The 72089-nt window shown below is 40.2% G+C and overlaps 4 protein-coding genes across 4 annotated transcripts; 3 read left to right on the forward strand and 1 right to left on the reverse strand.

The window, feature by feature from the left end:
- The first annotated feature begins 11660 nt into the window (after window positions 1-11660).
- On the forward strand, window positions 11661-17723 carry LOC147850314 (receptor protein kinase-like protein ZAR1). The gene is made up of 2 exons (XM_087336475.1): window positions 11661-13477; window positions 16637-17723. The coding sequence occupies exons 1-2, from the start codon at window positions 11824-11826 to the stop codon at window positions 17272-17274; spliced, it is 2292 nt and encodes a 763-aa protein (XP_087192601.1). The 5' UTR covers window positions 11661-11823; the 3' UTR covers window positions 17275-17723.
- A 6459-nt stretch (window positions 17724-24182) lies between these two features.
- Window positions 24183-31209, forward strand: LOC147850315 (cathepsin B-like protease 3). Its single transcript, XM_087336769.1, has 13 exons — window positions 24183-24282; window positions 25510-25561; window positions 25970-26087; window positions 26206-26277; window positions 27815-27895; window positions 28326-28476; window positions 28687-28691; window positions 28788-28862; window positions 28999-29124; window positions 29367-29582; window positions 29679-29792; window positions 29951-29986; window positions 30814-31209. The coding sequence occupies exons 1-13, from the start codon at window positions 24183-24185 to the stop codon at window positions 30916-30918; spliced, it is 1251 nt and encodes a 416-aa protein (XP_087192895.1). The 3' UTR covers window positions 30919-31209.
- Window positions 31210-32644: 1435 nt separating this feature from the next.
- On the reverse strand, window positions 32645-34883 carry LOC147850316 (calmodulin-like). The gene is made up of 4 exons (XM_087336503.1): window positions 34618-34883; window positions 33824-33981; window positions 33447-33527; window positions 32645-32965 (listed from the first exon to the last, which is right to left on the reverse strand). The coding sequence occupies exons 1-4, from the start codon at window positions 34691-34693 to the stop codon at window positions 32831-32833; spliced, it is 450 nt and encodes a 149-aa protein (XP_087192629.1). The 5' UTR covers window positions 34694-34883; the 3' UTR covers window positions 32645-32830.
- A 20589-nt stretch (window positions 34884-55472) lies between these two features.
- Window positions 55473-58404, forward strand: LOC147850317 (uncharacterized). Its single transcript, XM_087336479.1, has 3 exons — window positions 55473-55810; window positions 56002-56101; window positions 56523-58404. The coding sequence occupies exons 1-3, from the start codon at window positions 55782-55784 to the stop codon at window positions 58302-58304; spliced, it is 1911 nt and encodes a 636-aa protein (XP_087192605.1). The 5' UTR covers window positions 55473-55781; the 3' UTR covers window positions 58305-58404.
- Window positions 58405-72089: the final 13685 nt, after the last annotated feature.

The raw sequence follows: 72089 nt of genomic DNA on the forward strand, positions 1-72089 counted from the left end.
GGGCAAAATTCTATGTATAAAATTGTTTATTTTTGTGAAAGGTTGAATTTATTTTCCAAATATCTAAAGGTTCTACTCCACAACATCAAGCTTACTATGTGAGGGTCGTAATAGAATCTTCGGCTTGAAAATTTGAGCATTGAAGCAGAATTTACAAGCAATAGAACTCCAACCTGCATCTTCAAGAATGTAACCGCGCCCTTCCACTAGGTGATACTTGTTAACCGATGGGTCAAGGGTGACAAGGTGTGAAACGAACAAAGGGAGTTGAGTACCACAGACAGCCAAACAAAGGAAGCCGAGTAGTGTAAAAAGGGCATACGAATACTATAAAAGCGAAGATGCGGGAGCATGGAAGGGAGAGGATATATATATCGTCATTAGACTAGGATGAGAAAGAGTGTGAGTGCTTACTGACAATCGGTATTTGTATCTGCGTGTATACACTTTAATCGAATATACTTCTTGTGGGCAACTCAAGTGTTTGTTTTTAAGTCTAGTATATAAGTATTGTCTGTGTAAGAGTTGTATTCTAGGATCGATTGTAGCCGATCTCACGGAAATACTTTGCTTTGTTCCGTGAGTCATACTCCATATAAGTGGGACGGTCTAAATAACGGCCTATAGGTCTCACTACTACAAGGAAATCTGTATACTCGGTGACGACTCAGAGAAAAGTCTTGACAGGGTGTTGTGACCCCAAATTCTTCTTTGCAACACAATACCTTGATCCGATTACCCAAGAGGAGTAATCAAAGGTGTTTCCTCCAAGAGGGAGTAACAATACTCATCCAAGGGCATCTTCAAGAATTTTAGAGCCTTTCCACTAGGTGATACTCATCAAAGGAGTGAAGGGAATGGAAGGTTCCTAAGCCATTTAGACATATGGATCTATGTGCCTAGGCCCTTCAGACCCAAGGAACTTATTTCCCAAACCCTTTGAGCCGAGACTTTGTTCATAAGACGTTTTGTTGGAAATCCATAGGCTCTAAGATGACACTTCATCTCAAGGTCTGAAGCCTAGAGATGAAGAAAGGTGGGGACAAGAAGATAAATCAATCAAATAACATGGGGGGAAGTAGGAAGGACGAGGAGAGAAGAGAAAGCAAAGTGTTATGCCTCATGTTGTGCAATAAGGAACGAGATAGAGTTTCAGTTGGGACGAGGAGGTCATTTATTGCTACATCGCACAACTCCTATTGTTGTTGCAATTCATGATTGTCGAATACGGGTATATAATGGATGTATTCACACTATCTCATTTGGACACACTAGGTTTAGGATAATTCTGTAATTATAATAAAGGACAATTGCCCTAGTTCAGTTCATATATAAACTGAACTTATAACCTAGTTTGAACATTTGTTGTTGATAGTGCCATTTTGTATTGTAACTTCTGATATTTGAATAATACAGTTACTCTGCTTGTGCCTCTTGGTGTCTTTCTCTCTCCCTCTCTCTCTCACTCTATCTTGATTCTAGCTAAGTTGTATTAGTTACTGAATCTGTTCATCTTGTTGATCCTTTCTATTGTCATCAACTTGTTGTGGTTCATCACTGGTATTGTCCCTTGTTTTCACATATTGATGGTCCTAGGTTTCAACATTTGGTATCAAAGCTTAGTTATTGATTATGTTTCTTGGCCATCACCTGGCCCCAACAACATCTTTTATTACACCCCATTGAAGTTTTCCAATTGGTTATACTTGTTAAAATAGATTAAACTCAGATTTCAATCGGACTGAAATCTTCTGATAAGCAACCATTTGGAGATTCTGAGAAGAGGAAAACACCCTTTAGATTTGCACTTCAGTGAGCTAGATCACCTTTCAAGTAAGTCAGTCGGTTGTACTTCATTCTCATGGTCGTAGTTGCTTGAAGGGGAATCTCCATCAACCCGACACCATTTGTGCTCAATCTGGCTGAGTAGTATTCGGACAAGTTTGTTGGCGATGTCCACTCACTCGACAAGAATCAAGCATTTGGCTCTTAGACTCGGGTGGGTCGTACTATGTGACTCCTCACCGGTCTCAGTTCCAGCAATATTTGGCCAGACATTCTGACTCAATCTGAATCGGAAATTCACAGCACTGTGCCATAATTGGCATCAACATGATAGGGCTTAACCTTTCGGGAGGCTCTACTTTAGTACTACACAATGTCTGACATGTACCTGAGCTCTCAAGACCATTGATCTCCGTCAAACAATTGGACGAAGACGACATCTGTGTTGGCTTCTTGTCAACAGGGTGGACACTACACAGGGGGAACCTCTTGCTTGCTCGAGGGTTGAAGGTACACTCATTGTACCCACTATACGCCACTCTCAGAGAGGGTGACCCATTTTTGGTAGATATCCTCGTGTCGTTGTTATGGCATGGCCAAGTTGAATATCTCAACAAAGCCGGTATTATGTTCTTTATTTAGAGAGAGAGAGAGATGTAGCTTAGTTGGTAAGATTGCCCAATGGAGACCAGGAGGTCATGGGTTCAACCCCTACATTCCACAGATACAGTGGTATCTCGTGAATTAAAAGAGATATGTATGAAGTATGTAATAGAGAGGTGAGATAATTGGGTTTCGAACCCAAGACATAGTGCTTGTAGTGTAACAACTTACCACTAGGGCAAGGTACTTACAATAAAAACAAAGAAAGAGATTGAGATTATTCATTTGCTCTTAAAGAACATATGAATGGTTAAGTTTGATGCATAAAAGCCTCACTCTCAAGCCTATACATATGTTAATAGTTTACAATGTACATTGATCATCAATATCAATTTGCATTTCGTTTGCCAATAAAAAACTATTGTCTTGCTAGTTCTTCCACTAGATTATCGTTTAAGAATGACTTTTCAACAATATTCAATGCCAATAAAAAACTCGTCTAGCAAGTTCTACCACTAGATTATGTAGTATTATGATTATCATTTAACTACGACTTTCCAACGATATTCTGTGTTTTTTTTTCCCAAAAAAACACTACTTCGCATTAGTTAGCAAACAATTACATCATAGACCACCAAAAATTCAGCAACCCTCACTCTCACCTTCTCACCAAAGTGGACATAGTCCCCACCTCATTTACAACAAAAGTATCCACAACTCCTATAACCTAGTAATTTGTACTATATCTATACATAGTTACAACACCTGTGCATTGATGGTGTTATAGGTTTTAGGGTTAGGGTTAATGGTAATGATGTTTATCGATGACGAAGATAGAAATGGTGGAATAGTGAAGATGGTGGAGAGTATGATGGTGAGAGAGATCATGAAGATGCAAGACAAGCATTGAGAAGCATTGCGGGGTGGGGGGTGGTGCCTAGAATGGCTCCACCCCCCTCCCAAGGGGGTTCAACGTTAAGGGGGGAGAGAGAGAGAGATGTCAAAGAGAGAGAGAGAGAGAGAGAGAGAGAGAGAAATGGTTATTCATCATTCATTCCCCATAAGGGGGTTAAATAGTACAAGAGGGGGTAGATACAAAGGGGTGTAAGCCCCCTAGAGCATTCATACTGGACACTCACTCATACCTCCTCGTATCCATCCACATGCACACACGTGTGCATGTGTTCACATACGTATCGACTCACAATTACATTTATGCCCCCTACACACACACAACAATCATCATGATAACATTTGACCCTCGCTCATCACATTGACTCTCCGTACATCTCGTACGGGGTAACAAATGGAAGCCATTGGGGGAAACAACCATCAGGGTGCTTGGTAGTTCCATTCAGGCCCTGATGATGATCTACCCACCATAGGAGAACTACCCCATTTCAACAGGAACTTTGACCGAGCTCTTTCAACTGCCTCATGTTCCCCCTGAATCGAGTCGTACCGTCCCCGCAACCAAGATACCAGCTCAAACCAGATATTTAACAACACCTCACCGCTAGGGATCTTTTGTTGTTGAAAAACAAACTTACAATGCATGGTCCAAATGTGCCAAACCGATAAACAAGCCACCATAATCCATATCTCTTCAAAAAATTCTGAGTTAGTGACAGGTTGAACTCCAACACGTTGAAACACCTTGCCACCCTACACTATAAATCCATGACCAAGGGGGTTTAAGTGTTCAGCCCAGCCTTCCCCTATTAACTTCAGCCCCTGTACGGACCCCCTACCACTTTCCCATTCACCCCGCATGCTACTACTATCGTGAGACTTCTACCCCAAATGTTAATAGCCTCTCCGCAATTCCAAAAACAGTGAGGAATTGATTCCAAAGGGTGTCCACATATCTTGCAAACAGCCTCACCACCACGACACCTAAGCCACTCCCCCAACAGTACCGCTTTATGACTAAGAAGCCACCACCAAAGCTTTATTTTTTTTGGCATATCGAACGCCCATAGTCTCCTCCAAAACGACTTCAACAAGTCGTCAGAAATGTCTTTATCCTTCCAATTATTGCGAGTTAGAGCAGCACCCATAGATTTGGAGCCAACGATTTTCCTTCCTAACTTAGTAGTGTACTCGAAAAACCGTTCCGCTTTGTATGTTCCCAGTTTCTGCCACCACACCTCTAGTGGGTCCCAATCCAACTCACATACAGGCTTGTTGTCAACTATCCAAAGCTTACAATCAGATTCCAGCCTCCCTAGGGCCACTTCTTACCTTCCAACACTGCCACTCGTACTGCCAACCACTAGCCATTGTCTGCCAAAGCACTTAGGTTGCCCCACAAACAATACTCATTAGATGGGCACCTGCCCCGGATAATTTGTGCATCGCCCTCACCTACAAACCACCCAAACTAGACCCCCTCTTATTCATTCAGTCTAGCTAGACCATCAACAACCTTATCTATCAAACGGGTCACCTTTTCCAACATTCTAGTAAACCTAGTACTACCAACCAGACCCTCCCTTCTTTTCCTTTTGAAAACCTCCTAGTCTCTTACTGAACTAACATTGTACCCTACCATTTGTCCCCATGGCAATTATTTTTTCTAGCCAAGCATCATACCGTCATCGCTTCTAATCCTAGGGTTCCAAAACAGTGGTTGACGAAACTGTTCCTCCATCGTTTTTGGCTGCATTAAGACCAACCCCTCTCTTAAACTTGACCAGGCCCTCATTATGGCGCAGGCCACCCTATCCTCTATGCTAGTCGGTTCTTTTAACTTTAGGCCTGGACTGAACAACCACCACTTCTTTGCCTTCCAAGGGCCGCCATTCCTCAGACATCAGAGTTCAGCTCTGTCCCTAAGAAGCAACTTCCACAATTCTAGTCCAGGTTGGAGAGTTCCCATCACGAGCTTACCGAGTAAAGCCTTACTTTGGTGAACCGGATCCACCATCCCAAGTACACCTTGAGTTTTTGCCTTGATCAAACAACTCCAAGCCACTTTAGCTAACGCCGACTCATGGTCTCTACCTGACCAAAGGAACCCTCTCACCATTGCCTTAATATTTTTGATGCAATCTTTATCTAACATCCAGCATGCCAACGAGTACCACATGGTGGCCAACAAAATGTGGTTTACCACAATCACTCTACTTGCAAGGGAAAGCTTTACTGATGCCCATAACCGAAGCTTTTTTCTGATTTTGTCTTTCACTTGCTCAAGCTGCTGATTTTTCTAAATCTCAACTCCCACCAAAAAGCCCAAATATTTAACAGCCCTTCCATTAGGGACCCATTGAAAATCAGCATTAGGGCGCCAAAGTGGCCATGAGTTTGGACTTACCCAAAACCCTTGACTTTTGTTCCAATTAATTTTCCCACCTGATGCTTTACAAAACAACTCAATCCATTTTTCAGCTTGCTGTAAATTAGCATCATTGCCTTGCTGATAGAGCATAGTGTCATCTGCATACATGGAGTCCAACAAGTCCTTGCAAGCATGTGGGACAACCAATCCTCGAATTCCGGCATCTGGTCTATTTAAAAAGAAAGAGAATGCCTCTGAAATAAATAAATAAAGATAGGGAACGGGCACCCCTGCCTGACAGACCTGCATAATGGAATTGATGGGCCCCGTTGTGCTAACACCAACACCCTACTCAAGCTTCCTTTGTAAAGGGCCAACGCAACTGATATCCATTTTGAGGGTAGTCCCAACCGCTCCATGACTTTATCTAAAAAAGGTCATTGTACTCTGTCATATGCATTCTCGAAGTCAAGCATGAGACATACAATATGTTGATTGGTTTTCTTTGCTAAGGCAATCGCCTCCCAAAAGGTCAACACATTATCAATTATACATCTATTTTCCATGAATCTTGTTTGTTCAACATTAATTAGCGCATGCAAGTGGGGTTTGACCCTCTTGGCCAGAATATTAGCAAAAATCTTATAGATTGTGTTGAGCAACGTAATCGGTCTCCATTGCCTCACATCCGTTATTATACCATGTACCTTAGGAATTAGAAATATCAGCCCCTCTTTAAAATGCTTAGGGAGGCACCCAACATCCCATGCCTCATTTAGACCAGCAACAAGGTCAACCTTAATCACTTCCCAAAATGTTTCAAAAAAATCTTTTGATAATCCGTCGACGCCTGGACAAGACGTGCTACATATACTTGCCAAAGCATCTAGCACCTCCTCTTCCAAGAGAGGCCCTGACAACTTAACTTGTGCAACCTCTAAAATTCTTGGTTGCATTCCCTCCAATACAAATTCTGCCAGTGACGGTTGGCTGGTCTAGGAGACTATAACGATTTGAGAGTAGCCCATTATAGTGGTTTGTGACTGCCTCCATGATCTCTGATACATCCTCTGACAGTGAACCATCCTCCTTAATCAGCTTGGGATTGTAGCTATCGTTTGTTCTTGATTTTTTAAACTTAAAAAATTGTTGGTTCACCTTGTCCCCATTCCTGCTCCACCAAGTTGTTGAACTCTTGAATACCATCTTAGGAGGCATTGTTGAAAAATGACATTTTTGGCTATATTCGTCAAGCTTCGGAAAATGTCTAAGGAGAAGTCCATAACATTGCCTTTTGTAATGTAATTGTGTTCATAATGAAAATCATATTAATTCATGCTATTGAACGTGTATAACCTTGTGTCCTCCCCCAATAATTCAAGCAGTTCAAATGACAAGGTAAGCCTTATTTTTGCTAAAAAAACAAATATTGGAAAAGTTATGGGTCATGTGTTCTACCATCAAGTAGTGTCCCTCACGATGAGACATTTAACAATATATTGCTAGTTTTATTCCCAGAGAAGTTTCTAGAGCATATAATTCAAGCACTTCAAACAATAACTCAAGCCATTATTCCACTAAAAAACTATCAGAGAGCTTATGGGTCACATTTTCATCTTGTCCCCTTGATCAAGTTGTGTCCCTCTCTACGAACAATTTACATATGAATTCCTTATCTTCTTCCTAAGGACGTTTTTAAAGCATATTAGTTGTATTTGCGATAAATGATCAATAAAATAGAGTCATACTAGAAATGATATGTATACTTTAATTGTGTACTATTTTGTTTAGTTTCATTATTTTTACTTTGTACCTAGGCACTCATTTTCAAGGAGGTGCTACAATCATGTGTTTTAACTCAGTTTTTGGATGATCCAACCTTATATTTGTTCATTTATAGACAACTTCCATTTTGATCATATTCCATCCATTTGGGTTAGGTCTTATGTTATCTCATAACGAACTTTGTTGTTTATTGATGACATGTATTTCCATAGTCTTTACTTGGGGTAACAATTCTAACTTTCACGCAACGACAACATTATGCTTGGATCTTGTTTGATATTGATTGATGTGTACAATTTCTAAAGACATGGCATGATGAATGTTTTAAATTCGCATGTCTTTGTAAGTTCATGAAGGGTATCATGGGGCAATTGCTTTTATCATATCTTTTTGCATGACTTTTGTACTTTGGTGGTTGGTTCCTCGTTGTTCCCTTTTAAATTCCCAACTATGTTTGCATGAAGGATTATTAACGGTGTTTTAGAATCTTCGATAATTTCAATAATACTCAAACTAATCTTGAAATAATAGTTCTACCCCTATTCAAAATGGTAATGTGATTGATAATCTCAAAAGTAATCAAGAAATCACCCAACCTTCAAGAATCTCTCTCTCTCTCTCTCTCTCTCTCTCTCTCTCTCTTGTGGTAAGTAGTTTACAGTACTAGCACTACATCTTGGGTTCGAAACCCAATTTTCCCACCTCTCTATTACTCCATAGATATCTCTTATTTCACTAGATGCCTCTGTGGAATGTAGGGGTTAAACCCAAGCTACATCCATATGGGTCGCTCTCTCTCTCTCATTCAAAAGATAGTCTATATCAATATTTTTAAACGAGAAAGAGATATTTGATTATCGTCTTTGGAGGTCACATATGATCGATTAGACAAAAAATAGAATGTTTTCATGTAATACATGTGAAAGTGTGTAGTGATTATGATGTTCAATAACCTTAATGAATGTTGCAATTGAGAGTTCACATTGTGATTGTTAGAAAAACTTGTGCAAGGATTCAGTTGTCTTGAAGAAGGGTGTAAAAAAACATTGTTGAATGTGATCAAAGGCAAAGTTTTGTTTCAAAGTGTGATCATCGTATTCTTGAATTTGTTTAGAGCAAGATATGCATAGCGAGACAAGTTGATGACTTGTGGCGCAATGTCCCTTCTCACATTGATGCAAGTGTGAACTAAGTCACATGAAAACCTTGGTTTGGATGGTGGACAACAAGTTCTAGCATGTATTAGGGCAAGCTAGTCCCCCCTTAAACAAATTATGGCTTTGCACTTCAGTGGAAGGTGTGAGAGTTCACAATGTGATTGTTAGAAAAACTCGTGCAAGGATTTAGTTGTCTTGAAGATGTGTGTAAAAATTTAAAAAACATTGTTTTGTTTAGGGCAGGATATGCATAGCGAAACCAGTTGATGACTTGTGGCATAATCTCCCTTCTCACATTGATGCAAGTGTGAACTTTGTCACATGAAAGCATTGGTTTGGATTATGGACAATAAGATGGGATCTAGCATGTATTAGGACAAGCAAGTTCCCCCTTCAACAAATTATGGCTTTTTAGTTCAGTGGAATGTGTATAGTATAATCTGTGAAGTCATGTGAGCATACACATTTTCTCCATGTCATGATGCAATAGTGTTACAAAAAGGCTTTGCTCATCAAGAGATTGATTGATGCGTCATAAAATAGGGAATGTTGCATCCCATCTTCCAAACCATTTTTTCATATGTACCCAACCGAATCAAGATATTTTGCATTTTGTATGTCTTTAGAGTTGTTTGTTCACTTCCCATGTGATTCAAGGAAGTCAATATGAGGGACTTTTCAGAACCTTAAGAATGTATAGACAACCCTTTACACAACCATGATCTCAATGGGAAGTAAGAATGTTTTAAGAAGTAGGAAGGTGTATGGTGTTTGTTACTTGGATTAGAGAATTTTGGAAAAGAACACTCTCAAACATTTTCAAACTCTTTCCAAGTGGACTTCGGATTTCTACCTACCAATATGCCCATCCCATACAAAAGCACCATTTTTTTTTGACAACCCAACATTTTATTTTTCTACCATAGGATATGCTCTCAAATGCATAATAAACTCTCTTTCCTGCCTCTTGAGAGAGTGAATGAAGAAGACAAACCCTCATTAACCTTTAATTGTCTTGACCACTTTCAATAATGTTGTGTATGAATTAAACCTATACAATGGGGTTTTGCAAGCAACCTCTATATCCATATAATGAATGATGATGTTTCAATGGTTGCTCTCATTGTGTGTCGTTACTCAAACAATTGTTTCACATATGCCAAGAGGAGAGAATATTCCATCATCCCTTTGTAAAGTTTTTGACAAATCGATCACTTCATAGGGTTGTACATAGGAAATTGTTACAACGTAACAATTTACTTTGGTTGGTAATCTTATGACATTGGTATTCATAACAAATGACTAAAGGGTTTATCAAGCCAGGTCAATAATAGCTTGAAATAACCAAGAGCCTAGAGAATGTAGGCTATCCTACTTTAGGTCATGCTATAAAGTTTCTGTAAGGTTGGGAGGTGAATCACATCTATCTTCCAAGTGGTTTGATAATAGGCTAGCAAAAATACATGATGCATTCACAACCACCAACAACTGAGTCAAAAGGAACCTTATGTATGGGTATTGTAATGATGGAAAAGAGTATGAGTGATGCAATGTATTTAATTTTTGGTTACTTTTGCGAAGGGGTTGATGCAATTGTGTTGGGCTTCTATTATAATCGAGGCTCACAACCCTCAAGACTCTATCACACCATGATCAAATGATGGGTGTTTAAAAAGACATTATTTTCTTCTAGTCTAATGCATAAAAAATTGAGGAACGTGAACTCGATGGAACAAAATTAAGTCACATATGAATGAATTCATTCTTTTTGCAATAGGAAAAAGTTCATTTGTTTTCAAAACCCCCCATAGTTAATAAATCAAAACAAGGTTATTTACAACCTCGTGCATGTGTGTGTGTGGACGGCACACATGGATGTAAAAAATGCTCACCAATCTCGATCATTACACATCAAGAGACAGAAGATTGAGGTATGTGCGGTGGACCAAGAAAATATCGCGGTTGGATGGTAACACACCTCGTCATCTAGAGCTAACAATCGGGTTTAGGAAACAAGATATTGGATGCAAAGAGGGGAGAGGTTATGGAAGGTTGTTGATAACCCATACATCTATATAAGTCATCGGGAGTTATCAAGAGTATACGGGATGCACGAGAAAACCGATACTATTGGGGTGAGAAAAGAAGGATAAGGGTTATAGCAACGTAAAGTGGGGAGGGGGGTTGGATTGGCGCGCAGAAAGTACGTAGCCATACATGTATGTATGTATGTATGTATGTATGTATGTATGTATGTGTGTGTGTGTGTGTGTGTGTGTATGTATGTCTGTGTGTGTGTGTGTGTGTGTATGTATGTATGTGTGTGTGTGTGTGTGTGTGTGTGTATGTATGTATGTATGTATGTATGTATGTATGTATGTATGTATGTATGTATGTATGTATGTATGTATGTATGTGTGTGTGTGTGTGTGTGTGTATGTATATATGTATGTGTGTGTGTATGTATGTATGTATGTATGTATGTATGTATGTATGTATGTGTACTAGGTGTGGATGGAAGGGAACAAATGGGAATGATGGGAAGAAAAAGTGCGTACAAAAAAGGGGGTACGTGTGGACACATTAGGAGGAGTAGGAAAAAAAACGCGTAGAGCAGAAGTATTTACATGCTCTCTTCTATTAGTTCTTAGAAAACTAGAGCAACTGTAAGTAAGTAAGTCCAGCCAAAATAGGAGCCATTTCATTCGATGGGGAGAGAAGGGTCCCGTACTTGAAGAGGACGAACTCTCGTGCCTTCGAAGGCAATTCCTCGATTCTAAATAAATTCCCTATTCTCTTTCTTTTCATTTTTATTCTTTATAAAACTATACCTAAAAAGTATTACAATACTAGAGACTACAGTAGAAGTAAATTTTTAGAGAATTGCAATTGAAATGAGCCCAATTCTTTAACATAAACATAAATATGCCCCATTTTTACTTTTATTTGGGGGTCTATTTTTTATTTTCCTCATAATTAATTTAAATTTAAATGATTTATTTGTGCTCCCCTGACTAATTAAGTAACAGCAGCTACAACAGCAGCAGTAGTCTTTAGTTAGTCACTCAAGGGTCTAAAATAAAACACTACCTCTACTTCTAATCTACTCACTAACTGCCTAGCTTCTCAAATTAAGCCCTGCTAATTAACCCTCATACAGCACAATCAAATCATTAAGGAGCTCATCAGAGTAACATTTCTTCATCCCCAATGGCAGCCCTCCCTCCCGAATCGATGGCTTCTCTAAATTCGGTTGCGGCTACCGCCGTGCTCATCGCGTTCATGCTATTAGTCGATCCCACTACCGTGGCCGGGATACTCGGTACCGAGAATCCCGGCATCACGCCAGATGGCACGAGCTTATTGGCGCTGAGGGATGCGGTGACCGCGGACCCTACGGGCATGCTCTCGAACTGGAACTCGTCCGACCCGACCCCATGCCACTGGCACGGGGTTGCGTGCAACACATTGCCGGGATTCACATACCCGCGCGTAGTCAGCATCAGCCTCTCGGGCCTCAACCTATCGGGGACCATCCCGCCCGAATTCCTAGCAAACCCGTCCGCTGGAGCCCTCGACCAGCTCCGCCGGCTTAGCCTCCACCACAACCTCTTCTCGGGTCCGTTACCCTCTGGTCTTTTCTCGGCCGTGCCCGCCCTCCGTAATGTTTTCCTTCAGAACAACCTCTTCTCCGGCCAAGTCCCGCAAGGCCTCGGCCTCCTCCCCTTCTTGCAAAACCTCGACCTCTCCCACAACCGTCTCTCCGGGTCCATCCCGGACACTCTTGCCGATTGTTCGCAGCTCCAACACCTCTCCTTCGCGGGGAATTCACTCTCCGGATCCATACCCGATGGCCTCGGTGCCAATCTAACCTTACTCCAAGAGCTCGACCTCTCGGACAACAACTTGTCCGGCCCTATCCCGGCCAATTTCGGCAATTTAACTGGATTGCAGACCATGCTAAACTTGTCCTACAACCGCCTCTCAGGATCCATCCCTGAGAGCTTAGGCAAGTTGCAATTCACCGTGATCATGGACTTCAGCCATAACAATTTGAGTGGAAAGATCCCACAAGAAGGCTCATTGGCCAACCAGGGGCCAGGTCCATTCATAGGCAACCCGGCATTGTGCGGGTTTCCGCTAAGTCGGCCGTGTCCAGCGGCACCACCCGTATCATCACTCATGCCGAGCATTCCGAGAGAATCGGGGCCGGCGCAGCCCATCGGCCCGTTCGGGGCACAGATGCCAGCATCCAACATGACGGAACACACGAGGAGCATGGGAACGGCCGCCATCGTTGCCATTGTGGTAGGCGATGCCGTAGGCGTTCTGGCGGTCGGATTGATTTTGATGTACTTTTACTGGAAGACCACCATTTGCAAGGATAAGTGCTCTGGGTGTGTGTGTAAGAAGAAGAAGAAGCGCCATGGCGGCGGGACGAGCTCGGGGGATGAATCCTCCGAAGGAAGCTCGGAACAATCGAAGCATGGTGGAGGAGGTGATGGCTCTGACCAATGGAAGGACGCGCATCACGGGGAGCTCGTGGCGCTCGACAAAGGATTCACGCACGATCTTGATGAGCTTTTGCAGGCGGCGGCATTCGTGATGGGGAAGGGTGGGCTCGGGATTGTGTACAAAGTCGTGCTGGGCGGGGGTGGCGGCGGGCAGGCGCACACATTCGCTGTCCGGCGGCTGGGCGAGGGCGGATCGCAATGGTACAAGGAATTCGAGGCGGAAGTGGTGGCCATCGCACGCGTCCGGCACCCGAACATCGTGCGCCTCCGGGCTTTTTATTGGGCACCCGATGAAAAGCTCCTCATCTATGACTTCATCCCAAATGGTAGCCTCTCCACAGCCCTTCACGGTTAGTGCTCCATCATCCCTTTGCTTTTTCCTTCTTTTGCTTTCTTGCCTTTTGCCTTTTGCCTTTTGCCTTTTGCTTTTTGCTTTTTTGCTTTTTTGCTTTTCGGTTATGGATTGACACTAGACCTTGGAAGATCCTACGCTACAATTCACATTATATAGATACAACTAGTGGGTAAGACCACTCGATGCAATTCCTTCGAAATGGAACCAATTGTGATCCTAGTGTATCATTCGTCACAACCTCTCTTTCTATAGTCATCTTAGTGAGCACGGAGACTGGGCCAAGGCAAAACATGTTATAATATTACAGGCTTCAAAGGTTTTCTCTCAAGTTTTATTGCAAAAGCTTAGGGTGTCATTATATATAAAGGCACATGAAATAAACGGACAAAACAATATCTATTCAAGAGAACCGGTCTTTATATTTTTAAATTGGAATGCGATGATGGAAGGCATACAAACACGTAACATCTACTTAGAAACTATATGATTCTCAATCGTTTGTCTATATTGAACATGGGGCACTAGCTTGAGCAACTATGAGCCATTGGGAGTGTGTACACATCAACACCATTTAGTATCATTTAGGGGAGAGGATAGTCCTTGTCTCGACAATTTGCTAATTCATGTGTCAACAGTCATGGGTTTCATGTGGTCCAACAAAGCAAGCATATTCAAAGTGAACTCATTTGTAGGTAAGTACAATTCCATGTGCGAAGTCTGTTCCTATGCTGCTATATGAGATAAAAGAGTTAGTCTTTCCATTTATACTAGGACTTGAGAGTGAGGGAAGTTGGTCTCTTTCTTCACATTTGCACTGAAAACAAAGGTTAGCATGTGTCTATAATGATAGGCAATGCCTTTCCCTATTGATGCAAACTTAAGCGGATGAGTATATTATTGCGGTTCAAAGCTCCTGAAATCATGAAAATAGGGCCAACCTTTATTGAGCTCGGATGAAGAAAACTAGATATTAATATTTTTATCATTATTATATATTAAAAGGTAAGGTTGGTGAGATCTTTCTTTACTTTACCTGGTTGTAAAGCGATTGATTCCTCATCATCTTAGTTGAAGTCATTGGTTTCCGGTTGATATCCCATGATGCCTTTACATGTGCATACATGCATTTTTCATTAAGAAATGTGTCACGTTTACAATCTAAGCCAACATGATATGCTTAGTGACTATATCTTCGAAAATGAATTGTCAATTAATCACAATAGTCGAGGATTCAAGTAAGGATTTAGTGTTTAGTGTTATATGTAGGTTACACTTTAATTTAGGCTAAGTTCACATAAGGAAGATATTTTATGGTGGCCAAAATTGGTGAAAGCTTTAGTTCACATTAGGCTAAAGATTTACACATGACAAATAGGTGGGTGGAAAAGAATTTTGAAACTACCAAAGTTGAAAGTTGAAAGGTTAAAACAAGTAGCACAAATCCTAGAAAACATATACTTTATACCTTGTGTATTATATGGACATTTTTTGAGGTGGAAAAGTAAAGAAGATTCTTGGTAAAGAAAGCTTGTGAGCTTGTCTTGGCTTGCTTGAAAAATATGAATCATATTCTTTCATGGCACATATTTAAGATGTGTATGTTCATCTTGTTACCCTAATATTTACAACCCCCGTCCGAGTATGATAAAAATCTAAGAGTTTCACAATTCCACATTGCTTTGTCCAATTGAAATACCTTGGGTATTTCATCAATTTACGCCTATCCTGTATTGTTTAGTTTGGAACCATGTTTCCATGTTGTGTTGTTCTATATAAATGCAAACTGCTAGAATCTACCTAGTAAATAATGTCCACACTAAAGATTTCATCAATTTACGCCTATCCCTTATTGTTTAGTTTGGAACCATGTTTCCATGTTGTGTTGTTCTATATAAATGCAAACTGCTAGAATCTACCTAGTAAATAATGTCCACACTAAAGATTTCAAACAGATTACAAATTGGCATCTTGCTAGTACTTCAAAGCTATACTATTTGAAGACAAAGATGTCCATCATGTCATTATTGGTCGCTACAATAGTATGGCCCAAATGAGATGGTTTGTTTCCTTCTTGTATAACCAATGTTACTCTAGGCTCATCAAACTAAATACATTGTTTGTTCATGTTTACATGTGCTAAATACACATGTTTCTGGATATGGGCACACACATCGTTCATTTTGCTAACGAGTTTGTCTTTGAGGAGAAGATCATTTATAGTTTTTGGCAATGGTGTTAACGTAATGTCATAAACACAATGTTTATCAATTGGTAAATTGGGTTATAGTTTGAAACATTTTAAAGCCATCATTGGTTGGGATATGTTGTAGACACGCGGAGTCTTTTTTTAACACATTTCTCCAAGAACATGAAAACTAATGCCTTCCTTGGTAAAAACATGGCTTTATAAATTCACTTTCAAGACCCTTTTGTTCAAAGGTATGAAAGCATGTAGTTTGGCTTTAAAAAGTGGCTTTACACATTCACTTTTCAGAATCCAATGGGTGGTTGGAAACATTTTTTTAATGTAAGTTTTAAAAATATGGCTTTAGCCTTTGCTAGTAAGTGCACACTTACATGCCTCCAATGGCTAGCTATATCAATGCTCTTCTTAGTCAATGCTAATAAAAAAGAGACGACTTTTATGGTGTAGTGATTGTACGCTCTTGATTTGTTTTGTTTCTTATGACGTAAAAACACCCACTATCTACAAAACTTTATAACCTAGGCAGCTAACAAAAAATCATGGCATAAAATTTCAGTTATTTTTTCTCTCAAACTAAAAAATCATTAACAAATGCCCAAAGCTGTAATCTCATCCCCAAGAAATGTTTGAAATTTCCAATATCATAAAGATGTGCATGAATATTTTACACTCTACACGTTTTATAAAGTTGTTCTCGTTTTCTTTTCTTAAAGCAATTCTATTTCGATATATAATAGTTGAGAGCATATTTGTCTAGATTTTTGTATCTTTCTTTGGAATACATAAAAATGCATATCTTGTACACTTTTATGAAACAGGGCTATTTAACACACGGTTGTTTCTTCTCTAAATTGTGTTGAAGTAAATTCTCACACTTTGACAGAAGGGTCTTTGTTTCAATAGCACTAATATAATATTTAAAGTAAAAATGCTCTTTGTATGCCACAGGTCAGCGACAATCCCCAACACAAGCACTCACATGGACACAAAGGTTGAAGATAGCAAAGGGTGCGGCCATAGGCCTTGCATTTCTACATGAGTGTAGCCCAAGAAAGTACGTCCATGGTGACGTGAAAGCAGCGAAGATATTGCTTGACAATGAAATGAATGCATACATTGCAGACTTCGGTTTGATGAGGCTTGCTAATCTCACTGCAACATCGATGTTGGTGCCAACGGGAACAACATCTTCAACATCATCTTCTTGGCACTTGGCCGCAACCTCAAGTAGTGTACTATACAAAGCTCCGGAATGTAGTGATAATGATGCCAAGTTAACACAAAAATGTGATGTGTACGCATATGGGGTGGTTTTACTAGAGCTTATTTCAGGGCGATCACCGACATTTCAGTTGGTTAACACTGATGAAGATCTCGTGACATGGATGCGCCACTCATTGGTAGACCCCCTCCCCAAATTCTTGGATCCTTACCTCCTCTCACAAGTTGCTACATCATCTATTGAGAAGCAAATGGTTGAAACACTTCACTTGGCACTTGCTTGCACTGCCACCTCTCCTGATCTCCGCCCCAAAATGAAAGTTGTTGTTGATACCCTTGACAAGCTTTCCCATGCATTCAATTGATCAACATCATCAACACCATCATTAGTAGTAGTACGGCTTTGTTCATTTTCCATTGCTTGACCTCCTTCACATCCTTTGTATAATTTCTTAATAGGTGGTGGAACTTTTGGCTTGTAAATGCCCGGTCCACCCTTGTTTAGCATGCACTCATTCCCTTTCTTTGCGCTTGCCAAATTAACTATGTTTGTAGTTTGACACATCCATACTTTTTGTAGATCAACACATGATAAGAAGCCATGTCCATATATTGTCACATTTCAGGCTCCGAAATTGACTGTAGGCTTGTTGCAATGCTAACTCCCATTTACTAGAGTTCTTCTATATGGATAGGTTCCTAGCTCACTATCCCCATAAACAATGACTATTGAGTTACTTTCTTGAATACTTGTAAGTTAAACCTTTAATGTAAAAACAAACGAAAATGAGCACTTCAAATGGTTTTATTTTGCCTTTTCTCATCAATGCATGCGCAAAGTTACCGGTAAGACATTGAATTGCCTTCACTATTGCATTACAATTAATTATTGAGTAACAACAACAATTTGTATTTCATATTTGTATATTATCTCTCATTTCCTCCATAACATAGGCACTTTATGCAATGGAATTTAAACAACCCAGTTGGGAAGTTGGAGTTGTGTGTTTCAATGACTTTATTGACCACAACAATCTCACTACACGCAAGCCATCATATGTACTAGGACGAATCACAATCCAATTCCCCTTTTGTTTGTATTTTTTTGGTGTACATTCATATTGCAATTATGTGCACATAAATTTTTTAATAGTGATTTTGTTATGTACAAGTTTGCAAAGTTGTATTTGAAAACCTTTTATTTATATGTTTCACAAAGCAATTAATGTCTATATACCATGGATCTACTCATACACTCTTGTTATTGATAAATTGGTTAAAATCTTTTGATGGATCAATTTATTTAGGTTTTCCATGGAAACTTGTGGAATCTGAAATCGAGTTTGATGGTATCTACATCATCTAAGATGTGGCAATTCTATTGGATTGAAAAGAAAGAACCCAAGATTGAGTGATATGGGTAATCTAAACATACAAAATAGATGAATTAAACATATTTTTTGGGTGTCATAAAAGTTTTGGTTTGTCTATTGCATGTAATATCTTCGTTATAAGGTATCTTTAAAACAACATAGGACACCATTGCTCTTTAGTAGTTTTAAGAACCATTTCAAATTACAAAACATGGATCTACTCATACACTCTTGTTATTGATAAATTGGTTAAAATCTTTTGATGGATCAATTTATTTAGGTTTTCCCATGGAAACTTGTGGAATCTTAAATCGAATTTGATGGTATCCACATCATCTAAGATGTGGCAACTCTATTGGATTGAAAAGAAAGAACCCAAGAATGAATGATATGGGTAATCTAAACATACAAAATAGATGAACTTAAACATATTTTTTGGGTGTCATAAAAGTTATGGTTTGTCTATTGTATGCAATATCTTCGTTATAAGGTATCGTTAAAACAACATAGGACACCATTGCTCTTTAGTAGTTTTAAGAACCATTTCAAATTACAAAACATGGATCTACTCATACACTCTTGTTATTGATAAATTGGTTAAAATCTTTTGATGGATCAATTTATTTAGGTTTTCCATGGAAACTTGTGGAATCTGAAATCGAATTTGATGGTATCTACATCATCTAAGATGTGGCAACTCTATTGGATTGAAAAGAAAGAACCCAAGAATGAGTGATATGGGTAATCTAAACATACAAAATAGATGAACTTAAACATATTTTTTGGGTGTCATAAAAGTTCTAGTTTGTCTATTGTATGCAATATCTTCGTTATAAGGTATCTTTAAAACAACATAGAACACCATTGCTCTTTAGTAGTTTTAAGAACCATTTCAAATTACAAAACATGGTTTGTAGAACCTAGAGGGCTAGTTATTACATTTGATGATGACATAATATATGTACACACATTTTTAGTAAAGTACTCTATTTTTGTCAGGTTTTATAATGAGGGGTCACAATCATAATGGTAACTTCTAAGTATTGACCCAATAATGCATGAAATGTGGTTGGAATATCAATAGAGACATAACACACAAAATGAGATCGTAACAGATAAAACCTAAATAATTGATATAATGCACAAGATGATATCCCAATATAATTGTTGATAGCAAATAGTCTATAGTAAGGAATATTAAAAAGGCCAAAAATGTAATTACTACATAAAAGGGGTTGTATATAGGCCAAAATGTGACTAAAGGGTTTGTGCCACCAACATCACAATTTTATTTCCAGTTGTCTATGCTCTAGGTTTGTTGTGTGTGTTCTCGATAGGTTTTAAACAAGTTATTCAACCACTACATCTCCACTTTCAACAATGGTATCATCACAACAAAAGCATGTAATCAAGGCAACCAAGAGATTGTAGATGCATTTTTCCTTCTCTATGTATGCTACATGTGAACAGACAGGTAGACACGAAGGTAGTGCCATCATATGCAAACACGTGAGACAATATTCACTATAGTCTTGTTGTTGCAAGAACTCTTTAGCCATAGTCACCATGTCTCATAGAGATATCTCTCTTGATTCTCAAACATCTAGTAATTAATACATATCAACCTGTCTTACTTCTAGATTACACAAAAAATGAGTGTACATGTATGTGTACTACACTGTGACATAAAAGTTGCATGCCTAATCACCCGGAGGTTGTGAAATGAAAGTTACATGTTTTTTGCCCTTCATTAATTATGGGTTGGCAAAGAAAGAGTTGTTGTTTTTTGGGGGCATATGTAGTTTAATCCACTAGTGTTTATTGTGCTTAAGGTTAGCTAGTGAGTAGTGCCTCGATTGCTATTAGGATGATGGCTTTTGAAATGACTCTTTTAGTTCCAATAGGAATTAATCGATGATTGAGAAGGACCACATTGAAATCCATGGGTTTGACAAATCTAAGTTTGCCTTGTGGAAGAATAAAATGAGAGATGTACTGATTTAGATAAGGCAATTAAGGTCATTGACTTGTGAAGCCAAGAAACTTGTAGGCATGATCAATGATGATTGGGAATAGCTCGATCTCTTGGAATATCTACCATAACATTGTGCATTTAGCAAATAATGTATATTTCACGGAATTGGAATGTGACTCGGTCGAAAAGTTATGAACAAAATTATGTAGCACTTATTAGAATGAGACTATCAAGTTTAATTTTTTTAATGAGTTTTATCATCTTTGCATGAAAGACACCAACAATATTACAATAGGAGTAGAGCAAATCTTGGAAGTAAAATGTTGGATATCATTATTGTCATAAGAAGGGTTTATTTTGAAAGATCGTTATGCCTTAAAGAAAAAGGAAAAGGAAAATAATAAAGCCAAAGGTGATGGCCATTCTAAATAATCTAGTGATTCCTCATCCTCGCTAGAGATAGAGGAAATAAATGTAACATGTGATGGGACAAACATACTGGCTTTGGATTATGTTGCTATACAAGTTGGGGTAAATATGGTTTTCTCTCCTTGCCATACATGAATGTTGGAGTATGGTGCATCATTTCATGTGAGTCCACTCATTGAGTGGTTCACAGGTTATAAAGCCAAGTCACTTGGCAAAGTTAAACTTGGAGAGCCAAATTAGCAATGAGCATCATGCCATTGGTATTTGAGATATTTTAATACATTTAAGGGATGATTCTCATCTTGTCATGAAACTTGTAACCACGTGCCCCAACTAACACCTAGTTCGTTGTTTGTTGGTTAACTTGATGATAATGGCTATACGGTGACATTTGCTTTTCAATCTTTTCATATAACTAACGAAAATACAATTACTATTAAGGGGAATAAAATTGGTTCTCTTGATTCATCAAAAGGAACATCTGTTGATTGTCACATAACAATCTATGGTGTGCATTTGGCACGGTTGTTTAGGCCAAATGTCATGAAATGACATGGGAATAATTATTTCTCATTTTGAGTAAGTTGCTATCTTTTGATTTTGCATTTTGTGAACATTGCTAACATGGCAAGTAAACTATAAATGCACGTAAGTCCCACATTGACTCATACACTAACATATGTATGTGATCCTATGCCTACTAGATTTTTCGGTGGTGCATTGTAATTCACCACCCTCATTCATAATGCCACTAGGAAAGTTTGGGCGTATACAATTAAGGGAAAGGATGATGTATACCCTACTTTGAAAAAATTGAGCTCAAGGCTTGACATTCAAATAATGGAGGTGAGTACACCTCTCACAAATTTAGCGACTTTTGTAAATCTAGAGGCATTAAAAGAGAGTTTAATGATGTGGCACAAGGTATGAATAATTATATAACCATCAAGGACAGGGTTATTTCTATGCTTCACAAAGTGTTTGGGCAAAAGCTATTTTAACAACAATCCATGTAATTAATCTATCACTAAAATATATCCATAGACCTAAAAGTGGCACAATAGTTGTGGACAAGAAGTCTCCTCTTAGAGTCTTTCGATGTGAAGTATATATGCACGTCCCAAAACAACTTAGTAAATGTATTTTTCTTGGTTATGGAATTGGAGATCAATTTGGATATCGCTTTTGGAACTTTAGTGTCATTGGTTGGTTCTTTGGTGGGAGGTGGGATTTGAACCAACACCAAGTGTTTAACACTACCATTGACCCACTATGAGACAAACTTGATGGAGTTCATGTTGCAAAAATCCAAGCCTCAAAGGTGTTTCTTTCCATTTACTTGCAACAAAGAGGGAAAAATTTTGAAGAGTTGGAGAAAAGCTGATTTCTCAAATTGGCATTAACTAAGGTTGATTAAAGGTTAGTTTAGGAAGTCTAGAGCCAATAAAAAATTGAGAGCCACTCACTGAGCAAAGGAACAAATGACAAACCATGTATACACACACACACACACACACACACACACAAATGACACCCATGCACACATACACATACATACATCGATAACAAAACAAATACGCTATTACATGCGCATAGACACATACATATCCAAACACACTTTCCTAACAAAACACAACTACAATATACTTGCACATATGCTTAATCACACACAATAACACTATTCATAAAGACACACATACATACAAGTATGCGTATGCACTTACTTACACATGGAATGTACTTAGTCTTTATATTTAATGGCACATTCTATGTAAAAACTCTACTTACTGGTGGTGCATATCCACACAAACACATGATTTGGTTCAAGGAGTCTGACTTGAAGAGGTGCCCTCACGACAACCAACTCTTGCAACTCTTTATCAACAAGACCCTAGTGGTTAAAGACCCTAGTGGTCCCCATCAATTTCATATCCATGTGCATATCTTCGTGACGTCTTCTACTATGAGAATGACAAGCGTGGACCAAATACTCAAGATATAATTATGCATTTATGCTAACATCATGTACACATACACACACACATAACATATGCATGAGGGTGCACACATGCATAAACCCCACAAATTATTTACATTCGCCTTTAACAATTGGCAACGGTTCGGTCTAAACTGAACCGCGAAACCGTGTCTTAACGGTTTAAATGGACCACGTTTGGTTTGGTTCAGTTTAGTTCAGTTTGGTTCAATTTAAATGGTTTGATGGTTTTCAAATATTATTTATTTATTTATATATATATTTAAACAATCTTTTCATTTTAAAGCCCATTTCTCACATTTTAGGAAAAATCTTTAAAATTTTGAAATTTGACCTAAGTTAAAAACCTAAACTGAACCACAAAACTACGGTTTTTGAGGTTTAATGGTTTAGATATTTACCAAATGGTTCGATTTAAACGGTTTCATGGTTCAGTTCGGGTTTCAAAAAATTTTAACGGTTCGGTTTGGACACTCTCGAAGTGAACTGTTGCCTATTGTTATTCACCTTGCAATGTGTACCTACACATGAATTAAAGCACTTTCCTCACGAACATGAATGAACTAAAGAGAAGGATCCGTAGAAGCATGAACAAATGACAACATGTATGTTGATTCTCGCAAGCCTTCATCAACAATGCCATCAAACTCATCTTCCCTAGTTCAAGTCCCTTGTGATTCCGCTCAGAATTTCACATGCATGCATTGATTTCCGACATTGTTGTTTGCTATGGAACTCAAAAGTGATGCAAGCAATTTTAACGTTACCTATGTCTTCTTAATTTTTCATCTTTGATATAATGGAAAATTAAATCACTTTTGCGATTGGATCATCAACCAAAGTCTAACGTACTCATGCCTAAGCATGGCTTGGTTTTCATGGAGTCGTATGTCCATCATAAAAATGTTGCAACACAACCCCTATTGATTTTGGAAGGAATATCACATGATTATGTGAAGATTCAACCATTTAAAGGGTATGTGTGTAGGAACTCATCGTAACTTTCATATAAATGGAAATACAAGGATCGAAACCTCGTGTTGACATGTTGACATGATGGTTGATCATTAAAAAGCTTACAACATGTTGTGATTAAACACTTGCTGCTCTCATGGCAACATAGTTTGAGCTTGGCTAACTAAAAATCTTCATATTGTAGACAATATCACAATACTACCAGTTGAGATACTCTAATATTCATGGGGCTTGCATTGGTATGGAATAACCAAAGTGTCAATGGTTTATCCATGAACAAATTTGAAAGATCCCACAAGATTAGGCAAAGTGGATAAGGATGAGCTCCATATATTGGTAAATCCAAGAGCATAAAACAATATTGAATGCCATCATTTGCATGGTTGGCACCAAAATAGCACTTTAGATATTTGCCAAGTTAAGTTAATTATTAAAAAGGACAACTTTGGATAGTTCCTATTGGTTTTCTTTCAAGGAACCAAAGCTCTATAATATGGCCTTCCACTACAGTGAGTATTGGGGTCCATGGTATCATTGGAGTATGAGAATTGGGATTATCTCCATGAAGTACTTCAACAACTACTATATAGATTTACATGGAAAATTGATTTGGACATTCTTGCAAGTAAGCTTTGTGGGCATTTTGTCTCAAGAAGACTTGGCTTTATGTGAGTGAGTGTCACACCAACCTTGCCATAAGATCATCATTATTGTAGGGATTAGAAAGGTTTTTATCGATTGATATATGCACCTCATGCGTGTGTATGTGCATGCGCTAATTTTTGAGAGCGTCCAAAATGTAGAGAGAGTGAGTGTCTGTATATGTCATTGGTGAGGTGGCATTTCAATCCTACTTTCCTGCATTACTTGCAATATTTCATTTCAAAGCTCATGATAAGAGGGAATTGGCAGAAAGCTTACTTTTGTTCATAGGGTCTCATCAAGTTTTCTTCCGAGAGATCATCTTCCCAATTGCTTGCTTGAATATGCTACACATGCATTACCATGTTCAGTATGGTGGCATACTTATCGCTACCTTCACATATGCATACGTGAATGTGCTCGCGCACACATCATGCAACTGATGACAATCGGGGCATAGTTGTGTTGACAAGATGGTAGTTTGAAAACCATACAGAGATTTGGGGGGGGGGGGGGTTGTGAGTTTCGATCGATAACGAACGACGGGGCGGGCAACATGCTTGAGTGTACTAGGAGGACGAGAAACAAACAACACAGATATGGACGCGATGCAACTACTGCTACGAGATCAGGGTACAATGGTAGTAGGATAATGAGGAGCGATAGATGCTTCATGAGTCAATAGTCGCGTACAAGGGACCAATATGCAAGTGGGATATAAAGGGGTGGGTGTGGCCCAAAGGATTTGAACCCATGACCTATCCTAGCCTTGGGTGTGTGTGTGCGCGCAGAAGAAACGTGACAAACACACACACACACACACACACACACACAGAGTGACATGGACAGGGACAGAGTGTTTGGAGGTCATTGGTGTGTGTGTGTGAGAGAGAGAGAGAGAGAGAGAGAGAGAGAGAAAGAAAGAAAGAAAGAAAGATATATTAACGTTTTCTAAGACCAAAATTGGCCCATGAGAATTGGTTTACAACAAAAATGGGTTATTTACCCATTAATGAAAAGTAAAAATAGAGAGAGAGAGAGAGAGAGAGAGAGATTAACGTCTTCTAAGGCCAAATTTGGCCCATGAGACCAAATGGATATAGCTCAGTTGGTAACGCTACCCAAATGGAGACCAGGTGGTCATGGGTTCAACCCCCTACATTCCACAGTGGCATCTTGTGAATTAAGAGATATTGTATGTTAAATGTAGTGGCATCTAGTGAATTAAGAGATATTGCATATATGGAGTATATAATAGTGAGGTGAGTAGAATTAGGTTTCGAACCCAAGACGTAGTGTAACAACTTACCAATAGGTATATTAAGCTAATAACCAGAAAAAGAGAGAGAGAAGGTGGCCCTCCTCAGCAGTGGGAATGGGGATTTTGGGATCATGGCGATGGCGATGGCGATGGCGGCAGAACATTCTACTTCCTAAATTTGGCTCTGTCTCTGCCTCCCGTATTCTTCTCCCATTAAATCGGATTAATTCCTCTGATGATCACCACAGTCCCCCTTAAATTTCTCTATTATTTATATCTTCTCCTTCACTCTCCTCCTGCCTCTTTGCCTCACCAGCACTTCATTTCTCCGCCTAAACAGAAGCAGCAGCAGCAGCAGCAATAATAATAGTGAAGTACTGTTAATAGTGATGATGATGATGAAGCACAGTAGATCTCAATCATCAACATCTCAGTACTTCCTCTACAATAACAAATGCTCCTGCTCCTGCTTCATGCTCGTCATCTCCATCGCTCTACTTCTAGTACCTCTTCTCTCCAATCATCAGGTGCCTGCCATTGCCTAATTCCTTTTAACTCACACTTCAAAAAAAGCACATACTTTATCGATACTCAATCTGCCTACTTCTTTTAATTTATCATGACTGTGTATGTATATATTGTTAGGCTGCTTTTGTTACAGTTTCTGCGACCTCAGATGTGGGTGAAGATATTCATGAAGGAAAGCTAATCTTACAGGTAACCAGCAGGCTAGACTAAACATTTTTTGCTTGTATACCTACTGCCTATGTACTTGTATGTATGTATGTATGTATGTATGTATGTACTAGTATACCTAGGTCCTGCATGCATGTATGATGTATGTATGTATGCATGTATGTATGTATGTATGTATGTATGTATGTATGTATTAGTATACCTACAGGTATGTATGTATGTACTAGTATACCTACATGTATGTATGTATGTATGTATGTATTAGTATACCTACATGTATGTATGTATGTGTGCATGATGTATGTATGCACGTATGTATGTATGCATGTACTAGTATACCTACATGTATGTATGTATGTTGTGCATGATGTATTGAGTATGATCATGATCATGATGACACCAATGATATATTTCTACATCCATTGAGGGCCAAACATGATCCATGGGACTAATGTCGAACCTTACAATTATCCCTTGTTGGGTTGTGGGGACTAGAGACGAGCATAGAGCATTCCTTGTGTGGTTGAAGATGGTTTGTCCTTCTTTGACACGATAGTCATGGACGATTACCCCCTTATCTATTGTCAAAGCACGTTGTTCGACATAGACAACACATTCAATTGTTGTTGTATAGGAAGTGGAGCAAAATCTAGTTCTCGCAATAAATTCCTTATCGGGTCTTAGAAACTATTCTCAAATTTACTCCCACAAACATTCTACTCAGCGGTAACCATACATTAGAGATGCAATTGTATGTACCCATTTTATTTATATTGGTTGGTGAAACCATAAGGAATTAACCATGTTTTCAAGAAGTACGATAAGATGGGTTTATTGGAAATTAATGGAGATTTGAAACTACCTATAATGTTATATCTTCTTTGAACATCATTTCCATAACACAAAGTTAACACCATGCCTGCATTGCATAGTTCAACTGGCACATGTTATCAACTTCATTGTGTTGGATCGTGCCAACATCCATTATCTAGTTACACACTTCGAGTAGGTTATCTAGGTATATCAACTTTGAGTACGTATTTGAAACTCTCACTACCTTCGCATCCTCTTCATGGTTCTCTTTTGGTTGTTAGACTTTCAAATTTGTTAGTGTCCATTGTCAATTACCACCATGACTTTAGTCTTCTTAGCCATGTTATTTGCTAGGGCACTAAGTTGTTCATAGAAAGTATGTGTGGTTGCCAAAAGCTTTTTGCAATATATGTTGAGAAAATTGCCTTTACTTAGCAACATCAATTAGGTAAAATATGAAATGTCCACCAAATTTGGTTTGTGCTTTTGCTAACCTAAGGCTTCTTGGGCAAACTCTTCTAGAGCACATGTTATAGGACATCCTTGTTTCATTCCATTGGTTCTCACTAATTAACTCACTTGAAAGAAATATACAGGGAGGTCATAATTATGTATGTATAAAGTAAAGTTATAAACTTATATCCTTGTTCTCAAAATGGCGTTGATAGCTTATATATCTACATATGTAACCGTAATTTAAATTTTATTGCTTGGAGAGCGAAATTCTAATATGATGATCACACAGCCTTCGATTGTGGAGAAAGTGAATAATCATCCAAATGCCAATTGGAAAGCAGATCTCAATGCTCGATTTGCGAAATCTACTGTAAGTATCCGTGACATTGGAAAATCTTTGAATGTATATGTGTGTTTTCATGTATATGTATATGTATGCTAAAGGTGTAGATATGTGTTTTTTGTATGTTTATATATGTATGGTAATGATGTACATTGGAGATATATGTGTTTTTATATGTATATTAAGTGTACGTATTTACATATTTGCATGTATATTCATGCATTTGTGTGTATTTGTAATACACCTATATGCATGTGGTGTTGATATATGTGTTTTTTAAGCATGTATTTATGTTTTTGCATATGTGTTCATTCATATAGCTCTGTGTATGTGTATAATATGTATGTATGTATAGTTCGTGTGTGTGTGGCTTGTGCATTCATGAATGATGTGTGTGTTCATGTACTAAGTGTGTATATGTGTTACATCCATGATTTTGACACTGCATTTTATTTAGGTGGATGACTTCAAAAGAATGTTGGGATCATTTGTGGATCGTGAAGGAACAATGTTGTCAATGCGCATGCATCGTAGGGGTCTCAAACTTCCAATAAACTTCGATGCAAGGGATGCATGGCCTCAATGTTCTTCCCTCAGAACCATTCTAGGTTGGCATCATTTGCAAATTTATGTATTTTAAGATTCTAAAAATCAAGGGCAATTGTGTGTATAAGTTTGGTTAATTTATTCCACAATTTTGTCAGCTTTATTCATGAAGTGCTCTAAATCCCTTCCAAAGGATGTTCTAATTCTAATTATTGTCTACGAATGTTTTGACATACGTATTGGTGGCATTGTATGAAATTTTGGTGGTTTAGATCAGGTAACCAAGAATTTCTTACATAATTTAATCCCATTGCTAAATTTTTCATGTTCGTTACACACTTGATGATATTATTGATGTCTCACATATTTGTAGGGGCATTGTGGTTCTTGTTGGGCCTTTGGAGCTGTTGAATGCTTATCTGATCGCTTTTGCATTCATTTCAATGAAGTGAGAATAAACTCAACTTCGTTATTTTATTTTATTTCAATGAAATTGAGAGGAAATTCTTGGGTAATTTGCTAGTTTTTGTCCAAAGATTCCCTTGAATTGAGGGATTTACCATATCCTCGGTGCTCTTGTGTAGACGATCACTTTGTCGGAAAATGATTTGTTGTCTTGTTGTGACTTTGAATGTGGCAATGGTTGCAATGGAGGAGATCCGTTACAAGCATGGCAATACTTTGTTCGAAGTGGTGTCGTGACAACAGAGGTACCAAATTTGAAAGAGATCACATTAGAGTTTAACAAGCATGTTGCCTTTTCACAGCTTTGCCACATTGGAGTAATGGGTATCATAGTGGAAGCATACGTTAAACTCTCAACATATAAGCTTAAGTAGGAGTTAATAACAATAGATTAAATGCACTAGAAATCTCAAACATATACATATATGTAGACATATTCATACGTGTGCATTTATTTTTCTCCTAACTTGGGATTGGTTATTTGTAGTGTGCTCCATATTTTGATGCCGCGGGATGTCCTCACCCAGGATGTGATCCTCTCTATCCCACTCCACTGTGTGTGCACGAGTGTAAAGATAATGCTGATTATGAAACAAATAAATATTATGCATCAAGTGCATATATTGTTGGATCGGATCCATATGACATAATGGTAGAAGTCTATAACAATGGACCGGTGGAAGTGGCATTTGATGTATTTGAGGTGAAGTTTGCTTTTAGTTATGAAACATTACTCCATCTCATAATTTTAAACTCGTCTTTTTAATCATTTAATACATCATTTGTCTTGGAATACTAGGACTTTGCTCATTATAGCTCTGGTGTGTACCATTATCTATATGGAGACTACCTTGGTGGGCATGCTGTAAAACTCCTTGGGTGGGGTACTACAGATGATGGTATTGACTATTGGGTATGTGTTTTCATCCATATTTCAATTATTGAAAGTTACTGTTATGAGAACACTAACTTTGAAGAAATGAAATGTGACATTTTTTGTGTTGAATTGTGAGTTGCATTTTGATTATTGAGAATACTAACTCTTTAGATGTTCTTTTCTTTCTCCCATAGCTTTTGGCTAATTCGTGGAATACTGATTGGGGCCAGGTAAGGAGAACTTTTCATCATTAGCTTGGAAGCTTATAATATCATTGTGAATATTAGTATATTCTATATAATCTAACGTGCTTCCCAATATTTAGCTTATTAGATTGTACGAAAATATTGATTTGTTAGATTAGGTAATCAAAAATTGCTTTTGAATAAAAGAAACCATTGGTGTATTAATAAATAACTCAATTGAGACATTTCACATTGGCTTATATGAAATTTGGTAGGTAGGGGTTATAGAGAGGGGTTGCCGAAGTCCTTTTCCACTCATTTAAAACCAAGGTCAACACCACTTCAATGAAGAGGTTACAAACCATTTTGAAAGCATGAGAGCAACCTTGAATAAGAACTTTTCTATTACTCGTTTTACAAAGCCATGACTCAGTCATGGATGGACTTGGAAAATCGGGTTTTATATTTTGAGATCTCACTTTATTAATTAGTAGATTTGGATTCCAAAGATACTTTTACATGGAAAAGGATTGAGGGATTATGCTCCACATCTTTGCATGTTTCTTTTGCAAACTCATTTGGGTCATCTCAACATGCATTTCAAAACAAAACAAAAATCCATCAAAATCTACCTATGTTGCTAAACCCTAAACAAAAATCCATCAAAATCTCAACGTTTCTAATAGTTTTAAGTATGTTGCTAAAGCATCTTAATGGTAATCATGCACTTTAGACACTAACTTATAATATTTAACACCCATGTAAGTAAAATGTTATAGCATGGTTACAAATAATTTTAAACTCTCCATTGATGTTAAAACTACCATTTGATTTGCTTTCTTGATGTTGCTTGTTTGAAATGTGTTATCTAGGATGGGTACTTCATGATCCAAAGAGGTGTGAATGAATGTGGCATTGAAAGCACTCCAGTTGCCGGCATGCCCGCTAGAAAGAGGAGCTTTTTGGATTTCATTTAGGATCTCTCTTCGAAGAACCAAGAGAGATGTGAATGAATGTGGCAAACACCCCTATTAACGCGTATCAGATAGGAGTCTTCTAAATTTGATTATCTTAAGCGACACTTTTATATCTTAACTTGTGACACTCATATAGGTGCTCGATTTATTGAATGTCTTTTTCTTCTGGTATCCTATAAACTTTTGATGCTTGGGGATTATGATTATGTAGAAGGTTTGCAATATACGTATAGCTTGGATGATTTTAATATCTTAACTTGTGACAATCATATAGGTGCTCGATTTATTGAATGTCTCTTTCTTCTGGTATCCTATAAACTTTTGATGCTTGGGGATTATGATTATGTAAAAACACTCAACCTTTCTGGAAACTTTATCAGTAAGTATATGTATAGCTTGGATGTTTTTATTGTTTGAAATTTGCTAGTTCAACAAAATTATATGAAATTATGTTCTTTTAGCATTTAGCACAATAGGCACACTTCTTTTCAGTCTTTGACATGGCTATTTTAGCATTTAGCACAATAGGCACTTTTTTAGTCTTTGACATGGCTCTTTAATGATCGACCACAAACTCAGCTTAATCTTTGGTATGCTTTGATAATCAACCATAAAATAAGTAATGCTCAAACCATGATATAGCAAATTTCTTAAGCATCATATTAATATATGTTTTGACAATTCATGCATATCATATAAAGTTTTTTATTATTATTTTAGTATGTAAGTACATCTACACAACCTCAGCTTAATCTTTGGTATGCTTTCATAATCAACCATAAAATAAGTAATACTCAACCATGATATAGCAAATTTCTTAAGCATCATATTAATATATGTTTTGACAATTCATGCATATCATATAAAGTTTTTTATTATTATTTTAGTATGTAAGTACATCTACACAACCTCAGCTTAATCTTTGGTATGTTTTCATAATCAACCATAAAATAAGTAATACTCAACCATGATATAGCAAATTTCTTAAGCATCATATTATATATACACGTTTTGACAATTCGTGCATATCATATAATGTTTTTTATTATTATTTTAGTAAGTACATCTACATCTCTTATAGTCCTAATGATGTCTTAAACAATTACATACCTTTGGTCTTCTAAGGTCCTAAAGATTGTCTAAATGATTGCTCCATATCTTTGATGTCTTAAACACAATGCACATCTTAGTCTTCTAATGTCCTAAAGTCTGAAGGATTGCTCCATATCTTAGGTTTAGGGGCTCATTCTTCATCCTGCTAAGCCATTATTCACATTCAGTTTACATGATTTTCATAACATTTTAGTTCAGTTCACACTATTCATAACATTTTATGGAAGAAAAGTCACACAGTTACACAGCACCTAAAGTTCTTGGTTCACGTCATTACATATCGAAACATAACATATATGCGTTATGAGAAAAAACTGTTTATGCAGCACATTATTGCTCTTGACATAATAGATCAGAATTTCGAAAGTACCTATAGACTAATACAATTTGCACAGCATGTGGAATGCTCGACATAATAGATCAGAAATTTGGGGATGTACCTATAGGCTAATATACGTACAAAAATTTAATTGGACACACTGTATGATCCAGACTTTTCGTCAATATAGATTCCAATACAAGAACAACCCAGTGATTAATAGGATAATTGGATCCATTTTCAAACCTGAACCATTATTAATAAAACTATATAAAGGTAAAACAAACAAATGCAAAAAAAAAAACTCACATATTTAACAATGCGCCCTGGTTACATTTGTATATATACAAATGCATCAGAAAGATTGCATTTATCTTTTTTGTTTCAGTGATGTAAAAAGTTATTGCTCTTAAAATTAGAAAACAAAAAAACACAATATGAAGGGAGGAAGTGAAATTTGAGAAAAATGATTTTTTTCTTTCACTTGCAAAGCATCATTCTCACAAACTCTTCATAATTCACTTGTCCGTCACCATCTACATCTGCTTCACGAATCATTTCATTCACCTCTTCATCGGTCAATTTCTCCCCAAGATTGGTCATCACATGACGAAGCTACAAAAAAGCAAAAAACATTTTCATCCTTCCCTCTCTTTAAACCTTAAACCCTCCCTCCCTCTTTCTCTCTAGCACTATGAAATTTAACAGAGTTCCACAGAATCATGAAAATACCTAAACTACCTTCTTTCGAAAGTTCTAAGACAGCCCATTTTCATGAAATAACCAAATTAGCTCTTTGAAATATCTTTCTTCTTATCTAGGATTTCCAACTGTTCTTCAGATACCCATATAACTATTTTTCTATATTCTAAACATACCCCTCATTTGTCACTCTGGCACAAATTCTATCATTTTCTAAGATTTCTAAATGTTCTTAAACTATCCCTAATGTCTTCAACATTCCCAGAATGCCCATAATTTTTAACTACTTTCAAGATCTACCTAGAATTCTCCACTCATTTATTACTCTCTCACCCTGCGTATCTCATGGGAATGGTGGGACTTCTAATTTTTCTGCTAAAAGTAGTAGCATTACCTCGGCAGCCGAAATGAAACCATTTTGGTCCTTATCAAACACTTTGAATGCCTCCCTGAGTTCTTCCTCAGAATCGGTATCCTTCAACAACATAATTTGCAAGATCAATAATGTATCATTGTACAAATGCAATGACACAAACAAATAAAATGCATATGGTTAGACTTTACTGCTTTTTCTTTACTAAACAAACGGGTCCTATAAATAAATCATGGACCAACAAAGATGTGACATTAAGCAAAAACGCATATACACAATCAACCACTGAAAAGACGCACATATTTCCAAATAAAGAGAATATATAAATAATGACCCAGCACATAGATCAAATCTGAATTATTCAATCATTTGGAGGAAATATTTGAGAACAAAATTACCTTCATCTTTCGAGCCATAAGGTTGAGAAACTCAGGGAAATCGATGGTTCCATTGCCATCGGCATCCACTTCATTAATCATTTCTTGTAACTCTGCTTCAGTAGGGTTTTGTCCCAGGGACCTCATCACAGTACCAAGCTCCTTAGTGGTAATATTTCCTGTTCAAAAATGGGGAGAAGTCAAATGTCCCGTTTAGCAGCAAAATTTCTCTCTAAGTCAGAGAAAAGCGCAAAGAAATATATGCATATGTTCAATTTTGAACAGTCTTTAAAATAAAATAAAAACAAACTCACAGTCTCTTTAGTGGTTATATTTTGTCTTCAAATTAACAAGAAAACAACAAAAGCAAAGAACGTATTTCTTTTCCTGTTTAAATACACACATATGCGTAAAGATCTGCAAGTTTTAGATTTTTAAACAGATTCTTGAAGATACTGCAGAAATGACACGGATTGAGGGTTTAAAATAAAGCTCCTAAACGAAAACCACCGCTTAGTGGTTTAAAATGACATAGATTATATCCTGCATACATACAATCTTCAGCTTTCTTATAGGTTTTTAGCATGTCGATAGGTCGACCGTACGTCTGCAAGATTTAAAGGACTAAAAGACCGTACGTCTGCAAGATTTGAAGGACTAAAAACAAAGATCCACCGCATCCTTATGCAACATATTTCGGTTTCCAACTGAGATATATCGAGCATAATTGTGCAAGATTTGGGGGTCTAGACAGAGAAAAGAGGAATGGAGCGAAAGAAAATAACGGAAGGGGGGAGGGAAGAGGAGAGAGTTACCATCTCCATCTTTGTCGAATAGGCTGAAAGCTTCTTTGAACTCGGCGATCTGCTCGCTGGTGAGCTGCTCGGCCATGGCGAGGAAAGGAAGGATATAAGGTAAAGAAAGGGCAGAAGAAGCAGAAGCAGAAGAATAGAGCAGATCAACGAGGAAGAAGAAGAAGAGGAAGAAGAAGAGGAATGGGACAAAGAAACGACGAAACAGGGGAAGATGAAACAGGGGAGAGACAGAGAGAGAGAGAGAGAGAGAGAGAGAGAGAAGACTTTTGGGGTATGTTTGTGTGTGTATGTATAATGTATTTTCTGAAGAAGAATGGGTCAAAAAATAACTGAGGCACCCCTTACAAATCCAATGCCAAGCCAATCCAAAGTCCATATGCTCTATAATCTTTAATAATATGTATGTCCACAGCCAAATGTCCGATTGGGATGGGAGGCACGGAACTGTTCGCCCCAATGTCCGCCCAAACCTCGGATGCTTAATGAGACCACGGCAAAACCGATAGCTAGAGGTGTCAGTGCCGATAAACAAAAGCACGCAGGCCGATCAAGCATCTCATTGTTTGGGAACATAAACCTTGCTACGAGTCATTATAGAAGGAGTCTTAAGATTAGGCATGTTCGCCTTTGCAGGACGTACTGTTGATGAGTACCAAGGGGACCTCCAAGCTACACATGGGGGTGGGGTTACCTGCCATGGCCCAGACTCCTACGGGAGGCAGCAATGGAGAATCTTCCGCAATGGGCGAAAGCCTAATGGAGCATATCATCTAATGATGACCCTCCATTGATTCCCTTGTATAAGTTGCAGCTAGAGTAGCAAGAATTAAAGCATGTATAGCACTTGTGAATAATCCTAAAGGCATCATACATACACAATCCCACATATGACATGCTTGGATGTTGGAACCACGACAAATAGAAGCACATGCAGCCACATCTTCCTTTCAAAGCACATTCCTTGTACAGGTCGACAGTGACATCGCTCTAGTGATACTCAATACTAGAGTTGGATTTAGTATTAAAAGTTACAACTTACAACTATTAGTAGAAGTGGTGCATCCCCAAGAAAATGGCTCATGCAAAGGTAAAACTTTGCATAGCTAATGGTTTGATAGACTACCCTTTCATCATATATAGTATTGAGTACCGTCTCACGTTCGTTGTCATTATTAGATTATTCAAACAAGAAGCTTGTGATTGACTCTTATGATGACCTTTCCTTCACGTAAGTTAACTTGGGATGGATTCAATAACGATGTCCTCTATAGGAAAAATGAGAGTGAGATGTGTCAAGTGCATCTGTACTCAAAAAAGATTAAATTAAAGACAAGTGATTGTGGCTTAGAACTTGTCGTAGCTTGTTGTGGCAACCAACATGATACTAGACATGAAAATGCAATAATTTATATGTGCTATTATACTGTATTTATTAGTCATATGTTAAAACAATGGTCACAAGATGACTTTTATGCATAGTCTTGTAAGTGGTGTGTCATGTATAGAGAGGTGCAAGGTGGCACACATTCGTGGCCAACCTTTTGCATACTTGATTGTCTATAAAGAGTGCTCACACCCTAGTCGTTCTCAAGGAGTTTAACACTACTTATTGGATACGACATTCAAAGTCTTCAAGGGGGGCACCCTGATCCTATTTGGTTAAGAAAAAAGATAGATTATTGTGCAGTTGTGTAGATTATTATGATCTAAAGTACTTACCCATTCATTATAGGTATTCCATGTCATTGATTTGGAAACTTCTCGATCAATTACCAATTGGGCAAATCTTCTCTGAATCAACCAACGAGGGGCCTATAACATAGTCTAAATCACGTCAAGTGATGAATGGAAAATTGCTTTTAGAACTCACTATGGCCATTTTGAGTACAAAGTGATGCCATAACTGTCTGACAAATGCCCCATCGGTCTGCGAAGACATGATGAACAACATTTTTCAGGAGCACATAGATCAATTCATCTTGTTGTTTCTAGAAGACATTGTGATCTTCCCTCAACATCTGATGTCATCTCACTCAACAGTAACACCATGGATGCGTAAAAATTAGACATCATTCAATTTTGGAGGCTCCCAATTGTGTAAAAGATGTACAATATTTTTTGGGATTCCCAGATTTCTATCACTAGTTCACCCGTGCGTTCTCAACTATTGCCCAATTGCTAATCAATTTCATCTGCAAGCATCAAGTTTTCTTATGGAGTCCATATAATGCTCAAAAAACATTTATGACCAATGTCAATGTCTTCTAAAACCCAACTAGGTGAAGTCATCCACCACTTACACACTCTCAATGGAGGAGTCATTAATACAAGAACTAATCACAACAACAACCTTATACTAGTTGGCTAAAGAAATTAAGCAAGCAAGGAAAAGATCCAAGAAGTGAACAACACATAGTGATATTGATCTACAATTCAGAATTTTGGGCATTTTGGTGCTCAAAAAACTCTAGAACTAGTGTCATAAAACTCTATGACCTATGAAAACGAGATTGGAAGTTAGTTATAGAGTTTGTGAAGACTTGTGCACACTCAAAAGTGCCTCGCCATCGTCCATATGGTCTTCTTCAATCTCCTATGACCTGCAATCAGCCATAGGCATCCATTTTAGTTGATTTCATCACGGACCTACCATTAGTCGACATGTATGACTTTGTGTTGGATATAGTGGATTGTTTCACAGAGAAGCACCAAAATTTGTTCTTTATTTTTGAAATCTATCTCGTGTCATTAATTTTCTTCTTCATTGTTCTTGAAATTCTCCTTTTATATCTTTCCCACATTCTCCCTCGCCTCTTTCATTCCCTTGTCGAATATCGTCTTGCATTCATAACACCTATCATTTAATCAAACAATCTATAATAGGTTTATAAACAAAGATATTGATATTTGGTCATATCAACTAGCCAAGGGCAAACACCCTTATGAGATGCTAGCCAAGGGCAAACACCCTTACGAGATGCTAGTCAAGATCCAATTCATCCTTGGAGAGCACGTGAGTTCCCAAAATTGCCTATTAATACAGTTTTTAATATTGAATGTAGAAATAACCAAGGGTTGTGAACACCAAATACGTACCACTACTGTTACAAGCATGACCATAAATTTTCCTGTACTAAGTTCTACCATAGTATTTACCAGCATGACCATAATTTATCCCGTGGTAAATTCTAATGTAGTATTCTACACACGAGGATAAAGTGTGCTCATGCCCGTAACATTTACATGCACAAATAGTATTTTCATTGTGCATAACTTTAACTTCGTAAATACTTTGACTAGCCATGAGGAGCCCCAAATAAGATCCCAACCAACTACGACTCCACCGTAGCCCATGCATAAACTGCCCACAATAAAAAGACATGGGCATCAAAGATTGACATGTGTAATCTAGAATTGATTCCCACCTTCTAATCTATTCAAATGTGGTTCACATTAGTAGATCGCGAGAGGAGATCCACTCCCTCTCATGGTCATGTGATTGTAGATAACAACAAGTCAACTCAAAAAAGCAATCTTATACTCTATATTTACAAGAGTGGGTGTCACTTATGACCAATTTGATAGGTTCAAAAAAGTTACGCAAACCTAATATCCACTCTCGGGTGGGAAAAGGTTGGCCTTTTTTTATATGACCCTAGAAGACCAAGACAATGTTTGGTTCTACATGCTTCCACACGAAGTTTGGAATCGCGTCTTTTACATCAAGAAATATTTTTTTTATCAATGTCGCATTAAGAAACAAATAAGAAGCAAACAAAATTGTCCATGACTATATGTGACAAATCAAAACCCTACATAATATGTATGAAGACAACCGTAAGATGATTGACCGAAAACTTATGAGTTAATCCAAGGGTTATAATAATGACAGTTATCGTGGAAATCCGCGGCTTGTAGGTCGGCTCAGGCAGGACCACTGACGTCTCGGACCGGAGAGGATGTTGATGGGTAATTATGCTTCGTCGGTATTGATTACCCTAACTAGGGCTCCGGCCTAGTTGTCATCTCTCTTTGGTGGTCGCTTGTCAGCTTCGTCTAGTTTGGTTGGCCGACTCTCCTTCGTCCTTCCGGGTCGGTCGAACTATTGGCCTCCCTTTCAACTATTGTGACGCCGGATGTGTGTGTGTGTGTGTGTGTGTGTGTGTGTGTGTGTGTGTGTGAGAGAGAGAGAGAGAGAGAGAGAGAGAGAGAGAGGGAGAGAGAAACACACAACTTCACCTCCTTTTATAGTTCAAGGAGGGAAGGCCATTACAAAGTGCGGTCCAATGTCCTTCTTCTTTTCAGAGAGGATATCTTGCTTTGATTTTAAGAGTGATTGAAGACGTACATTAAAACTCCTCTCACTTTCACATTCACCCCACTACCCACTAACTATGCATGTGCACTAATGTACACATCATATTTATTCCCTCACTAATGTCATGTAGACATACATTTTGGTTCACCAAGAGTCAAACCCACAATTTCTTGGTCTATGTATTTAACCTTTAACCATTGTAATAACATATATGATGTGTAATTATATTAATTATATTTTTAGTTATTACATGTTTAGAATATTCTATAAATAGGTGTCCATACATCTGTCACAACTTATTCGGTTCAACACCAGTGTTTAGCCCTTAGCCTACTCTTTGTAAACCTTGTTCTCTCATAATATAAACTCATTTCCATTTCTATCTCTCTCTACCTTCTATCTTCATCTTTCTACTCTTTCTCCCTCTCATACTCACGACAACTAACTCCTTGGCGCACTTTAGCACCCTTTACATTCCCCTTTTATTCCTATGTACATTTCCCTAATGTACATGTGCAATCGTTGCACATCCTCGTTCTTGGCCGCTCCACTCAATTTTCCCACTATTGCCGGAAATCTTCATGACACCGTACTCTACAAAAAATTCCTTGTTGTTAGACAATCATGCCAAACCTTCGACCATGCATGCAATGAAGTTATGAGGTTCTAAGATTCAATTATCAATTTACAAATATCAATAAGACAACCACTAACCGTAGGAAGAAGATCTCACAACCCCCTATGACCACTCACCATACAATTTAAATACAACCACATCATGATGTGGCGACCCCGAAGGTGGAAACGTGGGTAAAAGGGGGGGAAAGAGAAGGTGGAGAATGTGTGTAAAAAGCAAGAAAGGGAAAATAAAAATAAATGGTCTAGTGGTTAGGGTGATTCACTTAGTTTAGGGGTGCAAAGTTTAAATCTTTGCAATGAGATGCGAAATAAATGAGTATTTTATTCCTCTTTTCTTTTCGAAAAAAGAGAGGAATAAATGCATTACATGTAAATGAGGCGCCCTCCCCCTATAAAAATAGGGGAAGAAGGCACATTTTGGGTCTTCTTCATTTTGGCGTTTTGAAGGTTTTCTTCTTCGGGTTTGGGCTTTTGACAACTTTTTTCTTCGATTTTCGACTCACTTTCCTTCCTCAACTCTTCTTTGTATTAGGTTTTTCAACATTTAAGAGGAGCTCTTCATTTTCGACGCTCGTCTTTAGACATTAGAAACTCGATTTTGTATTTGTCACATGGAGGTATAATGTCCTTCACTTTTTCCTCTCAATCTCTTCTTCTTATGTGGTCATCATGGTTTTCGACGTCACCAAGCCCCCGTTCTTAGTGGTAGCATCAAGAAGGGTTTTGGCAAACTCACATACTAGCTGCGAAAGGGGAGCACGAAGTGGCCCGAGAACCCTACTTCAACTTGAACATCTTTGCCAATGAACGTAAGCGAGGTCTCGGCGGCCCACTTGACTCGCATCTTCACCGGAACTCAACCGCCTCCCCAACTTTTCAATTCCATCACTTTAGCTTAGTGATTTTCTTGTAGTCACTCTTCATGCCTACTTTGGATACTATTTGCATTGTAAAAGCCACCACATTCGAGGCATTTGTTGTGAAGTCGATTAAGTGTTGTAAATCAGAACTTGTGTTTGATTAATAACGTGATTTAAGCACTTAAACTTAGCATTTGTCACTAATCTTGTGCTAATAACGTGCATTAGCCATTCACAGAGGGATCTTCGTTTCTACGTTCGCATTCTCTGTTGAATATGATATGTGGAAGGATATGTGAGGACCAGCTAGAAAATGTGTACAACAAACAACACAACTAGAATATAGATATGCAAGAAGGTAAGGTAGACACGATTTAGCTCTAATGGTAATTAATTGTATTTCTCTTCTGTAACTCTCTCTCTCTTTGTGAGACTTCTCACGTACAATGTTAGGGTTAAGCTTATATACTCAAGCCCTAACTCAAGAACGTGTTCACATTTAGGACGCAAGGTGGAAGGAGTAGGTCTTTTATGCCAACATTGTCTACATTTGAGTCTGAGAGTGTTCGACTTTAGCAGGCATTCGACTCTAATGAGTGTTCAACTCTAGCGACCCTTTGACTCCTACGAATGTTCGACTATAGAGAGCCTTTGACTCCTACGAGCTTTCAACTCTCATGAGCCTTCGAGTCTTGCAACCTTTCGGCTCTCAAGAGCCTTCGAGTCCCGCAACCTTTCGCGCTCTCCTAGTCCAAGATCCCCATGGCCCCACTCGAGTAGCAATCAACAACGGTTCGAGAGTGACATACTCAAACTGTTTAAAAATTTTGAAATTTAAACCAAACCACAAAACCATTTAAATTGAACCGTTACAAAAAATTCAAGCAATTTGGAGACTTTCAAACCTTTAAACTATTAAACTGTTAAAACCGTGGTTTCATAGTTTGGTTTTGGTTTTCAAGTTAGGTCAAAATTAAAATGTTCACATTTTTATTTTTCAAAATTTAAAGATTTTTCTTAAGATATCAAAATTAGGCTGAAAATGTTTAAGAAACTTATCAAGTGTCCATCTTAGACCGTCAAACCATTTGAACAATTTAAACCGTGGTTTCAAACCGTTTAAACTGGAAACCATTTAACCTATTAAGGCTTGAACCGAACTGTTTAAATTGTTAAGCAACAGTTTTGCAATTTAGTTTGGTTCAAAACGAACCATTGTTAATTGTTATGCTCTAGTAGCACACACATACGCGTTTACACGACAACGACCCTTCAAATACTTTGTCCAAGAGAACATATGTTTTCCTTCATTCCATGGCTATCACATGAGACATGAATGCCATTATCGAAAGAATGAACACCCTAAGTTACCTCCTACAGCTTCACACACAATGTTAATCGCTATTCTATCTTGACAACCATTGTTGCTTTGTATTGCAATACGCCTCACAAAACTTGAATCTGATAATATGCTCAAGTTTTAGGTAAGGGGGAGCTTCACAATATCTAGGTAATAAAAGTTATGATAAGGAGGATCTACAACAAAAAAATGTGAATCATTCTCACATTATATTAAGATAGATGGAGTCGTTTATCCTAGGTTTTTATACTCTTTGAAGTGAGTGAAACTAGTTTCACTCCTCTTAAAGGTAAATGGTCTCGCCACTACAATGATACTTGATACCAAGGTGTGAATTAGTATCATAAGTTACAATTGTTGGCAAAAGTGGGATAATACCAAGAGACTGATGGAGAAGTTAAATTTTGCATGGTTAATGGCTTGATCCAATGCCCTAAGGGCATCATAATCTATCACCTCTTCATAATATAAGACTCGGTCAAGTACCACCTCACGTTTTTCATTATTCGATTAGTCAACCAAGTGGCCTATGATTGCCCATTGGGGTGACCTTTCCTTCACACATGTCAAATTGTGATGGACTTTATTAAAAATGATATCATCTACACTAGAAACACGAATAAAATTTACCAAGTACATGTGTCCAATCAGAAGGTAAATAAAAAAGAATGTAGCCTTGATGGACGATCAATTTAAGACCATGTTGTCGTGAAAATCCGTCACTATGTGCGGATCGTGAGATGAACCGTCGGGGTTCTGGACTAGAAGGATTTAGAGCAACATGTACAACAAAAGCAAGTTTTAAGCATAAGACAAGTGGGAGAGACAAATCATTAGTTTATTGCAAAAGAAAATCGATTCTTTATAATTTCAGAATCGTGTTACAATGGGTTGGGTATGGAAATGAGAGATTAATTTTCCAAAGAAAGGAGCCAATAACCATGCAAGGAGTGGTCCGATATGAATACGAGAGATAATTTTTTACCAGAAAGATCGAGTAAACAAAGCTAGGAGTTTGATATCAATATGTGAGATAATTTGTTTCTCGAATTTGAGAGGGAAGAAGAAAGAAGGGAAAAAAAACTAGGAGGGAAAAAATGGGACATATATCGAGCTCCTCGTTGATCCTCCTCCCCAATGTTACTTTGCATGCCCACTTTTAGTTGGAAGGCCTCTATTTTTAGTTGCATGGCCTCTACTTTTAGTTGCATGCTTCCATTTTTAGATGCATGCCTTTTACTTTTAGTTGCATGGCCTTGGCTTTTGGTTGCATGCGATTGTCCGTATAATTCGGCCAAATGACACAATCATCCATAAAGTTTAGCCCGTGCGCAATCGGTACGTGCGTCGCAACCAAACCGTAGACGCGTCCGCGCGCAAAAGTCCCGACCGCGTAGTAGTGTACGCATCCACGCATGCGCGCATCCCGACCACGCCATAGTGTACGCATCCACGTGCGCGCGCGTCCAACACGCATCGTGTACGCATCCGCGTGCAAAAGTCTCGACCACGCCGTACGTAGTGTACGCATCCACGCATGCGCAATTCGTACGTGCGTCGCAACCAAACCGTAGACGCGTCCGCGTGCAAAAGTCCCGACACGTAGTAGTGTACGCATCCGCGCATGCGCGCATCTCGACCACGTCGTAGTGTACGCATCCACGCGTGCAAGCATCCAACCCGCACTGTGTACGCATCCGCACGCAAAAGTCTTGACCACACCGTACGTAGTGTACGCATCCACGCGCTCGTCCGCACGTACGCATCTGTCCGAAACGCAAAAGTCTCGACCACACCGTACGTAGTGTACGCATCCACGCATGCGCACACACGCATCTGTTCGAAACGTCCACGCGTACGCCCGAAACTTGCACACACGCATACATCTGAAAACATCTACGCAACCATGCACACGCGTGTACGCCCGAAGCGTGCACACCACATAGTGTAGCCCAAGTCTCAACCACGTCGTACGTAGTGTACGCATCCACGCATGCGCACACACACGTCCGCGCGCTCGTCCGTCCGAAACGTCCACGCATACGCCCGAAACTTGCACACATGCACACGCGTGTACGCCCGAAGCGTGCACACCACATAGTGTAGCCCAAGTCTCAACCACGTCGTACGTAGTGTACGCATCCACGCATGCGCACACACGTCCGCGCGCTCGTCCGTCCGAAACGTCCACGCATACGCCCGAAACTTGCACACATGCGTACATCCGAAGACGTCCATGCGCGCGCACATCCGTAAACATCCACGCAACCATGCACACACGCGTACGCATGCGCGCATCTCGACCACGTCGTAGTGTACGCATCCACGCGTGCAAGCATCCAACCCGCACCGTGTACGCATCCGCACGCAAAAGTCTTGACCACACCGTACATAGTGTACGCATCCACGCGTCCGCGCGCTCGTCCGCACGTACGCATCTGTCCGAAACGCAAAAGTCTCGACCACACCGTACGTAGTGTACGCATCCACGCATGCGCACACACGCGTCTGTTCGAAACGTCCACGCGTACGCCCGAAACTTGCACACACGCATACATCTGAAAACATCTACGCAACCATGCACACGCGTGTACGCCCGAAGCGTGCACACCACAAAGTGTAGCCCAAGTCTCAACCACGTCGTACGTAGTGTACGCATCCACGCATGCGCACACACACGTCCGCGCGCTCGTCCGTCCGAAACTTGCACACATGCACACGCGTGTACGCCCGAAGCGTGCACACCACATAGTGTAGCCCAAGTCTCAACCACGTCGTACGTAGTGTACGCATCCACGCATGCACACACACACGTCCGCGCGCTCGTCCGTCCGAAACGTCCACACATGCGCCCGAAACTTGCACACATGCGTACATCCGAAGACGTCCATGCACGCGCACATCCGTAAACATCCACGCAACCATGCACACACGCGTACGCCCGAAGCGTGCACACCACATAGTGTAGCCCAAGTCACCTTGAACATTCTATGCTCCACACATTGATAGAATGAATATGTTTTGGTTTCCGTTATATATTCTGGGTTCCAATGTTGTCCTATCTATGTGGGATATCTCACAGTTTTGTCTTTTCTTTTCTTTTCTTCAAACTTCACACTCACATGACTTGATACTTGTTTATCCGTTTTATGTGTAGTAAAATACGCTATGAAGCTCTTGAACACATCTATCTTTCCATATCCATATATTAAGCTAATCGTAAATAATTATTTTACTAGTTTTCATATCGTGTGTGAAAAACCACACGACAACGTATTGGCATATGAAGAAGATAAAGATGTTGATTTCTTGAGGGATGGATACATATACTTGAATTCTCATGTAGCCCATCCTTAAAAATGAGGTACGGCTCCGTCATGAACTAGGTGGATATGTTAGTCAAAGCATCAAAATTGGTTCATGGAAGAGACAACTTGTTTCAAACTTGCACCCTTAAACATCGATACTTCCTCATTATTGGGGAGCACACATTTCATAAACAACATATTGGAAAAAGTCCAAGATGTGAACCACTGATGTACCTCCCTTGTGGAATCCATGGGCACAACACTTTAGGTTTAATTGACACACGTGCCAATGTCGTCACCCACTTGTATGAGCAATGGTTACAATGGGTTTCCCACCATTAATATATGCAATGATCAACTTGTGTCATGATGCCACCATTATCCAGTGTGTGGCTCATTGGCATGTACAATGCCTGCTCACACTGATAAGGCTCAGGTTGAGGCTCGAGTAATTCTTGCGGAAACTTTGTCAAACTCATGTTGGAACTCTTGGTATGGAACAACAAGGAGGATACATATCCCAATCAACCACTTCTCAATCCTCTACATTGTGCTAAGGATTTGGATCCCCCCGCTTCATCCACATGTGTATTGTGTTACTATCACAACTCTATTGATTTGAAAAATCATCGTCCATTAGTCTCCAATGCCCACATGACATGCACCAAGAATATAACTCTTTCGCTTTGATGTCCAACAACTAAATCACTCTATCACAGAGAAATAAGTATAATCATTCTACTATGTTTAGTGTTCCTTAATCTATCTCCTTCATATCTGATTATATCACTAAGATGTGATATTTGAGCTTGTCTAGCTCTAGTCCATCCTACTGAGATGTCCTTCAAGTACATTGTATCTATGAGAACATTACCTTTCATTGGACATAGCAAATACTCTAAAATTGATTTTCTTCTTATATTTTTATGCATGGGCCAACTTGCGTTTAATGGATGAGCAATCATCAAATCATATATTCCCATAGTGGTATGATTTTAATACAATCAATGATACTAGAACAAGTGACTAACAAGTTTACATTAAATCAACAACATTCCGCTTTGACTTATTATTTACTTTCTCAAAGGGAAAATAGCTTGAGTTCATGCAAATGAAAGTAATGAAACAAAATTTAATATAATAATATTATTATTGAAGGCTAGTTCATCTTACAATTGACACATTGTGTGAACAATGTGGAACATTGTCGCATAAACGCTCACGTGCGTTTCGTGAGGATTTTTGGCAATGGTAAGAAAATCGGGTACATCTTTGCACATGAACATGAGAAAAATGTGTATAGAAATAAGAAAGAGGGAAAAATAAATTGTAAGGGGTCGCCCATTTTTTAGTTAGGAGGGTGTACCACTTAGATCTAGGGTTTTCTTTTCCTCCTTCCCCTTCTCTAGGGTTTGGTAGTTTCTTCTTCTTCTTTTTATTCTTCTTTGAGTGAAGGTTTAGGGTTTCTTTTGGTTCTCCTCCCTCTTCTTGGTTAGGGTTTCAGTTGTTCTAGGTTTCTTCTTCTCCCTATTTTGGTTTTAGGGTTCTCGGGTTTCTCCAATCTTGTCGTCTTGGTGGGAAGAAGTAGGGTTTGTTCTTGTTGATTTTGGGTTCTTCAATTTGTGAGTTAGGGTTTGTGAGGTTCTTCGTTTCCATGTGAGTTAGGGTCATGTTAGGGTTTTGGGTCTTACATTCTTCTTGGTTGGAGTTAGAGTTTGGTTGGGGGTTTCTACAATGGCAGCTCTTTCAGCATTCCGATGGCGGCACTTGGTGGTTCGGCTTCCTCTCCTCGACGGAGAGGATTTTGTGTGGCGGTTGGTTCAAGAAGGGAGGGCAAAGTGGCACGGGAACACTCCACCGTCTTCGGGCCGTGACCAACAGTGGACATCACAGTTCTGATAGCCCACTTGACTCGCCTTCGTCGGTTCCCATTCCTTAACTTGTTGTATTTAAACAATTGTTTTGTAATAACCATCGGATTCGTGGCACGTAAGTCATCTTGTTGTAAAAGCATTTGTAATATATATATATGTTAAGTAATTAGGTAATTAACTAGGGTTAATTAGAGACAAATCATGTGGTTACGTTAAGCAGCAGAAGATTAGTATGATATGCGCGTGAGAGTGTGTGAGAGGAAGAGAGAGAGAGAGAGAGGAAGTTACACTTGAACACACAGATAAATGGGGGATGATTGACTATATTCAAAAGTGCCATCAACATACAAAAATACCCACAATGAGGTATATATACAACCCATGTGCAAAGGTGCACATGTGTGGGTAGAACATAGGTACTTATGTGTAAGTCCTACATTAAATGTACTAAGGAGTGGAGGATCTAGAATATCCCACTAAAGTACAAGGTCCTATTTAAAGGCTTAAGGTCAACACATTAACTAGATTCGATCTAGGTAACTACTAAGTTACATGTGTTGACTAACTAGATTAAACTAGTTGAGCTTGATATCTCAACAATATATATATGTATGTATGTATGTATGTATGTATGTTTGTGTATATTCCTCTTTTATTTTAACCTATTTGAGTTGTGTCCTTAATTGTGGCTTATCGTCTTGTTGAACCCAAAATCTTCATCGGCCGGAAAGCCTACCTTCGTCGATTGGATTGGGCCAGAAGTCAGCCCAGATAGAAAGCCAATCGGTCAAAGCCGACATGAGTGGAAAGCCAAATCCTGTAGAGCGTAATACCTCCACCATCTGTCTCCCTAGTCCGAGATCCCCATGGTGCTGCCCAAGCCAATAAGCACACGTGGATTTCCGTGACAACGTTACTACGAGAAGGACTGTAGGAGTCTTGGACTAAGGAAGGCGTGAATGAAGGTGGGATTCGAATGACCAGATGGCTCAAACATTGAGGGAACTTGTAATACATCATCAAAAACCCAGCCATTAAGATAGCTATTGTCATTTAAGATGATAAAAGCCACTTTTTTTTATTATATTGATTATTGTCAAAACTCTGAAACATTTTAGAATATTCTAGGTTTAGTACATTACAGAAATCTCCCATTGATAACGTTTGTAATGCTCAAGAACTTGTCAACGACTTCTGTCACCGATATCCAAACAAACCCAACCTTGCATTGTTAAGGCCAACTTCCCCTTGTCGTTCTACAAGGAAGGATAGTGTCATGAACACATGAGCATCATGGCTTCACCCGAACTTGAACCCATCTTGTAATACATAATCAAAAACCCAACCATTAAGATCTAAGACTATTCTCATATGAGATGATAAAATTGTACAGAATGTTGAAGCCTTGATACATAGTCCGCCTAGCCGAACAAAACCACAACAATGGACAACAAAGATAGAAACAGTAAACACAAAGACGATGACAGATAGAGAGAGAGAGAGAGAGAGAGAGAGAGAGAGAAGAGAACCAAAGACATGAATTGTATTACTAAAAACTAGTTAGTTACAACGGTGCTCAATGATCCTTTATATACCTAACCCTAGAATGCCCTAATAAAATAGTGGGCTTTCATATATACAAGGGGTTGAGCTTGCTATCTCAACAAAAATCTACTTTTTGTAATACATTGATCATTTATCGTAAAAACTCTGGAAAATTCTAGGACATCTTAGAAGATTCTAGGTCTAGAACATTCTAGAACATTACAAAAATCTCTAGGCTATTCTATAGGAACCTATAAATAGAGACATACATGTCTTGTCAAATCAATTCAAATCAACACCAATCTTAAGCTATCATCACCATATGGTATCTGGTTCCTCATGTGTTCATCCTATCTTAATACAATCATTCTTCTCTTATCATTTTGTTCCTTTCTTCTTCTGTTCTCTTTATATCCTTCTTCCATCACTCTATCTTTTACTCCGTTATGACAGAATATAGCCAAGGACTTGAACGTCCCTCCACAATGTTGAGGGACTTGAATACTCAAAGGACTCGAACATTGAGGGAACTTGAACGTTGGGGTTGATTAACACACAAGATTAAGCTTAATACATGATATTAACGTAACTATATCGTATTAAGACCAAATAAACTCACACTAAGATCTAAACAGTAATTTACACAAGAAATCTCTTTGTAAAGTAGTGTTTACAAAATATTCACAGTGAATAAGTACAATAGTGGTAACAAGGAGTGATACAATGAACAATTCAAAGAGAAATAAGTATGATAGGTTAGTGGCTTCTCTTTTCGACGAGGCCTCGCCTACGCCTCCTTCATTGTTGATGTTACAAGCATGACCATATAATATACCGTGGTAAGATTGTATCATAGTATTCGATACACATGGATAAAGTGTGAGGGTTAAAAGAGTGTAATGAAGGGAGGATTACTTTTAATCCTAGGAATTGAGACAACCCATAAGGGCCAAGTGTGAACTTGCCTAGGGGCCTTAGGTCTAGCTATAAATATGAGGGCTAGCTACCCTCATTAGACTCGGATCATTGGGACTACATTGAGAGTTTGATCGTGTGGTGAAGAGAGTCTTGTAGTGAGTGTGCCAGTACCATGTACGACTCGACGCCACGACGGTGGTATGGGACGCCAATCGAGGCTCAAGTCCATCTCAATCCCTTCGCTCGGGGGTGGTCAAGTGGGATCGACACCCTTCTATCTCTCTCCTCTCTAAGTTATCTTTCTATCTATTATTTCCTTATCATATGCTTACATTAGGACTAAGCTCTAACAGTTGAGGTAGTGTCATTGTGCCTCATTCCATGCCCGATGAGGTAACTCAGCCTTCTTTACTCTTTCTCCTCTTTTTCTATAAAAAGAGGCGCCTAATTTCGGCATTTAATGTTTTTATTCCCTTTTTGCTTCGAAAATGCAAAATGCAATTCTACCTTAATACACGCTTGTAGATTCAAACTCTGCACCTCTTGTATATATATTTTTATATATACGTATCTTTATTTGATTGTGGTTGGACCCCCTTTTTATCCACCTTCGGCCACGCCACACACCATGACAACATGCTCAAAAGTTATGGTAGGTTGTAGGATATGATGGAAGGCTATGGAAGTTATTGAATGTAGTAGAACATTAGGGAAATATTAAGTAAAGTTTTGCCTGCAAGTTTTGTGAGTCATGCATCGTCTTGGGAGCTTATTTTACAAAAGGACTAGTTATGAGCTTATATAAAAGGAGTTATTATAGAAATCAACACCAATCATCGAATACATCTCCTTTCCCTAGCTTGTTTTGCAACATGATAAAATATTTCCTCACAATCCAAACCATAAGTTTAATATAATGCTTAACAATAAGTTTATCTTTATATCTATCAAGTATAACATTAAATTATAGTTTACCTTATATATACACATGCGATCAATTATATTGTCACCATCGAATCTTGTCACTAACGGCCATGTGTCATTTTTATTCAAGAACTCATCTAAAGTAGGTTCAATGAAAAAATCCTAGTTCAGAAGTAAATAATTGAAGCTCTTTGAATAGTGAAGATGAGTTGATCTATCCACAAGTTTTCTTGGTCACCGCAATCTATGTGGCCCAAATATGGTTTCATGATTGATATTGAAGTCATTGTCTTCTTCATTCTTTTCTATTGTTTCTTCCTATGGTTGTTGTACCTACATCCTGCAATCCAAATATGAGGGACATATTTGATATCATGAGACTTATAAATTATATTGTTTAATGATCATGGCACAAATATCCATTTTTTATATTATCAATTCAAAACTAATATACATTAAATGTTTTTTGTCATTTATGTTAACAAGCTCATCTAAGCACTAACGTTGTCAACTTTAGGTGTATTTTAAAAAAACATTGGGAGTACTGACTTATGGCACACTTAACATTCATTTTTTAACTTCATGGACCTCACTCACTCTAGGTTACGTCGATCACTCTATGATTACCCAATGAACCTCTTGATTGCTATCAATGGAGTGGATAATATAATGGTTACGGTACATCATGAATATACTCCTCATGGTTAGTAAATCTTAGTATAAAAGGGAATCATAGTTGACTTAAAGAAGGTTGCCAAAACACTTTAAGTCTTCATTGTGTTTATATTTGCTTAAATGGGAGCACTTAAGGATGCGTTGAAATCACACCAGTGTGCTCTACAATTTAAGGTTTAATTGTTTCATTTGACTATGTTGTTGGTCTTATAATCTATTTATGCACACCCTACCCCAAAGTAGCCTGTGAGTTCTAGGTCTCTTTAGTTGTTCTTATGGAGTCTTTCCTTTTCTATCTTATGATTCTCCATAGTCAATCAATGCTAACACATGAGTGGTTACAAGGAACAATTTCATTGGCATGTAATAGCCTTAATCCTATGTGGTATGGGATTTCATTGTTTATATGCAAATTTGTGTTGTCCAATGTAGTTGCCCACCCTATGTTTATTCTGACCAATCTTTTTTATGCCACATTTTCATGGATTTTCATGTAGTTATAAATCATGTTTTACCCGCACAATATATATCTTACTAGTCAATCATAGAAATAACACAATATTCACATTCAAATGATCATTCCTCAAGATTCAAAACAACCCCCGAAGTGTATGTCAACCTTAACACCCATGAATCTAAACGACAAGTCCTACAAAACTTCTTCATATTGTGTTTTGATTGAAGGTTGCTAGTTTGAATTCATGTTTAGGATTATTACTAAATTTCAAATTTTGGACCAATATAAGTTCACCTCTCTCTAACTTTATCTCACACTTTAATGTAAATGTGCATCTAGAAAAAGGATGGAATTGAACTTTCTCATCTCTTTTATGTCTAATAAGGCAAAAAAATCATTTCTCTTCCATGTGTCACTATTTTTAAGATCGTTGATTAAATTCAAAATATTAATACACTCTCTTTATACAAGCTTACCCCAATTGTGCACTTCAAGAATCGAACTTTCTTTCCATTAATTAATAAAACAAAAGTTGTTTCTTTTATAATCAAGTTTGTTTTCAGGGTGGTTGCTACTTTTTCGATTGCCAACCAAACTATGAGTATCTCCCTCTCGAGCCAAGTTAGTGTTTGGTGCATCAAGTCTAGATGTAAGCATGGTTTTCTTCATCCTCTCTTTTCATGATACCCTTAGCAAATGTGCACATGGGTGTCCTCATATTTCTATCAAACAATAAAGTAAGCTGCCAATAGTGGGAACTAACATCTAATTAATATAAACATGAAAAACATTAGTGGGATCATTCGAAAGCTTGTCTTATGTTTTAAGGGTAATGTCAAATCCATATTGGGTGATTGAAATTGTTAAAATTTGTACATTCTAAGAAAGATAGTGTAGTTTAGCGACAAACTATGAGGATTAATCAAATTCTCTCTCTATGTCGTGTTCGACACACATTCTTCCCCTTGATCTCCCTTGTTCCATGGCACATGTAGACTAGAAGATATCTCTATCTTCAATAACACTTGACTTTTGATTGGCCACATCAATTCATATACACCTTCTAAATTAACAAAGCTCAATTAATTGAAGAAACATACATATCATTTTCCTTGGTCTTTATGCATGTCCCTTTTAGTTACTTTTTTCATAAACATGTTGGTGTGATATCCGCAAGGTAATTGAATTTAAGGTGGATATATATTTCTTGCTTTCTTTTCTCCCTCTATCATGCAACTACATGTAAGTAAGTCATTAAATTCAAATGACATACAAAAGCAAACTTTTGAGTTTTAGATTAATGCAATTTATTAGGAAATGATTTGTAAGATAGGGTATATTGCTCTTGCTTCATGATGCCTTGATAGATTCAATAGCGAATGAGGCTTTTTTGCAATGCTAATGTATCAAAAATCAAGGAGGGATGTAGAGGGTCGTGATTCACACAATATATGATATATGCTGCATCAACCCATAAAAATATGCTCTTTTTAAACAACAATGAACATTTGCCCGTGGATAATAGAGTGAATCCCCCTCGGCCGCATTTTGCACCATCGCATTTTCCAACAACTTAGTTCATATTCCCTTTTATGTGAAATGAGTTGTAGGGGGTATTGCCAAGGATTGACTATGCGTGGTTTAGTCCAAACAAGTTCACGAGGTTGAGTTTCACTCTATTTGAATGCTCTACCTTCAATCGCATTTGAGTTTACTTTCACTACTATTTCACCATTGACCCATCGCTACATTGATTTCTCTCAATCATAATGCTCATTTTGCCACTTAACATGTACATTAATAAAAATCTTGAACACCCACGCGCCAACTCAAAATCCACTATGTGAAAATATTTTGCTATGGTTCCATATGTTATATTTGATGTATCAGGGCTATTAAAATATATCTCTAATTGTTTTCTTATTATTCATCTTCTATGTCTTCTAATGGCTCTTCATTTAACAATCGTGCACTGTTTAATACATAACAAAGCATCAATAACTTAATTAGCACGCTCAATGGAAGCACATGGACGGAAGAATGTGTGCATGGATTGCTCAACATGTTTTTGGATGAATACATGAACATATGTTTTATGGAGGGAACATCATATGGATGAATAGATGTAAGTCAAGTAGGGGGTGGGTGGATGGGTGGATATGTATGGAATAATGGATGAAATGCATGGGCTTGGGGATTCATGGATGTTTGTGTATTTATGTACGTGTGGTGATTTGTTTTTCAGTCTATGTGGACAAATCGACAAATAATTGATCAAATATACATACACAAATGCATGAATTACCCTAAAACGTTGAGCCATTATGATTAGATAATTCAACATTTATGTTTCAAAAAAAGGATCTAAACAAACATACACAAAGACCAATAGTGAAACAACAATTTAGCTTTGTAGTTTCCCTACGTTCTTTTCCCCGATGTTGGAGATTGGTGATGTTTCGATTAAAATGCAAGGGCCATCGAAGATGTAAATAATCTCCGTTTAACATCCACAATTGTGTTCCCACGATAGTCTCTCTCTAGAATCACAATATGTCTCTATCAAATTGAAACTCATTCTCTCTCAAATTGTGACACTTTTTTCTCTCAAATCATTATTCACTCCCTTAAATTACAACCCTTTTCATAATTGTTGCCTAACCATTGATTTCATTGTTGTTGATAATTTGTACAATAACACATGTCCCTTTGTCGTTTTCTTTATCATGCTTATTTAGAACGGTTCAGGTCCTACTTAGCATACAATGTTAGTAATCATTTTGTTTTGCATTATAATCCGAATTAGCCCACATTAACGATATGACAGATCTTTTGTACAATTAATATAAGGGCCCACTTTAAAAAGCATACTAAGGGGAAGAAGAGAGGGTGAGGAAAATAGAATGACATAAAGGTGAAGTAGGTAGCGAGAAGACAAAGCATTTGATGAGTTACGAATTGCATTTATTAACATTTTCAACCATGGATAAAATAGATCATTCCGAAACTATGTTATCCATAACAGCAGAAGGGGATGGGTATTGTCACTATTTCCGTTGTAGAATTAGTGAAAGCACATAAAGGCATGGCCTTGGTGGCTTCAATAGTTTGATAGAAAACACTCGACAACACCTACATAATACAATAAATGGCTAGACATCACCACGAAAGGAAGATGAAAATGGTGAGGGAAATAGTGGGGGTGGGGTGAGGGGGTACCCCCACCATCTAGTCTAGAGAGAACTACAAACAAACAAACAAAAAGTTGATTTGCCACATTGTCACCGATTAAACAAAAAGGCGACGACGGAGACTTGTCCATGAAGTATCTGTCGCGTTCGCACGCACTCATGTGTGGGAGAAGAAAAACCCGAGGAACGGCCGTCTCCTCGAAGCCTGAGAGTGGGGTCGGTCTGCCCGGCCGGACACTCTTTCGTGGCCAAGCCGCACTTGGTCTCAACATGTTTCCTCGGTATGAAGTTCACACTTGTCCGCCACAAAATGGGTTCATACTTTGGCCGCCACGATCGTGTCCACACGTGTCCGCCACAGCGTGTTCACACTTGTCCGCCCAAACGGGCGGACTGTGTACCCTCTCTCTCTCTCTCTAGAGTATAGCTTCTCTCTAAACTCTGAGAGCCAGGTAACGCGTTCGAATCTGGTTGCCCCCCCCCCCCCCCCGCGGGCCTCTGAGCTGGAAAGGCCAAAAAAAGCAGGAAATTCTGCAGGAAAAGGACATGGAAAAGAAAGAGATCAATGGCGTCGTCATTCACAGGTACCACACCGCCGCTCTTAAGGACTTTCAAAGGCACACACACCCCTGGCTTCTGTGAAAAAACCAAAGATTTACCATGCCTTCTCTTTCCCCTTCTTCTTCCTTCACTCCTGCAGTGTTTTAATCTTTCCTTCTCCTTCTTTTTCCTTCTGTTATTGTTTTCTTTTTCTCTTTTTTCTTTTGTATTTTCGGGAGCGTGCGTGAGATTTTCATTCTTCTGTGTAAATTCACCTCTCTTCCTCTCTGTTTTTGAGTAAATTTGTTGCCAGAGAGAGGGAGAGAGATTGATTTAAGTGCCTGTCGTCGATTATACAGCTTCCATTGCCTGGTGATCTTGACTGTTCCTTTTTTCTTTTTGCTAAGATCATCTTCATCTTCTTCTTTTCCTTCTTCCAAAAGAAGCAACCCTATGTATATATGACAGCACCATCATTCAATGGTTACAAGTCCTCATACAGACGTGATTTAGAACTAGTCAAGCAAAATCGTTCTTATTCCCTGCTAAGGTTCAATGGAAGAAGCTCAACCATCTCTTGATAGGTATGGTGTGATCACTAAAATGAAGAGCTATTTATATATGTTCTTCTTTTCTCTGAATTCTTCTTTACTAGGATATAATGTGTTATCATTCAATGTAAAATATTCTTTCGTCTGAACTGCTTCGATTTGTATATGATGTTTGATTATGCTTTACTTTGTTTTTCCTGTTTTCGTACTCTACGTCATTTCAGGTTTTCTTCTGCTACAATCGAGTCTCTGAGAGCACGGCTTTTGGCCGAACGAGCTGCTTCTAAAGAAGCGAGGGAACAAACTCAAGAAATTGCTGCAAAGGTATTCTCAATTCTCTCTACACTTTCATCCTGTGTTTTTACCATTTACGCACAATCAATCAGTAGAGAATGCTTTCTGTTGTTCCATCAAACTTCTCTCAGCAGAAAAATAATCATCTTCTGCCGTTTTCTCTGATTCTTCTAGAAAATGCCTCCTCGAACATATCTCTTTTAGAAAATGTGCTTTCAGCCGATTATAGCCAGTCATTGAAATTATGCTTTCACCTGTTATTTTCTTAATACTGCCTTGACGAAGGTGCACAGGAAATGATTTGATTCTTCTACATATTTAATGGTGGCATCTTGAGTGCTTTGAGATATTGCATAATATATCTAGCATTTATCGACTGTTCAGGTCAATTTGATGTTGGTTGTACAGATAAAATTGTACATGTGAAACTTAGAAAAGCTATTTTCTGCAGGTTTCCAAGCTTCAATCCCGCCTTGATGCCGAAACAGAAAACAGAAGAAAAGCTCAAGTTGCCATGTTAGAGGTTCTTGAAGCTCTCAAAACCAAAGGTATTGCCATGGATCAAGTTATGGCTTCTTCTTCTTCTTCTTCTCTTACATTAGAAAATCTCATATGTGATGAAACAACAATGGTCTCACTCAATCATTTGAAATGGACCAATTCGGAAAACTCATTTTTTAATGGTGAAAAGAAAGATGATAGAAGCAGTGTTAGATCTCTGCCTAGCAGTCAAGAAGGTCAAGAACAAACAAATTCTGATAATCAGTCTAGTTCTGAACTAGTTAATTCTGATCGCCAATCTAGTGCTGAACAGACACATTCTGGTCGTCACTCTTGTTTTTGTGAAGAAATTGCTTGCCAAGTCTCTAAAGAAGGAATTTCAGCCAAGGAGACTCTGGAAAATCAACATTCTGAAGGAGATAATTGTCATGGAAATGGTCTTGATGTTAGAAATAAAGACATACTGGACCACATCACCAGAGCAGTTCAAAATTCAGAAGATAGGGATAAAGATAATAGTGGACATATACATATGGTTGAATCCAACACAATGTCTGAGGATTTTATAGAGAGAGGGATTGTCAAACAATCACCTAGTCCAAGCTCAGTTGATGAAACATTGGCAAAATATGGAGATGTTGTATCAGATGCAAGTTCTTCTAGATTTGGCTATGAAAAAGCTGCATCAGATGAAATCTCTTCTGAATCTGTCTATGAAAGAGTTGCTTCAGGTGAAATTTCCTCTGAATTTGGCCATGGAGGGGATAGCCTTACCAAGCAAGCCTCATATCCTTCTGACACCAACTCAACAGAGGCTGTCAAACAGTCACCTATTTTGAACTCAGCAGAGGAAACATTGGTGAATCATACGATTAATGGAAAATTTTCAAGTTCTTCTGGATTTCGTGATGGAAGGGATGGTGTTGCCAAGCAAATTCAATATCTTGACAAAGATCCTCAAAGGTATGACGACAATTCAACCAGTAATTACCCAAGATACCACACATATTCAAATAAGAAATCTGCACAACAAATGGCATACATGGATCATTTAGCTGGGTCTATACCTATCGAGGCTTACCCTGGTTTTAATTCTGCAAGTAACAGCTGGCCATCACATAAACTGACGAGAGCGTCAAATTATCGTCAGATGCATAATGATATTCAAATACATGATGTATCTACAGAAGCACCATTTGCTAATTTATATTACAGAGGGGGACCTGGATATTTCCCTAGAACTACCTATCAGAATAGGGATGGGGAATTTTCAACGTTGAATAGAATGCCTAAAACAAAGGTGAGTGAACCAGTTCTCTCTCTCATGGATGAGAAAAATGGGAAACTCGGAAATATACTCGGCGCATTGCATCTTGCGAAACAACATTTGAATGAGAGAACATCAACACACATTCCTGCTCACAAAGAGAATAATGTAATGTATGGGAGCTCAGTACTACCTTCAAACTTGAGTGGAAAACCCTATGGTGGTTATTGTAGGGATGGATCTTATCAACAATCAATGCATTATTGGAAATCTAAAGGGCAGACTGAAACTCCTATCATCCATCTTCCACCTTCTCCGACTGCGGATCAGGGGTTTAATCGATACAATGCTTTCAGTGGTTACAGTTACATGCCAGCTGGTAATGGAAATGGTTATGAATCAGATCATCTTCCACCAAGAGGGGAGGTTCATCTTGGTAATGGCATCACCTTATATACTGATTGAACCCCAACAACACAAATCCCCATTGTCCATACTTTGCATCATTCTGGATGTTTATTTATTATTTTTAGTGTGAGAAAATAATAAGGGACCTATTTCATTGTTTCTTTGTTTAAAGTGGATAATGGATATGCTTCACATGTGAACAAGATTTATGCAAAAGCTTTCCTGCCAACTCCGAAAAAGCAATAAAAAACAGTAAAAACAAGACAAAAAAAACTTATGGTCTTTTCCATTTTGTGCCTAATGGAGCCCCTAGGGGGTCTTTCATAACTAAAGCTATAAAGGATCAACATAAAAAATGCGGCCCACAAAACTAAGGCTGCAGGATTAACATTGAAGAAGTGGGCCACAAAAATATCCAGCTTTAATAACTAAAGCTGAAGGATCAACGTTGAGGAAGTGATCCACAAAAATACCTGACTTTAATAACTAAAACTGAAGGATGAACATTGAGTCCATCTTTAATAGGTAATGTTAAATGGATCAATGGTGAAACAATGGCGCACGAAACTGTGATACAATTGTATCCTTTCGTGACATTATTAGTTTTTACTTGTGCAAATCCCAATGATGAGGAAACATGAGGTTTTAATTTATAGATCTCAAGTCCCAACACCTATTGGGTAGGAATGAGTGCTTTGTAGTGATTGTTGGTCCCATGGGCCATGTTGGCTCTTTGTAGATATATTGTCATCATCATTGGCTTTTGGGACATGGGTTTTATTTAGTTCAAACTAAAATAGCTAACTAAATTCATTTTCAATTTTAGGACTAATAAGAAAAGCTGATTTTGGTTTTGAGGAATTAACAATTCCTCACAAGTGTTTTGGTAGCAATGGACGTTTTTCAAGTGTGAGCACTCCATAAAACTTGGAAGTAAAATAGAAGATAAAAGAAGGATTTGATCTTATAAACCTAAAAAATATGATGCTACAATGTTAACCTCTAATCTGAATTGGTACATTGTGGGTGCCATGCATCTAAATCCTTCTGTTTATTGAGTTTTTTGTGATGAAATTGATATGGTAACAATGATGGAAGATTTTATTGGTTTTTGTGCTTCTTTCTTTATTGTAGATTCTTTAGCTTTCACTAGTAAAGACAACAACCCCCCCTTCCGCCCCCCAAAAAAGAAAAACAAAACATCATGAAATTTTCATCTTGGAGCTAGGAGATAGAGAAATGCCATGGAATATTTCAGAATGAACAAAGTAACTACTCTTCATCTCTATTACAATGCCTCCAAAGTTAGGCCAAAACTCCAACATCATATTACTCACAACTTACGTTATACATGATCAATCTCATAAGCCAAGGATGTAAAAAGAAACTTATGAAACCCAAGAGAATTCTTATGAGAGTCTCTCATTTTGTATTAGTGATTTCTTAGGGTCTAATGTCAATTGTTATTCATGGTATCCAAGTTGTCTAGGGTAAGGCTAACACACCTTGGATTGTGTGAGTACTAGGCTATTTCCACTTACAAATGTAGTATGACTATGAGGGGGGTGGTTGAAAAGGGGATTCATGGACAATCACTCATTATGTAGAATAGATCCATCCCCCAAGTATAATAAGATGCCATTTTAAAAACAAAAGTCACATTATAGGAGCATTTGCAAGTGTATGATTAACATAAAGAGAGTAAAGAGCATGTGATTATCCATTTGAAGGCATCATAACATACAAAATAATGAGGTGAAAGAGAGGAACATTAACTGGATTATAATAAGGTTTGATAGTATATGTGCATAAAAAAGTACATATAATCAACATTTGTTGATGTACAAGCGAGTATATATGACTAAACCTATGAGGCAATGATGAGAAAGAGAGAGACAATGAGTATAATGTCCATGATCACATCATGAAAAGAACAAGGAATGGGAGATTGGGGGCATATGGCATAATTGCATAGCACCAAATACTTTATTATTATTATAATCGACAAAGTTACATTCTAAATCATATTCGTCGCCAAAAAGGCATTTGGTGCGGGAAATTTTCCATGCTTTTGGGGTATGCTCAATTGGCGCATGAGGAAACCCTTGTTTATTTGATGGCCTTGGCCCCAATGTGGTGTTGGCATCAAATGGTCATGTCTCATACCCTTTCCTAACTTAAACTATATTTTAACACAATACCTTACATACATAGAGTGAGAAAGTGTGTTACTATAATAACACCCTAATATAAGAAGAATGGTGTTGGCCCCGATAACTCAAATGCATGCTTACTTGTGTCTATATTTGGGCTTTGCTTCACCATGTTGGTGGATCTTATGCTAGTAAGATATATGAGTTTATTTAAAAATATTCAAAGAGAAATCTTTAGATTTTAGAGCTATCCATCATATTGAAAAGTATGAAAGTTCATCCAATAGTCCCAACACTCATAGAACTTGTCATGGATGTACATTTGTCAATTTGCCATCGAATCTTGACTTGACATTACTTAATGATTATTTTATAATTTATGATCTTATGTTGGAGACCGGGAACTATTTTTGGCTAATCACATTGATCTTATGCACTCACTTTGGTACATATCTTTATTGATCCCATGAAATCACTGGCAAATACCACAAAGTTATGAAAGTTGTGATTGTGTCCTTGTCCTAACCCTTTTAAAACAACAAGATTCAGCAAATGCACCCTAGGATTCATAATAATATTTCATGATCATTCCGAATCATGAACGAGAATTGGGAAAAAAGAGGAATTGAAATGCCATTGTTATGAGGCCCATTTTCATTTTTTGGTTCAAGAGTGAGTGAAGCTATGTATGTACATGACACAGAAACAAAAGTTTACTACAGTGCATAAGTTTCAAGAAAGTGGGCTACTATTTTCAAAGCATTTATAATTGACAAAAGGAGCTTAGATTCTTTTTGTTTTCCAAAAAATAAAAGAGTCTATGCCCTAGATTCTATATACACAATTAGGTAGATATGCAAATCAACATGATGAATCATGTCGATACTAAGGGTCTTACAAATTATGTTTGTGAGTGCACCAATAATTCATGTATGTGCACACACATGAAGTTTCTAAGAATTCCATCATTATTCTTCATCTAGGCTTGTCATTCAATTGATTCATTCATTGCATGTGAAATCTCACATATTACCCCATTCACCAACCCCTATCCTTTATTGAAATCTCAAGATCTTTCCTTTCTTGTAATCCTAGTGAATTATGTTCTCATTTTTTATTTAAGATTACAGTGTTGGGCAAAGCCTTAGTGATAATGTCAACGTTCCGGTTAGATTGGGACTTTTGCCGGCCAATGTGGGGGAGAGCCAAGGCCCAAAACTGATTCCAGCTAGAATTTCCCAAAAACCAGAATCTTGAACTGGTTATTTATGCATATTTTAAATGTAAAAAAAACGATTTTCCCTCTTTTCTTGTGTTTTTCCTTGTTTCCACCCTCTTTTTAAGAGTACTTCATGTGACTCCTAAATTCCTACGATTTGATTGATTTTGTCTAATATTCGCATCATTTGATCAACATGTTCCTTATCTTTCTTCCACTCCCATCATCGTGTGACGACTTGTATATTTTCTTTCTTTCTTTTTGTGCAATAGGCATCATAGCTCGCAAATAATTGGGCTATAGTCCAATTACGAAAACCACAATTATAACATCCATACCATATTTTTTAAAGTACTTTGAGCTCCCCTTTGTATACAATAACCATTCGGTTAAGTGCGCACTTTGAACGCAAGGAAGAAGTGCGCAGTTAAGGGTTTTTTGAAATTTTTTGGGGTTTTTTAAAAAAAATTTAGGGGTTTCTAAAATTTCCCCCCTCTTTGCTCTAACCATACAATTCTTGATAAGAAAAGTGATCAATTTATGTGATATAATTGACCTGAAACATTTCTCATTTCAGGATACTCTCTTCTTGAGCATTGTTTCTTTCCCGATTCCCGGTTACCTTTAGTTTTCTCCTTTCTGCTAGGCTTGAGGAATGCATATGTTATCTTCGATGCACTGAGATTTTTTCTTGCATTTTCTTCCTAGTGGTGACATGTTTAAGGAATTGAGTACAGATGGAGGCGACATGAAAAGATAGGAGAGGAACTATGAAGAAAGCTCAAGAGCTCAAGTTGCAACTTCTACACTCTTTGAGAAAAAACGAGATGAAACAAAAAAGGGAGGGAGGGAGGGAGGGAAAGAAAGAAAGAAAATTAAGAATGAATGAATCGAACAAGGAAAAGTAAATTGATAATTAGGTTAGTAGAAAGTTTATTTTCTTTATCACAGACTCGTAGACACACACACACACACACACACACACACACACACACACACACACACACACACAAAACACACGACACTCAAACATACGCATTGACGCTACAACTATAGTCTACCACTCCTTAATTTGTTTTCGTTTTTACGTTGCATTTTTCTCTTCGTTTTCAACAGACCCCACCCACCATTGTGTAACAATTGTTTTTTAATTATTATTTTTTAAAAACTCCTTTTGTTATTTTTTGGGTGTCTGGAACATAGTTCAACTTGGTTTGATGTAATTTCATCATGAAACAATGTAATTTTTTGGAACTGGATTTTGACCTCTATAAAATGCGCTCTTAACCGAATGGTTACTATATGTACAATAGACATTCGGTTAAGTGCGCACTTTGAATGCAAGGCAGAAGTGTGCACTTAGGGGTTTTTGGATTTTTTAGGGTTTTTTGAAATATTTTCCTTTTATGCTCTAATCATACAATTCTTGATAAGAAAAGTGATCAATTTACGTGATATAATTAACCTGAAACATTTCTAGTTTCATCATACATACTCTTCAGTTTCTTTCTCGATTCTAGATAACCTTTAGTTGCAACTTCTGTCATCTTTGAGAATAAACAAGATGCACAGAAAGAGAGAGGGAGGAAGAGAGGCTTTCTTCATGTAGGAAAAGAGCACACACGCACATGGCACATGCACACATAGAAAGAGAAGGACAATAGACGGAAGTTTTGTTGCACATGAAGAAGGAGAGCTCGTGTTCACGGTCGATCATTGCAAAAACTTGACTATTCACAATCATCAAGAATTGTTTGCCCTTCTTTGCTTATGTTCTTTAATCAAGAATCAAAATCACAAACTCGTAATCGTAAACACACACACACACACACACACACACACATAGACATACAAATACACACAGAAACTCCTTTGTTGTTTATGAATGTTTGGAACATACTTTCAGATTTTCAATTTGGTTTAATGTAATTTTGTCATGAAACAATGTAAAAAAATTTATCTCAAATTTCGACCTCTATAAAAAAAAGCGCACTTAATAGAACAATGCACTTAACTAGGCACACACTTAACCGAATGCCTACTGTATATACGGGTGTCATGCAAATAACGTGCATCCTTAAAGATATCAACATATACTAGTTCAAATTTAACTAACATTTGTAATTATTCCCTTAAGAAAACAAAATCAAAGAAACTCCATAAAAGATTGGTAGCGAGAGGGGCCTGCATTTCAAGTTGATCCTCTTGCAACTAAGAAATTTGCATGTGAGATTTTTCTTTTGTTAGCTGAGAAAAGTATTTCCACAAACCATTGTACATATATGTGAAGCTTTGATTCATATTGTTCTGAAGATAGAGAAGCCTTTTACAACATGGTGAGAAATGAAATTCAAATAGAATTAGAATTAGAATTTTTATCGTCCATAAAGAGGCCAAATTTGACCTATGGGACTAGAAAGAAAGAAAGAAAGAAAGATATATTAACGTCTTCTAAGGCCAAATTTGGCCCATGAGACAAATAGGTTACAACAAAAATGAGTGTTTATCCAATCATCAAAACTAAAAATAAAAGAAAATAGCTTAAGCTAAGAAAGTTCTCGTAGTGTACAAAGCTTTGCACTAAGCCTAATCTCATTTCCACCCAAGTCTCTCAAAAAGAAGTGGGAGGTCAAAAGTTTTTGGTGTGGGTGTGACCCATGGTCCCGATGCATAGAGTGCCCTAGCCATGGCTTCTAGGCGGTGTAGTTCACGTTCCCTTATTTTCTTTATTGCTTCTACATCTCGTCGAGTTGCTTTGAAACCCGACATCCGAGGGCGTTTGGTTATTCTTTGATTTTCTGCTTCATCAAGGAGAAGTCCGAGTGGTGCAGGTGTGTCGACATTCATTGTCTCCCCCTGTTCCTGAAAAACTTCATTTGTTATATGTTGGTAAACATTAGCAACATTATTATCAACGTTTTGTAATTTGTTCTCTTTGTGTTGTTTCAATTCTAAGATGTATCTACCTAATTTCTTTATATCTAGTGTATCTAATAGTTTAGGGAGGGTGGGAGAGGAACCAAGTATGTCTTGGTATTTTGCCCTTATCTCGACATAGGTGGGGCATTTGCATGTAAAATGGTACTCGTCCTCTATCTCTATGTGGCATAATCTACATATCCTTTCCTCCCTAGGGACTCCATTAGTACGTCCATTCTCAATCTCAAGTTGGTGAGATGATATTCTAAGTTGACCAATGGCAACCCTTAGTGCATGTGGTAAGAATACATCTAGATATTTTGGGCGCGTTGTCGGGGTTGCTACGCCCTTGCGTGTAGAAAGGAGGAGGGACCACGGGGGTCTTGAACCGAAGAGCAAGAGAGAGAGGAGTAAGAGAGAGAGAGACCCGATTACACAGAACCGAAGATCCGATTGCGCAGAACCGACGATTGCACAGGGACACGGCCCAACAAACAGAGATCACAAATAAACGCCGACGCAGATGGACGCAACAACGAAAGATATGTACTTATGAATGCAAGAAAATAACAGACTAAAGTATTACAACCCACGGTGGGGCACGAAATAGATACTAACGAAAACGAACAGGGCGGCGAACAGATGCCGACCCCTGTATGTCGCGACGCACAGGAAGGGAAAACAGGTCGGAGGTGCTGCAGGACGCACTCGGGGCGTTCCACGGAACAGCGCAAGCCTCCTCGAAACCTGCACAGGTACGCGATGGAGCAGAAGACAGAGAAAGCAGGAGTGAGAGAGAAGCTCCGAAATCGGTTCGGCAGCACTTCGTCCTCTCCGCGCGAGATACCCACTTCTATTCTTCCTCTTCCCTTTTATAGCCCGTCAAGAGGCCGTTTGGCATTAACTGCATACCAACCGAATCTACCCACCTAGGATCCTCGTATGTACCTACTTCGTCCTTAGGTACTTCTTGGCGCGCGTGTGTGCGTAGAGCCGTTTCCCACGCCTTGTTCCTCCGATTCCTCTTGTGGGCGGTTTTCTTCACGACATCCGCCCCCACCTAACCGCGCATCCACCGGCATGCGCCAAAATAAGTTGGCACGGAGAAAACCGGCCCGCCTTTACTCTTCGCCTGCCGGCCCTTCCTCGGCCTCGGATCGGTCGTCGTTGCTGTCCAGGAGAATCGGGTCGGGTTCGTCGTCGTGCCGCTTCTTGAAAGCTTTGATCCTCTTCCCGGCCACGGGTATCGCTATTCTCGTACCGTCGAGCTCCGCCAGATGATACGTCCCGTTGTCGTTGGCGCTCTGTACCGTGTACGGCCCGAACCATCTCCGTGCGAACTTCCGCGTTGCTCGGTGCTGGTTGTCGAGGCTGCTGTCGTAGACGAGCACCCAGTCACCTTCTTCGATCTTCTTCGGTCGGAGTCGGTGCGTTCGGTCGAACCTGGCTTTGTTCTTTATCCTCGCCACTCGGATCCTTTCTGCAGCCGTCTCCACGTCCTCCGGTCTCCGTTCGAGTTGTCGTATACGCGCTGCCAACAACTCCTCCCGGCTCATCTCGTCCCTCCAGTCGACCGTTGCCCATGAGGAGATTGTTCGTTCCATCGGCATGATCGGCTTCTGGCCGAACATGAGCTCTGTCGGCATGTACCCGGTTACCGAACTGTGCGTAGTCCGGTCGGCCCACAAAGCATAAGGTAGAAGTCGCGGCCAGTTACCGACTTGGCCTCCGCATGCCCGAACCAGCGCCTTAACGATCGGCCCGTGTCCGCGCTCCACCTTTCCATTCGCCTCCGGGTTGTACGCAGTGGTGAGCGAGAGTTTGACTCCCAGCCGATCGAACAGCTCCGCGGCTTCCTCGGCGTCCAACTCCCCTCGGTCAGCCACGATCTTCCCGACGCACCCGTACCGGCATATCACGTCCTCGATCAGGAACCGACACACGGCCGCGGTCGTCTTGTTCTGAAGGGCTCGGCCTTCCACCTGGTTCGTCAGGTCTTCCCGTGCTAGGACCAGACACCGCATCTGTCCTACCCCCATCGGCATCGTCACCAGATCTACCATCCATTTGAAGTGGATAGTCGGAGGGTACGTAGGGTGAAGCCCGTCCCGGTGTCGGACTATCGAGTGCATCTGACAACTCTCGCAAGTTGACACGAACCGATGCACGTCCCGGTACAATCCCGGCCACCAGTACTTCCCCTTCAGCTTCTCAAACGTCGCCCACGTTCCACGGTGTCCAGCCCAAGGGCTGTCGTGGTAGGCCGCCAGTAGCTCCTCCTGTTCTTCCTTCATCGCCACCACCCGGAGCGGGACGCCGTTCCTCTTCTTCGGGTGCTTCCACAAATGCCCATCTCGGAGAAAGAATCGATATGCTTTCTTCCGGATCCGGTTGGCCTCGTCCTTCGTCCATGACGCATCGGGCGTCATTGTCTTCAAAAACCCGCCGATCTGCAGCCACTCCCCGTCGTACTTGCTCGCGTCGAACTCGTTAAGCGCCGGAGTGCTCATTCCGTCGGTCGTTATGTATGCCGCCTCGAAGAAATCCACGCCGACTTCTTCGTCTTCCGAAACCATGCCGCCCTCGAAAGCATGTCGGCCATGGCGTTGTCTTTCCCGGAAATGTGTCGTATTTCCGGGTCCAGGGACTTGATGTACGCTATCCACCTGAGCATCGCCAGGTCCGGAGTCGCGCATCCGGAAACCATACCGAGAATCGGCAGGCAATCCGTCTCGATGATCACTTCTGTCCCTATCAGGTAGTCTTTGTCGGCCTTAACCGCCGAAACAATACCCCAGAGTTCGCGTTTAACCTGGGCGTATCCTCGCTGCCGTTCACTGAGGACTTTCGCGCCGAATCGGATCGGAAACCGATTGCCGTCCTCGTCTTCCTGGTTCACGACCCATCCGATCCCGGTCGGACTGGTATCCACCGTTATGAATACCGGGGTACCCTTCCCGTATACCGCCTTCCGGAGTGCCGGTGCCGCTGCAAGGGCCTCTTTCAGCTTCCGGACCGATTCCGCGTGCTCGTCTAGCCATTCGAACCTTCGCCCCTTTTTCAGCAACCCGTACAGTGGCTCCGCGACGTGTGCGTAATGCGGGATCCATATGTGGTAGAACGCGCATGCCCCCAGGAATCTCCGTACTTCCGTGACCGAGCTGCAGTCGGGCTTCATCGCGGAGATGGCTTCTACCTTTGCCGGAGACGGTTTCCGGCCATACGGTCCGCACAGGTGTCCGACCACCATGATTTCTGACTGCCCGAAGGCCGACTTCTCCCCGGAGAAGGCGAGTCTCGCATCCTCTAGCCTTCGCAGCACCTTCTCGCAGTCGTCGATGTGCGTCGCCACGAATCGCCGGCATCCGTCCGGCCCGATCGTCTCGTCCTTCTCTTCTACCGGGCATCCCTTGATCGGGATGTCGTCCAGAAACGGCATGGTGATGTCCGGGATACAGTCCCTCAGAACCTTGTTCATCGCATTCACCATGTGGGCCACCGAGTTGGTCCCTCCTTGCGGCAGTGTACACATCCGAACTAGGCCGAGGGGAGTTCGCATCGTCGTAATGTCTCTGCTCTCCACGGCTAGCTGGAACTGGTCGTACCCTGAGTATAGATCCCCGACCGAGTAAATTGACCTTCCGGCGAAGGCCTCCGCGAACTCGTCTATGGTCGGTCCGATCCCTGCGTTCCGAATGGTCACTCGATTGACCGGCTGCAGGTCCTGGATGAAGCGCAACGAACCGTTTTTCTTCGGTACGGTAAACCATCGATTCGAATATGGGGCGCTCGACGGCTCGAGAATTCCCATATCAACTTTCTGCCTCAGCAGCTCCATCAACTTCGGGATGTGAGCTCTCGGAACCGGGATTGGCTTGAGGTTCCATGGTACATGCGGTACCGTGAATATCACCATCGGCTCCACGATCGTCGGGTCAACGCACCCGATTTCCTCCGGCGAGAATGCGAAGGCTTTCCCGTGCCTTCCGAGCATTCTCCGAAACCGGTCTTCCTCCGCCGGCAGTAGGAACCCGCCCCCACCGATTTTGAGCTCTCGGAGCGTCTCGTCGGTGAAGGTGTGCCCTATGCAGGCCGGATCTCGTAGACTAGGGTCCGATGCAACCCCTTTGATTCTCGACGCGCTGTCCTCCGGTAAGGGTGCCGCGACTGGCCTTACCTTCCGGTCCACAGTCTTGTACTTGGTGCTTACGTGGGCCGTCCGAACTGACTCGAGCCCTCGACCGAAGTCCGCGATGACTTCGTACATCTCCTCGGAACACACCGGTATCGTCCGGTCTTCGTTAAGGCCTTCTTCGACTACCTTTCCCAGCATTCCCAAGGTGTCGTCGAATGAGACCGCCTCCACGGCTCCGTTGATTTCCTCGTCAGGGCCGAGAACTCCGCACGCTCGAAGTCTCCCCTCCGCCTTTGTCTTCTCTCGGCCGCCGATGCCGACTATCGTACACGCTCCGCTGTCGGAGAACAAAAATCCCCTACCTATGGTACAAGGTTCCTTCGGTTTTATCGTACAGGTGTGGGGTTTTCCCGGGGTGTCCGGACTGTCGCGGCCCCACGCCTTGGCAGCCCTCTCTAAAAATCCTCTCGGTTATCGGAACCGAGGGAGTCGCGGTTACGCTCGTGGTTCGGCCTAACCGTCAAAAACTGGACCGAATGGCGCCCGTCCTGGCTCTTGACCCGCGCATAGGCCGAACCGTTGTCCAGCACCTTGGTCTCCATTCGAGCCGCCGTGATGTACGGCTCTCCCAGTATGACGGGGTGCGATGACGACTCCTGCACGAAGAAGTGCTGGTCTATCTCGACATCGCCGATCTTGACCCGTACATTCGGGCAGGCCCCGTGAAGTTCCTCGGTGGCGCGCGTCGCCGCCCTTATCTTCCACCCGTGCTTGGTGTTGATCGGCCATTTGCCCTTCTTATAGAAGTCCATGGACATCAGGTTGATTTCCGATCCGTGGTCCACCAAAGCTACTACCGGTTCCTGGACATCGCCGATCTTTACCGGGGTTTCCGTGGTCGCTCGGGCCCAGTGTGGCCGCGAATAGTGGCTCTCCGCCCACTCGTCTTCCAGCGCCATGTCGTCCAGGTGCGCCGTCCGCACCTCTACCGGTCTTCCCGGTTCCTCCTCCGTCGACAGCCTCTTCCGCTTGACCAAGTCCACGATGGAGTCGTGGAACTCTTTCTTCGCGATTCCGAGCACCTCCCGTAGCGACAGCTCCACCTTGCTGTCGAGGATCCGTTCCTCCAGGACCTTTCGTAAGTCCGTGGTTCTTTCTATCTCCGTCCCCAGACGGTACCCGCCCTTCTGGGGTTTATCTTGCGTACCGGCCCCGCCGGCTTCGTCCCGTCGTGGCCCGGACCGGGTCTCGTATCGTTGTGAGGGCCCGGTCGTCCCGGGTTTCCCCACCCGCTTCTCTTCTACCAGAGCCTCGTAGTTCCGGCAAGCGGCTTCCACGAAGCCCGTCTTCTCCTCGACCGGGTCGCTCCACCCGGTCATCTCCCGTACCCGTTTCTCCGCACGGTCCGATTCCTCCCTCTTCATCCTCGTATCGGCAAGGCCTTCCAGCACCGTCGGCCAGAATCCGGCTTTGCTTCCTCTTCGGGCCTCGTTGCCCCCGACTCGAATACCGGCCGACGCCGAGTAGTGGACGGTTTCCGCATGTCGGGCCGCCGCCTCTTCCATCAACCTCTTCATTCTGCCTCGCCCGTCGTTTCGGTTTAGGGCCCTTCTCGTGTCGTTGGCGTGAACCCGGCCTTCCCATAGGTACACCACCCGGTTCCTCAGCGCCTCTGCGAAATCGCCGCAGTCTTTTCGGATGTGGCCGACCCCGTCGCACCACATGCACCTGTTCCCTGCCGCCGGCCGTCGGTCACGAGCAGGTCCTCCGCCTTCTCTGCGGGCTTGTGCGATTTGGAGGTCTTTTATCGCCCTCGTCAGTTCCTCCAACGCAGCTCCTCCAGTCGAGCCTCTGATCACGTCGGTCGCAGCTGAACCGGATTCCAGCCACTCCCGAGTCTCTTCCCTTCGCACCGGCTGCGCCGGCTCGAGTTTCCTCGCCGCGACTGAGCCCGACCCGGTTGCTCTGTCATCCTCCCATTCTCGCCGTTTGTCGAAACGGCCGCAGGCTCTCTTGACCGCCGCCCAGTCGGCTGTCAGCCCGTCTTCGGTTTCTAGCAGGGCGCCCACGTGACTCCGATCCCTCTCGTCAACCGATTTGACGAACAGCAGGACCCGGCTTGTATCCAGGACCATCCTGTCAAGCGCCGAAAGGCGCGCGAAGTTCTCCTCGAACTCCCGGAGGAGTGCCGACGCGTTTCTTCCTTTCTCGGGAGACTCCACCCACTCCATGAAGCTTCGCTTCGAAAGCCGGAGCGCGTCGTCCAGTCCGTATTTTTCCAGGAGCCGACCTTCGAACTCCTCCCAGGTACGGCTCTCCGCCCGCACCTCGAGCACCTCCGCATGGATGCTCGGCATCGCCACTCGGGGAAAACCGGCAAGACGCCTGTCTTCCGGAATGTCCCGCATTAACATTTCCGCACCGTAGGACGCCAGATACTTCGTGGCATCCTTCCCATCGAACCGGCCGATCGTGCCGACGACCGCCTCAATAGCTCTGTCGAGGGCACCGGTGCCCTCGCGCGCGTTTACAATCCGATCCACGGCCGAAGCCATGGCCTCTGCGAGATCCGACCCCCTCATCTTCTGCTCTTCTGCCGCCTCTTTCACGTCGGGTTCACCAAGATGTCGGGGTTGCTACGCCCTTGTGTGTAGAAAGGAGGAGGGACCACGGGGGTCTTGAACCGAAGAGCAAGAGAGAGAGGAGTAAGAGAGAGAGAGACCCGATTACACAGAACCGAAGATCCGATTGCGCAGAACCGACGATTGCACAGGGACACGGCCCAACAAACAGAGATCACAAATAAACGCCGACGCAGATGGACGCAACAACGAAAGATATGTACTTATGAATGCAAGAAAATAACAGACTAAAGTATTACAACCCACGGTGGGGCACGAAATAGATACTAACGAAAACGAACAGGGCGGCGAACAGATGCCGACGCCTGTATGTCGCGACGCACAGGAAGGGAAAACAGGTCGGAGGTGCTGCAGGACGCACTCGGGGCGTTCCACGGAACAGCGCAAGCCTCCTCGAAACCTGCACAGGTACGCGATGGAGCAGAAGACAGAGAAAGCAGGAGTGAGAGAGAAGCTCCGAAATCGGTTCGGCAGCACTTCGTCCTCTCCGCGCGAGATACCCACTTCTATTCTTCCTCTTCCCTTTTATAGCCCGTCAAGAGGCCGTTTGGCATTAACTGCATACCAACCGAATCTACCCACCTAGGATCCTCGTATGTACCTACTTCGTCCTTAGGTACTTCTTGGCGCGCGTGTGTGCGTAGAGCCGTTTCCCACGCCTTGTTCCTCCGATTCCTCTTGTGGGCGGTTTTCTTCACGACAGCGTGATAAAACCTAACTCAGAGAAGTGCATAAAGTGTTCCTTATAGTACGACATTTTAGATGGGAGTGGCT

The sequence above is a fragment of the Azolla caroliniana genome, unplaced genomic scaffold (genome assembly GCF_043228905.1).
Source record: "Azolla caroliniana isolate FFs.n. ecotype wild unplaced genomic scaffold, voAzoCaro1.0.p SCAF_21, whole genome shotgun sequence".
NCBI lineage: Eukaryota > Viridiplantae > Streptophyta > Polypodiopsida > Salviniales > Salviniaceae > Azolla > Azolla caroliniana.

What these genes read in the sequence shown, in the direction of transcription:
- LOC147850314 (XM_087336475.1), top strand. Translation starts at nt 11,824, where the DNA reads ATGGCAGCCCTCCCTCCCGAATCGATGGCTTCTCTAAATTCGGTTGCG. An exon ending in CCTCTCCACAGCCCTTCACG is followed by an intron (nt 13,478 to 16,636) that starts GTTAGTGCTCCA and finishes TGTATGCCACAG; the next exon opens with GTCAGCGACAATCCCCAACA.
- LOC147850315 (XM_087336769.1), top strand. Translation starts at nt 24,183, where the DNA reads ATGGTATCATTGGAGTATGAGAATTGGGATTATCTCCATGAAGTACTT. An exon ending in ATGGAGTATATAATAGTGAG is followed by an intron (nt 25,562 to 25,969) that starts GTGAGTAGAATT and finishes GATGAAGCACAG; the next exon opens with TAGATCTCAATCATCAACAT. An exon ending in AAGGAAAGCTAATCTTACAG is followed by an intron (nt 26,278 to 27,814) that starts GTAACCAGCAGG and finishes ATGATCACACAG; the next exon opens with CCTTCGATTGTGGAGAAAGT.
- LOC147850316 (XM_087336503.1), bottom strand. Translation starts at nt 34,693, where the DNA reads ATGGCCGAGCAGCTCACCAGCGAGCAGATCGCCGAGTTCAAAGAAGCT. An exon ending in TTATGGCTCGAAAGATGAAG is followed by an intron (nt 33,528 to 33,823) that starts GTAATTTTGTTC and finishes ATGTTGTTGAAG; the next exon opens with GATACCGATTCTGAGGAAGA. An exon ending in GTTTCATTTCGGCTGCCGAG is followed by an intron (nt 32,966 to 33,446) that starts GTAATGCTACTA and finishes GCTTTTTTGTAG; the next exon opens with CTTCGTCATGTGATGACCAA.
- LOC147850317 (XM_087336479.1), top strand. Translation starts at nt 55,782, where the DNA reads ATGGAAGAAGCTCAACCATCTCTTGATAG. An exon ending in GCTCAACCATCTCTTGATAG is followed by an intron (nt 55,811 to 56,001) that starts GTATGGTGTGAT and finishes ACGTCATTTCAG; the next exon opens with GTTTTCTTCTGCTACAATCG. An exon ending in CTCAAGAAATTGCTGCAAAG is followed by an intron (nt 56,102 to 56,522) that starts GTATTCTCAATT and finishes TATTTTCTGCAG; the next exon opens with GTTTCCAAGCTTCAATCCCG.